This window comes from Lygodium microphyllum, chromosome 1 (genome assembly GCF_053477565.2).
Source record: "Lygodium microphyllum isolate KBCC chromosome 1, Lygodium_microphyllum_v1.1.10, whole genome shotgun sequence".
Lineage (NCBI taxonomy): Eukaryota > Viridiplantae > Streptophyta > Polypodiopsida > Schizaeales > Lygodiaceae > Lygodium > Lygodium microphyllum.
Window position 1 is genome coordinate 197,891,482 of NC_141135.1, and position 72,089 is coordinate 197,963,570.

Here is a 72,089-nt window from a genome sequence, read left to right on the forward strand (position 1 = left end):
CACCAAGAAATAGAGGCATGTTGCTAAAGCTAGGATGAGAGATGAGAATGAGTATGCCTCAAAACCCCCCAAGCTAAGCTTGTGGCTAAGGATGAAGTAATCCCTACTTTCGATCCAGGGCCACACCCCATCCCAACCAAATTGGACTAAAGTAGGAACCAATTGCACTTTAAAAATGGAGTCATTGGCTATCCTTTGAGCTCCAGGAGGTGAACCCTTATAAGCTTGGATAGAATGAGTCAAAAGAAGAAACCTTAAAGAATGGAGAGTATGAGGGAGTGCTCGTAATGTGGTACCGACCAAGATAACTTACTACTATAGAAGGAAACCTTGCTAGTTAAGCCTTGGAGAACCCTCCAACTCACTCTTAGGGTGAATGTCTTTGGACTATGGAAACTATTGGGACCATGCTAGTAAAGTTTGAGATATCAAAATTTAGGCTGCAAGCAATGCAAGGATTTGTCATCCTGATCCTATGGATTCATGATATGCCAAGCACTTCATGCATGTGTGTCACCCCAGAAAACAACTTAATATCTCTACTTCCAATGCCAAGAATCCTATCTAAGTGTAACAACTTAGTCCATACCCCCAAAGCACTTCAACTCCAAATAAAGCTAAGAAGAGCCAAAAAGGTCCCATGCACCAAGAGCTCATCTTCTTTGTGAAAAGATAAGTTGAACCAACTGCTTTGTCTAAGTTCAACACAAGCATGAAAGATCTAGCGAAGAGATCAAGGAAAATAGCACAAGTACTTGGTGATGAGTGCAAAGTATCTTAGCAAATAAACTAAGAGACTCGAGTCCCCAAGGCCTAAGGTAAAGGCTAGAAGAAAGGGAAAAAATGCATAAGAAGCAACTCAACGAATTGCCTCCCTTAAGGCATGGCACAATATGACAACAATGGAGCCACCACACCTTGACCCCAATAGTGTGACAACTTGAGATCACACCTACAAAAGCATACAAAGCCATAAGAGATAAGTCAAATAAAGTTAGGAATTTGAAGCCTCCACTTCTCGAATGTAATTGAGTCAAGGGTGGACTGGATGCACCTATGTAGGGAGTAATAGTAGTCACTCAATCTTTGCTTGGGTTGTGCTTTCACATGTGATTCCCTAGGCTTAATGGTGAATCCTCACATGTGTGGCATCACGAGGGTGTAGTCCTGATATGCACCTCAATGTTCTATCTTTATATATTATAAATACAAAGGATTCTTCATTGATATACCTTGTGGGCCTTTCTATTAAGCCATTTCTGTGCCTCATGGCATGGTGGAAAGGATTCCTTATTGATATATCTTGTGGGCCTTTTTGATGTGATATTCTATGCCTCATGGTAGGTTACCATTGAAGTCCCATGAAGGTCCATAATGGTTGGGAGGGGGGCTTCTAAGGTTAGTTACTAAAACATAAGCACTGTAGCATAAGAAGTATCCACTTCTTAAACTTTGCATCCTTGAATGTAGGAAAAAAGTTTAATTAGAGCATATTGTTATATCTTTATCTCTATTTGGAGGTATGTGTGAATAAGCTAAATATTTAGAAAAACTGTTAAGATGACATGTCTTGATTATCAGTGTACTTTCTATTATAAATCTTCAAAATATGTGGATCAAGCTCTTGGGCACGTAATGGGCCAGTGGAAAGTCTTGCCCAAACATGGCCCTTGTGCCATCAAAATGACCTAGAAAATTCTCATCATCAAGGGGATTGAACTCAACCCCTCTACCCATAATACATAAGATCAACTCTAGTCCCCCTAAAATAATACTTAGATTGGATCTATGACACAAACCCTAGGTAGTTCTTCAATCCTATTTCTATGCATTTCTATTGGGAAAGTTGTGAGGACCTAAAATGAGCATGACAATAGCTCTCTCATAATCAAGCTCACTCTTGGGTCTCACAACCCAACCCTTCATGACTCTAGAAGACCCACTAGAGAATCTCACAACCCAACCCCCACAACCCTACAACCATAAGTGACTCTAGAAGACCCACTGGAGAATCTATAGTCTAGTCCCTAATTGCCTCGTCCCAAACTCCAAGCAAGGAGCATCCCTAATATGAGAGTGTAAATGTCCCTTATAACATAAACATAGACTCCTCTAACTAAATCTCATGGTCTCTATTACGAGCATCCTATCCAATTAGGACTAGTTCCCTTCAGGTCCTGTCTTTTATTTGCAATGCATCACATACTTGGTGTGCAAATCGGATGTTGTATGCACGTGTAGTGAATGTCGGAAGGCCCCCAAGAACAAAGAACTCTACAAAACCTTCATAAAAGAAAAAGAGAATTTGCACGACATGAGACAAAAAGACAAATTGGGTGCAATCTCCCCCCATGCCTTGTGTGAGTGCTTCACAAGGCATGTATTTATAGATTTATTTATCTTTAAGCTAAAAAATAGGCCACTTACAAATAGCATGCTTTTTGGCTTTTCTGTTTGCTTTTTCCCAAATATAGAGTAAAGAGTTTGGGCATCCAAAAGTCGAGTTGTGCCCAAATATAAATATCAGATAATGAAATATTTAACCAATCGCATATACAAGATAATAAATGTTTTGTCAAATGCTTTAATAAATAAGCATGCTTAAATAAATATTGGTGTCATGTCTTTAGTGATAAGACACACACCCATCAAAAATAATAATTCTTCTAGGCATTTGGATTCACGTCATTGCCTAGTGCTACCTAACGCCTCCGTCGTCTGCTCTACACATCAACTGAAGCATTTACAATTGTTAGAAAATAATAAGATAAAGCCCAACAAAAGTGAATACCTAGCCGTCTTCAGTTACAAAATAATTAAATAGGTTGGAACTCTGTCCTAACTTTAATTTAATTTGAGTGCGCACTCTAAACTCATAAACACCCATTAATTTGATATGTATTTTTCAGAATCACCCACGTGCACAATACATTAATCTGATGCCGAAAAAGAACAGGCATCCCCATCAACTTCTTGCACAAGGAATCCACCGTGTGTACGAGTCCCGGCAAATAAATATAATTATGGAATCCACCGTGGAATATGCCTCCTGGCATCATACCCCCAGGGTGGGATAGCAATTGTCTTCAATTGCTATTAGCTCAATGTGGAGCGAGCAATGAGGGGTAAGCACTTAGGTTGCGGGCGTGCATGCATTGGGCCTCTTCAACATGTTGAGTTTTAAACTTAACCAAATATCTAGAATATCTACGGCCAATTCTGGTGGTCATAAAGTCAGTGTCTAGAATAGTTTTAGGTTCAATGATTTCAGTTTCTTCTTCTAACAAAGGAGGGTTTTCATAGACAGGGTGGATAGGTAATTGGCCTCTAGAAGGTCGTAGCAAACTGATATGGAAAGTATTATGGATCTTCCAATGTTTGGGTAGTTCTAATTTAAATGCATTGTCATTGATCTTGTGAATTATTTTGAAAGGTCTATAAAACCTAGGTGCTAATTTAACAACATGGTGTTTCTCAACACTTTGCAATCTTCTCTTTTCAATGTGTAACCATATATAATCACCAACATTGAAACTTATGGCTTTTCTTTTCTTATTAGCTTGTTTGGTATATGATTGTTGGGCTTTCACAATCATATCTTTAACTTGAGCAAAAATAGTAGCATGCATATTGGCAATATCATCAACGGTTTTAACTTTGTTCGACAATGATGTAACATGTGTAGGCAATCTATGTCCATAAATGATTTCAAAATGTGCTTTACGAGTAGCTGTGTGTGGTGTATTATTGTATGCAAATTGCAGTAGATGTAAATGTGTATCCCATGTTTGTGGTTTTGAAATTGTGTATGCACACAAAAGATCTAGAATTGTACTATTAGTAGCTTTTATTTGCCCATTGATTTCGGGATGGAATGCAAATGAGAAATCAATCTTAGTACCCAAATTAGCAAACAAAGTAGTTCAAAAATTATTACAAAATCTAGAATCATGATCAGAAATAATAACTTTTGGCAAACCATGATTAGTGAAAACAATCTTCAAAAATAATTGTGCAGCTTGAGATGCACTTAATGTTTTCTTGCATGGTAGAAAATATGCTTGTTTACTAAATCGATCTAGTATAGTCCAGATCATATCATGATTAGCTTGTGTATTAGGCAAACCAATTATAAAATCCATTGAAATATGTTCCCATGGATGGTTAGGAATTAGTAAAGGCATTAACAAACCATATTTCTTACCATGGTGTCGCTTGACTCTTTGGCAAATTAAACACTTATAAACAAAGTTAGAAACATTAGATTCCATTTACGGCCAGTAAAAATCTTAAATCTTCAACCAATGTCCTTAAAGTGAAAATAATACCTATATGTCCTTGATATGGAGGACAATGAATTTTGTGCAACACAAATGATCTAAAATGAATAGTGACACATAATATTTTCTCATAAAACATAAATCCATCAGAATAAGACAAAGAATCAATTGGAATCTAGTTATTAGCAACTAATTTATTCCAATCAGCTTGAAAACAAGGGTCATGGTCATAGGTATATTTCATAGGAGTAAGGGAATCAAAGGATAGAATAGAAATATTATGGATACTTGGTCTTCTACTCAATCCATCAGCAACAACATTTTCTTTTCTTGGCTAATATTGGATAAGTGGATGAAAACTTTGAATGAAAGCAGCCCATTTAATATGATGGTCAGGAATTTATGGCTGACTAAGGAGATGTTCTAATATGATACTTTGTTGGTCAGTTCGTGTTTCCATCAGGTCGTGTTTTCATTGACGTAAGGCTTGAACTATAGCTAACAATTCTTTATCATAGGTGGAATACTTCAATTTAGAAGGTTTAAGTTTGCAATTAGAATAGGCTATGGGATGTGAATCTTGCATGAGGACCGCGAGGACAGCTCCTATTCCTGATCCACTAGCATTAGTGACTACTAGAAAGCATCAATGATTCATATTGTCACAATACAAGGTGACTGGAGCATCTACTTGCATATCGAAATCTATCAATAACTTCACCAACCAAGCAATCTCATAGGCTGCTAGTGTGGCACCTTTATACTCTACCTGAGTACTAGAGAGTGCAACTGTTGGTTGCTTCTTGTTGCTCTAGCTAATCATTCCACTGCCAAGGCTGAATGCATACCCACTAGTAGACCATCTATCATATGGACAACCTGCCCAATTTGCATCATTGGTATATCCCATAAGTTTTAGGTGCTTACCACTCTCATAGAAGAGTCCATAGTCTATTATAGCCTTAACATAATGCATAATTCTTCTTAATGTATCCAAGTGAGGTTTTCTAGGCTTCTGCATGAGTTGATTGATAAGTCCAACATAGTGATTGAGATCATGCCTAGTGATGGTAAGGTAGATGAGACTTCATACCATCTGTATATACATAGTAATACCTAAAATTTTAGCTTTAGTATTCATATCCAACTTAATATTCTGATCCAATGGATTATCCAAGGGTTTGTAATCTGTCATACCATATTTCTTCCACATCTCAAGTGCATACTTTCTTTGCATCATCCATAGTCCATTAGCTAAATTTACAACCTCAATACCAAGAAAGAACTTTAGTTCTCCCAAATCCTTTATATCAAATTCAATTTTTAGCATGGTCATAACATCATGTATCCCAATACCATTATTTTCTATAATGATCAAGTCATCTACATAGATGACTAATACCACAAGTCCTGCATCTGCTTTCTTTGTAAATAGACTATGACCAGCTATGCCAATTGCAAATCCAAGACCCTACAAGTAAGTACTAATCCGTGCATGACAGGCTCTAGAAGGTTGTTTCAGCCCATAGAGTACTTTTTTCAACTTGCAAACATATTTCAAATTTTGAGGATGCATCTACCCTTTTGGCTAATCCATGAATATTTTTTGTGCTAAGTCTCCATTCAGAAATTCATTCTTAACATCCATTTGCTATAATTTCTAGCCCTTTGTTGCAACCAGTGCAGTCATTATCTTGATAGTTGCCATTTTGACAACATGGCTAAATGTCTCTTCATAATCCAAAGCATACTATTGTGAATAGCCTTTTGCAACTAATATGACTTTATATCTTTCAATGCTACAATCAAACTTGCACTTAACTTTGTAAACCCATTTACAGTCAATTGACTCCTTACTGTTAGGCAACAATGCAACCGATTCTTAAGTCTAATTTTTAGCTACAATGCATTCATCTCCTCATCCATTGCTTTACACCAATTCTTGTCCATGAGACAGCTTCACTAAATGTAGCAGACTCTTTGTATTCCATGACCTTTGTCATTTATGCATAATGCTTTTCTAAAAATCCATTGTATGTCAACATGTCGAAAGGGTATCTCACCCTTTGTGATCGTCTCAACTATGGTGGACTGCTCGATTCCCCTCTTTCATGAGGTAGCACATATCTAGTATGCCTAAAAATTCCAAGAGAATCATCAAGAACTTTCTATTTGCCTTTTCCTTTTGCTTCATTTCTCTCCCTCATTGGCATAGTGCTTTTAGTGGATGGTGATATATGACTATGCAACCTACTAGTCCAAGGTGAAACACTCAGAGATACATCACCTATAGGGCTAAACATAGTAGTACTCTGATGCGAAATATCAATAGATACATGATTTGAAGGTATATCATGTGGAATAACAATAGGTGAGCCATAGCACAATGCCAACTCATCAAAGATAACATCTCTAATTATTACCATTTCCTATGTAGATGGATCAAAGCATTTATACACTTTCCGCTCTTATGCATAGCTAATGAACAATCACTTATGTGCTTTAGGATCCAACTTCCTTCTCATCTCATCTCAACTGTGTACATATGCAATGCAACTAAAGACTTTCAAATGGCTGATGTTGGGTTTACGTCAATACAACTTCTGATCTACAAGTTCCTGGTTTTCACTACATGGTATCAGAGCACTAGGTCCTATCTTTCTAGCTTATCATATTCTCCTCAAATTCACAAACTACTCGTCCTCCTTTACTCTCATTCTTCCACTGGCTCTCGTCATTGCCACTACCTCCTACAACCGACATAACAAGATCAACAAACTCAATGGAAGCAACTATCAAGTGTGGAAGCTAAGGATGGAACTTTACCTATCTCAAGCAAACCTATGGAATATTATCAATGGCAAGGAAGACTGCCCTGAACAAGGAGCAGACAAGGAATATTGGATGCAAAGAGATGCAGCTGCGAGAATGGAAATGCTTGTCCATTGTGGAGATTGATAAGTACAACTAGTAAGAACAATACCGAATTCTTCAACAATACATATGAACACACAGATATTGTTTATCAAATGACCATGTTTAGAAAAATATTACTGCCACTATGCATGAGGATCCTTGCTAGATGAAACCATAATATCTGGTTTAGTCATCTCAGAAGAATTACAAGCCATGTTTCTCCTCTCTTCCTTTCCACTATCTTAGAGAGCCTTTATTACTACTCAAACCTCCACTGATAAACTCAAGCTTTAGCCCCATTGATTTAATAGAATCAAGAAAGAGCAAGTCATGGGAGATACTCTTTCTACTTCTTCAAATCAAGAATCCAAGGCTCTAGCTATAACTGCTTACAACCCAAAACATCTTCACAAAAGAGCTCAACACTTTTAACAAAAGCCCAAGTTTTCTTCTCGGTCTAACTTCAAAGGGATTCTTGGTAATCCTCAACATAAGCCCAACTCTTACTAGCATTCTCAACCCCTATCCTTAACAAGAAACCCTCATTATCATTTCATATGTAATGCTTGCAAAAGACAAGGTCATTTTGAAAAGGATTGTCGTCAAAAAAATAGATTCAACAAATATCAATCAAAAGGTCAAGCTCACTTTGTTAGCATCGGCAGTTATGACATAGAAGAGCAACCAAAAACTATCATCAGCCTAGCCACAAGTGTTTGGGCACCTTTCTCAAACTCCAAAGAAGAATATACATGGTTTCTAGATTCTAGAGCTACTCATCATATGACTTTTTACAAGGAATGGTTAGTTGACTTCAAAGAGATCTCCGCTCCACTCAATGTTGCCATGGGGGACAACAACATTCAACAAGCTCAAGGCTACGGCACCATTCAAGTGGAGCTTCCCTCCAATCACATAATCAAGGTACATAAAGTCTATTATGTTCCCAATCTCAAGAAAAATCTATTAAGTATCAATGAGCTCACTTCTCAATCCTCTCTCACTACTCAGTTCTACAAAGACCAATGCATCTTATAACTACTCTCACCTTCTCTCAAACTTACTTGCCCCAAACTAGGTTGGCTTTATACACTTGGGTATTCACTTCTACAACCTTCATCAAATGCTTTAGCTAACTCCACTTCACTCACAAGTACACCACAAAACACACTCCTATGGCACTCTAGGCTTGGTCATGCCTCTCAAAATGTTCTCCAACAACTTATTCACAAGAAACTTGTTTGTGGCATTCCACCTTCTCTATCTCAACTTCCATTTTGTCAAGCTTGTGCTCTCAGAAAAGCCACAAATCTTCCTTATCCCAAATCTTACTCCCATTACAACTCAACCACTTCAATTAGTACACTCCAACATTTGTGGTCCAATAAATCCTATATCTCTCACTGGTGCAAAATACTTTGTGGTGATTATTGATGATTATTCAAGATACACTATTGTATATTTTCTCACAAAGAAGTCACAAGTCTTCTCCAAGTTCCAAGAATATAAGGCAACAATTGAAAATAAGCATGAGTTACGACTCAAAGCTCTTCGTTCAGACAATGTAATCAGCAGGGAACACGGGAACATGGCATGAGAACATACCAGTCACATTGACGATATATAAGGTGTAAGAGAGTATTCTGAGGCATCACAGAATTATCAAGAATCTCTCTTTTTCACCTTCACAAGCTTTCATGGCTTCTTCTTCTTCTTCTTCTTCTTCTTCTTCTTCTTCTTTCTCCCTTTCCTCTATTTCTCTCTCTTCTCCCTATCTTTCTCTCTCCTCTTCTTCCTCTCCTGCAATCCTTCTCTCTCTTCTCTTCCTTAGTTAGGCTAGTTAGGTCTCTTTCATTACAGACAATGGAGGAGAATATACTTCAAATGAGTTTGAAGATTATTGCAAGGCTTTTGGCATTCAACATGAGCTTACCATACCACATCATCCACATCAAAATGGAGTTGCCAGACGCAAGAATTGTACACTACTCAATGCTGCAAGAGCCATGCTATCACTAGCTCGTCTGGGAAAAGAAGATTGGGAGGAAGCAATTGCTACAGCAACATATCTTCAAAACAGGTTGTACTCAAACTCTCTAAACAATAATACTCCTTACGGATTGTGGTTTGGTCACCCTCCTGACTTATCACATCTAAAAGTTTTTCGATGCACTACCTTTCTTGTCAATCCGAATCACAAATCCAAATTCTCTTCCAGAGCCACACAATCAATTTTTATAGGATATGATGAGCCACATGGTCACAAAGCCTATCGATTTTATGATCCCAACAACAAGGTTTTTATTTATAGCCGAAGTGCCATCTTTCATGAAATTAATCTTCTTCCAACAAACACCACACAACCTCAATCTCTCACACTTTATCCCATTGTTCCCTATGATAACGAATTTCCGACATTAGACATGGCTCAACTCAAGCAGGGCCCACCATATCTTCTACAAAATCCCCTATTTCTAGTTCTCTCCATTCCGGCTCTTCATCATTATCATTATCCTTATCTCATTCTAGAGGTCCAAGGTTAGTTGGTTCTTATGAAAAACCCTCAACTCCAAAAGGTACTATCCTTAATGAATCAAATAACACCTTAGCCCAAAATCCAAAAGAACTAAATGTGATGACTCATCACACAGGGCAAATCACGCCATCTGACATGGCTAGATGAGTCCAAACGGCGCCTTCACTTCACGCCACGCAGCAACTAGCACCTGCAATCCATCAGGAGTTGCAACAAACAACACAGTCTGACAACTCGCTTAATCCCTCTCCACTCCAACAACCTCCAACTCAGCTCCATACTCTCACTTCTCCACAGCATACAAGCTCACTATCCAAATCAAAAACTCTTTATAAACAGTGAGCCTCTTATCCTTCAATCCCACAAGCTCCATATCATCAAGAGGATTCTAATCCTCTCCATGCCTCCACTCAACACTTACCTCCATCCTCTTCCATTGCAGGGGACACAAACTTCAAAGGTCTACTCACATAACAGCAATATCTTCAACATCAAGCAATACTTCCCCTACTGTTCTCATTGTTACCACTCTCTACGGCCTCCATCTCCAACTTCTCCATCAATGCCCATTACTCTATTCAGTACTTCCGACTCCGACACTGAAGAGGTACAATCACAATCAACTCCTTACTTCAAAAACTTACATGACCTTCATCTTCAAGCTAACATGGCCCTTGGACAAGCTCGAGATTCGCCTCTAGTCATTATTCCCGAACCCCCAATTTTCCCTTCTGTCACTCAAGCACTTCAAAGTCCTAAAGCCTCTCAATGGTGGCAAGATATAATGCCCGATGAATACAAAGCTCTTCTTCACAATAACACCTGGAAATTGATACCCCTTCCTCCTGGGGAATATGCAATAGGGAATATGCAATAAGCTGCAAATGGGTACTTCGCAAAAAGCTCAAACCAGATGGCTTCATCAACAAGTACAAAGCTCGACTTGTAGCTCGTGGTTTCGAAGAAATTGAAGGCCTCCATTACGAAAGTACATTCTCTCTTGTGCTATCTTTATCCTCCTTACAGATTTATCTTATGCAAGACATATTCTCTCCAAAGCCATGCATCAACCCACTTATGAACATTGGAAGCAGCTCAAATGGGTCTTACAATATCTAAAGGCAACATCAAATGAGGGGATTTGTCTTACAAAAGACATCAATGATTTTCTTTTACAAGCATAATCCAATGCAAATTGGGGTGGTAACCTTGCTACCCGAAGATCTCTCAGTGGTTTTATTATTACTCTAGCAGGAGGTCCCATCTCTTGGAGCACCAATCAGCAACACTCCGTGTAGCACTTTCTACTACTGAAGCTGAATATGTGGCATGCAACATGGCTGCCTAGGAAATAATTTATATGAAGAAACTCTTGGAAGACATAAGTTTTGGATATCAGCCTCAGCAAATTTCAATCTTCACCGACAATAAAGCATCAATCTCTGTCATTCAAGGCCCAAAATTAAGTATTAAACTTTGCGTGAATTAGTTGAAATTTCCAATATCATCCTTCAATATGTACCATCATGTGAAAACATTCTAGCTAAATTGATGAATTGAATGTAATCTTTTATTTCTCTACAGATACCTATGGAATCCTTTTGAGGGGGGATGTAAATAAAAAAGTTGGGGCTAAGGATAAAAGTTTGGATAAGATAAGGATAAGTCAGTATGTGGACAAAAGGATCTCATAGATATCCACCTTGTAAATATCTCAGATATTTAGAGATGAAGCTCACCTACCTCATTTAATGTACCATGTATATATACAACTACTAGCAATGAAATGTTCAACTACAATTCACTCCATTTCTATATTGCATCTATCTCTTTCCCTTATTGTGCATAGTATTCTCTTATCTATAAGTTCCTAGTTTTCACTACAATTGTTGCCATCATAGAAGAGAGGTGGCTATTGTGACCATAACACCTTTAATCATGAGATACAAGAGTTTGAGTTTCTACACAAAGTGTGAAGGGTGCCAATGAATTATTACAAAAAAAGAAATTTAAGTATTTTTTGTTAGCTCAATTTCTAAAATATAAGGTAGAGTTTTTTATGCCTTAAAATAAGGATTCTTTTCTTAGTACAGTAGTTATAAAATGAACATTAAACACACATCTTAAATGAAAATTGGCTCCTTTGAGAACTTGCATCAATTTGTTAGCAAAAACGTTTTTCATGAGCACTACCAACATCAACTAGAGAAGATAGATTTTCAAATATTGGGATATTTTGAGTCAAAAGGTACATTATTTGCAAGTATTATTATGTTACAAAGTAAAGGCCATTATATGGATTTAAAGGCATGAGTGAGATCTTAATAATACCAACTTTTAAGCCATATTAGCATATGCTTCTAGCCAAGATTTCTCATCTTAAATAGTTTTATGGGTAATATCATTAAAGGTGCCACATTTGACGACATAAGCTTAACCCCATTTTGGATGGCATACCCCCTCTACTTATATGATTCTAAATCATTGGTGTGAGATGATCACTTATCACAATATTCCACATACACAAGTATATTCAAACTAGGTTGTTATACGATATTGCTAAAACTTCATTCACATGAAAAAATTGAACATTCATAATTTTAGCTCCACAATACCATAGTTCTCAGTAGAACAAGTAAATCTACTTCTACTTGATAAAATTATTTTTAAAATAGTTAAATGTAAATTTTTTAAAACAATTGAATATAATTTAATTACTTAAAATAAGAAAAAATATAAATAATATAAATGATGACACAAATAGTATAACACCTTGGTGTCACTTTGCATGCATCCTACACCAATGCATTTAGGATTAGGAATGAAATTTTTTTTTACTATTAGTAATATATTGGTGCTAGTTTGCATGCATTCTACATCAACATGTTTAGGGTTTAGGGTCAGATATCCATTAAGATACTAATAGCTTAGTGTTAAGTTGCATGGATTGTACATCAACATATTTAAGATTAGAAAATATATATCCTAAGGTGATATAACAAAGATCTTAGATTGGTGCAATGTGCTTGCACCATGTAAAGGACCATGATGGCTTGTATTAGTGTTTTAAATCATGAAGTTTATTAAATAGTATTAATATTGATCGTACTTTGAACATTGATTTTTGCTAAGCTTCAACATTAATCATTGTGCTTTGACAAATCCATAGTGAACCCACATGCCCACATTGACCCGATGGAAGTGTAGCGAATTGTTGATAATAGCTTTACAATGTTTGGATGAGTCAAACCCTTCTACTCATTGGACACTTTCAGACAATAATGCATGTGAAAATTTTCCTCTCTGTGCTTTAAAGAAGGTCAAAAAGTTATGTCCGAAGCACTTTCTACAAATCAAGCACGTGCAAAGACACTATCCCATTGAAGTTCTTTGACTACCAACATGTGAGTTTGACAACGGTTCTTCTAAAGCAATTCATCAAAGCACAATAAATATTTACCTTTATATCTTTCCCAATAAATTCATGTCCATGAAATTTTGAAAAGAAAAGTGAATTGGATAAAGAAGCCCGTCAATGCTAGGATTGAAGAGCTAGTAGTAGAACTGTAGCAAGAAGAGAGAATTGAGTAGTAAAGTGAATAGTGCCCATCAAAATGATACAAGAGCAACCAAAATGAGAGACACATTGAAAGAACTAGTGGAGAGCCTCACTAAAGAATTCAATGTAATATGTGGAGAAATAGGCAAGGCTCGATAGTATATGGCCCAATTGTTGGAAGAGCTTGAGCCCAGTCGAGTGGAGAAAACAAAAAACAATGTAATGATAGCTAAAAACTTGAGCATGTTTTTGGAGAGCTCACATATATCACGTCCAAAAAATGTAAATATTGAAGTAAGCCCTTCAAATATCAACAAGGTCGATCTATCTAATAGTAATAATTGATTAGAACATTTTCACACGAAAAAGTTTGCATCCAATTGTGTAGGGATCAATAGTATTGCAACCATATATAGAGTACATGTATTGTAATCATGTATTTTACAATCCAATAGTTTGAAATCAAACATGTTCTTTGAGTCATCTAGTCATATATACATATTACTTGCATTATAATTGTACACATAGAGATCCTCTCATTTTATGATCAAATATACTTGACATTACCATTTCAATATGCAAAAAAGGTCAAGCACGAAAAAGTAGCAAAAAAAAAAGATGAGTATTTGAATTTTAAAATGATTTATTCTTCAACAAATATAGATACCAATCTGCATTTTCAATGCCATCTTGTTCTTAATCCAATTCTACCTCATCTTTATCTTCACATAGATATTCTTTTGTCTTGCATAATAATGTACAGCATGTTTCAAGCTTGACAAAAAGTTTGACCAATACATGACAGCTTGATGATTATGGTTATAGAGTGACCTTTGGTAATCCTATGTGGAAGATTTGCAAGGGACCCTTTGTTGTATCCAAAGGGCTAAAACCTAGTACTTTTATCATTTTCATATTTCTTGTGTTAAAGATCATGTTGTAGCTATCACTAAACAATATATGTTTCTTTATGGCATCACTATTTGGGGTATACATCAATCGCTAGAATGATAGATTTGTGTTGTTTAAACTATCTTCCTTGTCTAATTTCTTTCTAATCTTGGTTTCTGTAAGCATTGTCTCTTTAGAAGGTAAACTAAAATGTCACATAAAAGAGGTAGTGAAAGTTGAAGATCAAAATGACTTGATTTGGTTCATAGTGATTGAATTTCATTTTATGAAGCATCTTACTCTCACTTTTATAATTGATGCCACAAGGTTTGGGCTTATCCTCTTTGCATAAAGAGTGATGCATTTGGATGCATTTCAAGATTTATTGGCTTTTGCAAAGAATCAATTAGGCAAGAAGCTTAAGTGCTTAAGGATTGATAATGGTGGAGAGTATACCTCACATACTTTTATAAACTTTTGTGCAAGTTGTGATATCAAAAGAGAGTTGATAGCTCTTGAGAATCCATCTCAAAATGGTGGCTAAGAAGATGAACGTGACTATTCAAGAAAGGGTTCATAGTGTATTATCTAATGCTATTCTCACTAATGGATTTTAGGCTGAAGTTATGAAGACACTAGTGCATTTGCTCGACAAGTCTCATAGCAAGCCATTGAATAGCAAGATAGCAAAGGAGTTATGGTTTAGCAAGAGACCTAGTTATTATCATTTTCATATTTTTGACTACGAGGGATTTATGCATATACCTAGAGATAAATGGAGTAAGCTTGATCCTAAGTCCAAGGAATGTATCTTTATTAACTATGAAGAGTTAGGTGAAATGGATTATCACTTGTGGAATCTTGAATCATAGAAGATAGTACATAGTTATGACATCATTTTCAAAGACAATAAAATGTACAACCCATTAAAACAATGAGATCCATATAATAGTATTTCAAGAGGATAGGTAGCTCACACATGAGCATAATGTATAGCATGTTTCACATTATCATGAACCTCCAAAAAATGTTGAGGTGGGAGTGCCATGAGATGGTGAACAGCCTCATGTCTTATAGAATAGACAAGTAGGATAGCCAGCAACTCTTGTTAAGCCAGCTTTATGTAGGTCTACAAGGGTTTCTAGACTACTTGATATATATGCTCTATCTCTACACTATGTCACATTCATAGATTGCAGTGAGCCTTCTTGTTATCCTAATGCTATGACTAGGGACAATAGTCATAAGTGGCAAAGGACTATGCAACTAGAGATGAATTCCTTAAAAAAGAATGATACATGGGAGTTGGTATTTTTACCTTAGGGAAAACATATATTGCTATGTAAGAATAGACAAGTAGGATAGCTAGCGGCTCTTGTCAAGCCAGTTTTATGTAGGTCTACAAGGGTTTCTAGACTACTTGATAGATGCGCTCAATCTCTAGACTATGTCATAGTCACAGATTGCAGTGAGCCTTCTTGCTATCATAATGCTATGACTAGGGATGACAGTCATAAGTGGCAAATAATTATGCAATTAGATATGAATTCATTGAAAAAGAATGCTACATGGAAGTTAGTCTTTTTACCTTAAGAAAAACGAATGCTACATGGAAGTTAGTCTTTTTACCTTAAGAAAAACATATATTGCCATGTAAGTGAATCTACAAGCTAAAGATATTTCCATCTAATGCATTGCCCAAGTTTGAGGCAAGATTAATGTAGCCAAGGGATCTAAACAAGAGAAGTGGATTGACTTTGATGAGATCTTATCACTAGTAGTCAAGATGGCCACCTTTTATATAATACTTGCTTTGGTTGCTAGAGAGGATATGGAGTTGGTTCAAATGGATGTAAAGAATAATTTTTTGCATGGAAACTTGCATGAGGATATTTACATGGAGTAGATTCAATGGTTTGGTATGGCAAGCAAGAAGTAGTTAATGTATAATCTATATCTATATCAGAGCTTAAGTGGTTTAAATTAGACAATGAACAATTAGTGTATAAGCTACATAAGAGCTTATATGGTTTGAAACAAGCTTCCAATGAATGGTATCATAGGTTTGATGCCTTTACCTATAGTCTCAGGGGTATACTAGAAGTGAGACCAATTACTACCTATACATTAAAAAGACTCGAGATGATAGCTTTACAATAGCAAAATCAAATACTTGGCATTTTAGATACATCTCCAACTTTGTTTTAATCCTATCCAAGTTATGTGTGCGCATTTTATTATAGTCTAACAATGTGAAGCCAACTTCAGCTATTTAACATTAAGATGTCTTGAAATATGGGGTCTCAAATGAGACTAAAAGGAATGCCACATGCTACAAATACTTGTGTCCACTTTAGATGCATTGTCTAATTGTTTTGCTTTTTAGAAGTCATTCTCAATCCTTCATGATGTGAACTATCTTGCACGAAAACTCCTAACACCACTTACCTTAGAAGTACATTGTGTTGAGGCATCTGCAAGATGGGACAAACCACAAATATGATCCACATTTTCCTTCTCATCAAGCTCATAAACTCTAGATACACTTGCAAATCCTACTACTTCAATATTGTTAGCGCATGGTATTTTTTCCTTTTTTTAATTATTTTTCCAAAACTTTAAAAATGAGACCTTTCCATTTGTTGGTATATTTGTGCAAGAAACTACACTTCCTTGAATTACCAATAAATGTTTTTTAATGTGTAAAGCTCTGCCTTTAATTTCATACCCAAAAATTACACTCCATTTGCGACTTAGTATGGCCTCAATATAGCTTCCTTATATATTTTACTCAAGTCTACATCTTGTCATTTTGAGACCTTAGTAACCTTAACTTGTAATCTTGGTCTTTGCTTATTTGCAAGCTTGTTTGTTAACGTGCACAATATATTCACATGTGAAGACTAGTTTTGTCTTAAATAAAACTAAAACTATAATACTAAAACAAACAAAGATATATGTGATGATCATCATAGTAAAGTTTAATAAATGCACTATTTTTATTTTTTAAGTTAGTAAGCTATTAACACATCTCTTCAATGTACACTTAACAATAAATTACCTAAGATATTACTATGCTCTTAACTTTCTCCATATACTTTTTAAAAATTGTACGCTTATGAAGTAAAGCTATAGTAAATATTTTAAGTTTTTGAATGTCAAATCTATACATATTTAAAATATGGTTTCATTTAAAAATATTTGTATTTAAATTTTTAAATTATTATTTATCATTTTCATTCTGTTACTTGTTCCTAAGCAAATCTATGCTTGAAAACTTGCATTATTTTTTCAAGTTTACCTACTTCACATGTCTACTTGAAGAATAGTTTCATCTAGAGAATTAACAATATTATCTATCTTCTCAAGTTTTTGCCTCTTCCCAAGCAAGTTTATACTTACAAGTATACTTTAAAGTTATGACTATTCTCTAAAATTTTTCCCACTTCTAATCAAATCTACTTGATGAATTGATCCATCAAGTTTTTATTCATCAAGTAAAGTTGTTAATATCGTTTTTCTTATCCCTAAATGTCTGTGTGAAAAATACATTCATAAAGTGTAGCTACCTCCATTTGCTATTGGTGTTCATATTAATAACTTAATTAAAGTTTTCATTCAATTAAATGATATTATTTTATATTTATTTTGCTTTGCATGAGTCATTTTATTATTTTTTTATCTCAAGTTGTTAAATTAAGCTTACAAACCATTACAATGCAAAGTTTAATTTACATTCATAAATTACAAATTATTTAATGATTATTCTTCATTTACATTTATCGTATTAATCTCTCAACAATTGATTAGATATGAGAGCTACAATTCATGTGTTTGCTTTTATATGGGGAATATCTTTCATACACAAAAAATATTAATTTATTTACATATGAAAGTTTTTTCATTAATTATCTTCTTAATCCAATACGGTAATCATTGTTTTTACAAACATAACATTATATTATACTCTATACTTTTAGGGGTCATTGTATAATAGTCTCATAATTTCCCAAATCCCAATTTCTCATTAATGCAAAATAATATTCAACTACCTCTTATTTACTCATTTCATTGAAAAGGTCTAGTCTTGATCCAATGGATGACCCATTTCAAGTTGTGGAAGTAATAACAATCCCTCCCAATGAATGAGGTGGTTTGTGAAACCCCTTGATGAGCGTTCCTAAGCTTGTATACTTTGCTAGCTATGGTTAAATTTAAGATTTATAAGAAGTTGACACACCTACAATGTGGGATGAACATGCAATAACATTTTCTTCATTTATTTGCTCAGAATTGGAAAAAGAACAGCTCAATCAAAGACCAAAAAAACTCGTCCAAAGGATTATAAATAGATTGAGAGACTTGTTTTGGTGGTTGTATGCAGCCAAAAAATCCTCTTCTAATCACTTATATATGCCTCTTACACATTAGGCTGCTTGGTTTTATGTTGCATATGCAACTCAAACAAAAGATAAGGGGGTCAAGATTGGAACTGCAAGATAGTTGGTATGGATTTTTGGAGGAACCCTTACTAGATCCTTAACTTGCAAAGCAACCAACTCTATTCCCCAGAACCCTCAAAGATTTGTTGAAAGAATATGTTTTGGCATGCCCAAAGGTTGTGAAAGTGAAAGGAACTCCTATCATTGTGCACACAAGAAATTGCTAAGAAAGCCAATGATATACTTTCACCTTCTAAAGCTAGTATTTCAAGAAGAACACCGATTTCATATTAGATACTCTTTTAACCATGAGTTTTATGTATGGTTTCTCTATGTTTTAAATCACAAGGCAATTGCATGATAGTTGTGTGTGCACACGCTTGCTTGAACACTAAGGCAGGAAATACTTCCAGAAAATACCCAATATTTGTTGACAAGAATGAGATAGCAAAGAAAACTACATTTAGTTCATCAACTATATAAATTATGAGATAACTGGCGAATTGTTTGGAATAAAAGAGGATTTTCTTTGTATGTGCGAAGCTGTTGAATTCTCTAACAGCATAAAAGATGAAAGACATTGGAAGAAAATGATAGATTCCAATGCTTCCCTTGCTACCTGTATCAGCAAATGCCCTAATACCTCAAGCAAAGACCCTAACAAGCTAGGCAGCATACCTATGTTTGCATTTTGCATGTTTAAGGCTTGGGAAATTGCCATTGTGTCACATTCTAGTGGCAGTAGTTGTCATCAGGCCTGTGTTTTATTCTGCCATTGCCATCGTAACTTTCCTCTTTCATTAAAACTCTTGGCAGCATTTCATAGAGGCACAGGATTGTGTGTGACTAGTCCACAGTCAGACAGAAGAATCTGTTATTCTTATGAAGTCTTTTTTCTTTGATTGAGAAAAAACATGTGAACTAGCAGTGGATTATTGTACTCCAGAGAAAACAAATCAACATTTACCACCACAACCCAAAACATGGTTTTCCATTCCAAGCATTGATGAAAGCCTTCAGACAGTTGCATAGGGCCATTTGGAGTACTTGTAGCGTCAGGGATGCATGAAGAGCACGAGTAAAAGGTCATGGCAAAGGAATAGTAACCATGATATATGCATTCCACTTTATGCTCAGCCATGTATCACTGGTGAATAATTGGTTACAGAAGTCGCACTTGGAACACGATGGATCATCTTGACTCTTATATGCATCAAATAGACAGGTGGCCATGGTTGAGCTGAACCATGCTTAGCCTTTATCATGATCAGACTGCTAATGCCTACACCAGTGCTGAAGTCCGTGCTTCAAAGCCAAAGCTGGAACTGGAGAGCTGCAGCCATAGCCGAGTAAGAACCAGAGAGCCAGCACTGATACTTGTGCGTTTGCCAAGTCTTTGTTGTTCATGAAACCATCTCCTTTCTGCTAATCCGAGGTTTGACTTAGAACACACCCAGCACAAATGCATTCTCCACAGCAATTGTATATACATTCGCAAACAGCGACAAACACATTCAGGCCCAGTCTGAATGACTGCTCTTTCATCTTCCAAATAGCCAGTAGTACCAACTATGTACTCATTAGGACTCGCTAAACTAACTTCTTTTTAGCTCCCATGGAGCCAGATATTGGCTGCTACCAGATTTCTTTGCCAAAATAGACACCCAAAGCATTAGAGACAATAAGATCTTCGGGTCCTTCAGCTCTGTTCTTTGCACTCTGACAGCATCCAGTGCAACAAACGTTATGGCATCAGTAATACATATCCTCATTTACGCACATTCGGACCCATGCTGTAGCTGCTCGATGTTTTGAGGACTTCCTTGAGCACATATCTAACCTACTTCTGTCCTGGCTGAGGTGTTTAGCATCAATCAATCCCCAACCTCTGCACAACTTGAATTGTGCCACCTTGACCAGACTGTAGGGGCAAATGCAGCCCCATAGGACCAAAAAGGTCTTCAGCCAAGAACCCAAAAGTGGTACAGCTAGGGTCTATGTTGGGAACACACAGCAAAAAACAGAAAACTATAAAACTGAGAACCTAAATACCCTGAGCACAGTTTTGAGCCACTTTTACATACTCCTGTGGACAGTGAATGTCTATACTATCTTACCCTGTGATTAACTCTGATTAACATTCATTTAAAGTTTAGGAGCAAAAGCCATTTATTTAAAATAAGAACCAAAACCTAGTTACTTTTCTCCAGTAGTTCTGGTACTAACAGAACAAAGAATGTTCTCTTCTTGTCCTTCAAAGAGCTCTTCAGTCTGAAACTATGAAGAAACATTCATTGAGAGACTAATTCTTATGAAACTCAATGCACCTGAGACTGACCAGAGTTGCCACCTCCAACTTAAAACTCCACCAAAACTATACACAGCAGTATTGGAAGAATGGTTTGATCTAGAAGAAGCACGACAGTCCCCATATATTCACAGAGGAACCTTAGAGCATCACAAGCACTATTTAAAATTTTCACAGCTTCAAATATAAAATAACCACAGAAGACTTCCATAAACATGATCTGAATAAAGGACTGCAACAATTTCCTGGACTTATGCAAATAAAGACAACGTTCAACCTACTGGAATGGAATATTAAAACATATTTAGCTATCTCCGAATCTGTCCACATGTTTAGGATTTTAATAACTGAATTTATAGAGAGAATTAAGAGCTCACCATACCAACCACTCTGAGCTGACCTATGGCAACTTGCATGGCCTGTGGCATGTAACAATCCATGTACAAGGGTCTGATGATGAATCCACCCTCCGTGAGGCTCATGAAAAGATCTCTGCAGTACTGCATCTCAGTGGTAAGAGGGATCAGGGATGCAAACCAGGTTATTATGTATATCTCTGACATAGGTCCTGCTGCTTGATAATTGTGTTCCTCTCTGGGAGCTGGGCAAAAAGTGAGTTGGGGTCGTATTGGAAGGCAGGGCAGCTCACCATATCAATACCATCAACAAGAGCCCCATATGCAATCACTTGCTCTTGTGAGCCCCAAAATTCCTGTCACCTCCCTCCAAATAGTCTAGACAAGCTATCACCTACCTCCAATGGCCTCTTAATCAACTAGAGGCAGCTCTTTGACAACCTCCAATGGCTGAGCTAATCACCAAGGGCTAGAAAATTGCAACAGGTCTCTCTCCTCTCCTAGCCTCCACGGTGTTGGAATGAGGCTCCATCAGCCCCTAATAGCCTTTCCCTCACTTGTATGGGTAAGTTTTACCAAGTGGCAACCTTCTAATTGCATTTTTCGGCAATTTTCAGCCCAATTAAATCAATTTATAGAATATTAATTCTAAAATTTAATTTAATCATTAATTCTTGCTCAGAAAAACAATTGTACCAACCAACAATTAAATTGGCTAAGCCAATTTGTCACCCAATTGTACCAGCCAACAATTAACTTGGCTAGGCCAATTTGTCACCCAAGTATTCCTTAGCATTTATTAGCCCTTGAAGTGGCATTAATTAATCAATTAATTCCTAGTTCCTAATGTCACCATTGATATTAATGGCTAATTAAATCTTATTGGCCAAAATCTGACACCAAGTACCACATAGTACCTATCAAGGGTAACTTATTATAACTTTTAGCTTTGGCACTCACTGTCTTCTCGAGATCCTTGGCCCGTCATTGTGAAATAACTAACTTGCATATTCACATGTGCATCTCACATTTGCATATTTGATTAACCACTTTATTAGATGCTAAGCAAAGCATCAAATTTTCACATCGCTAAGACACCAAAGCCAAGAGAGGGGACTTCCTAGGATTAGAGGATACAGGTGGGAATCAGCTTATTGTGAAGGCACCAGACAATAGAGCACTACACATAGATCAAGGGGCGATAGTGCTCTTTCCATAAAAGTTGATTAAAAGAGAGTTATGGGGAGTAGTCACTGCACTGAAGTGTGATAAAGAGTATTTTATTGGTGCTTCAGTTGTTGTGGAAACAGATTGCTTGCCTTTGCTTGGCATGATTACTAGCTGTTCGACTCCAAATATAACGATGCTTCGGTGGATTGTTAGAATTTGTTTGTTTTGGGGCACAATATAATAAGTGTCACTTTAGTATGTGTGTGTACCTAGTGTCTTGACATTAAAGTAGTGACACTAGGGACTATAGTTAGTTAACTCTAGTCAATTAGTGGAGGGTTGGTTAGGTCAACCCTTGACCTAAATTAGGTTGTACCTTCACTCTTTCTCTCTCAGTTCAGCAAGTACACTCTACTCTCTTGCTTCATCTCACTCACTGTCACTATCTCGTTTCTCTCTCCTCCATACATAGTTCATGTCTCACACGTTTGGTATTATATCAACTCCCACATGGGTTCCGATTAGCCACCGCCACAACAAATGCCGCTCTGCTCGAGGTCCTACTACCATCAACTCCTACTTGAGCTCTGTGTGAGGATGAGATTTTAAACACCTAAAGACCAATTGTTGACCAACTCTATCCATCAATGCTACATTGCAGAGCCAACAGCACTAGAATCACTAGCACTACGCCTATCAAAACCACCTACTATGCCAAATCCACCACCATCATATCGTTCTACTACACCTGCCTACAATCCTGTGCCGCGTTGTAGCTGTCGAGCGTGGAAGGGATCCACTTCTTCAGACCAAGGAAAGGGCTCGACTGCCTTTTCCTTTGTTGCTTTCTAGTCCAAGTGATGCGGCCATCCCTCACAACTCTCCATTGCTGAAGAGGGAGTGTGAGAGGGTGGTGAGATGGAGCAACTGAGCCTCATCTATGTATGTATACACATGCACAAGTTCTAGAGAGGGACATCCCTAACATATCGACCAAAGTCTGGTGGCAAGTTCAGATCCTAGAGTTTGAATTGAGATCCACGTCCATGATGAGCTAGTTATTTGAGAAAGAGTGGGATTGGCTCCTAGTCCGAGCTCACATGAGGGGACACTTAAGCGGTTTTAGCCAAAGGTAAGGAATCCATTGTCACGTGTTCAGAGGCATTTTTGACAAGATGGTCTTGTATACTACTACAAGAGATTGTTGACCAAGACAAAGATCTATTATGACTCTTCTCTATTGGTACGATCAACATTGACATCACGTTCTCTTAGAGGCACCTTGGTGGTAGCTTGATCACCCACTATACCCGACTCTCTCCTCATTTAGACACAATATCACCTACAAGTTCTATGGAGAGAGGGACAGAAACCAGAGACTCACTTTTATACACATCATTCTCATGTTTGGTATATGGATTCTATTTCTCGAGCACATCTCTGAATTCTCTTCTTTTGTAGTGTTTTTTTGTTGTCTTTCTCTTCTACCTTGTGTTCAATAGTTTATTTCAGCACTTGTCTATGCTTACATTGCTGCACAACTTCTGATAGTATGCTCTTCAAAGGTCTCAAGAGAAGCAAAAGAAGGCAATTGATCACCATAGACATGCTTTGTAGTTTACAAAGGGTGATTATGTATTGCTGCATTTTAAAAAGGCAAGGTTGCAAAAGATGAAAGGTAGAGGATGGTTATATCCAAAGTTGAGTGTGAGATACTATGGGCTCTTTCAAGTGTTGGAGAGGATCAGGGATATTACTTATAGGCTGAAATTACCTCCACTTTTGCAAGCATATGCAGTACATCATGGGTCCAAGTCCTAGGTTTCCTCTAGTTCGTTCAACTTTTCCAAGATTTTCATTTTCATTATTGTTTGTCTTGTTGCCCCATCCAGTCCCTTAAAGGCTTATCTTTATGGTTTTTCTATCTTAGAAAGCAAAGATTTCTCAATGTTAATTCAAAATGCATTAGAGTGCACTATGCATTTTTTATGCCACTCTGGTGACTCACTAGGGGTTGTTGTCTTTCTGCACCGCCAGGAGGCTTTCTCGCATTCCTCGAGATAATAGGGACTTGTGGAACCAACTTTCAACGACACTACAACCTAGAGAGCCCTTCCTTGCTATCACGAGGACGTGAAATTTTATTGCTTTGCTTAGCATTTCATTAAAAGTTAATCAAATGTGCAAATGTGACTTGTACATGTGAGGTGCAAGTTACTTATTTCACAATGTGGAAGCCAAGACCCCAAGTTATCAGTTGATGCCATAGAAACATGAAACGGGGAACGGAAACGGAGGACGAGGATGGGAACAGAGACAAGGATGCCAAACCTAGGAAATGGGGACGTGGGAACGGAAACGGCATTTAATATTCGGTAAGGACAAATCATTTTAAGTTTTAACTTTAAAGATATCATGCATCATTCTAAAACTAGTCATTACAAATTGAATTACAGCTTACATGGCTCAAGAGTTAAGCTATTCAATTATAAAATGCATAATACATATGCCATAAAACAATGAACAATGAATTAAACTTTAAAGCCTAAGCTGAAAGAACATGCCTATGGCCCCATTGCCAAAAAAGTTAAAAGACTATAAATATGAAGTCTAATCTTTGAAAGAACATGCTCATTGCCTCAACAAAGACTACAAATATGAAGTCTAATCTCTAGATTGAAGCAAAATGTGGCATGCCAAATTAGCCCAAAGGGCAACTACAAGACTACAAGTACAAATATAATGTCGCCATGGCACAACGGCCCAAGTGTCACACTATCATCAATGATCATAATATCATATACAATGTACATGTGACATGAGACTCATGATACGCAAACTAAATCAAAGATCATCATCGTGATCTAAGGCTACTCTAGCTGCTCTTGAAGTGTCAACCTCATCATTATGTGTACCATGAACTGCTGCATCTCCCTCAACATCAACATGCGTCTCCTCTTCTTGCTGCATCTCCCACTCTATGAATGGATCAAGCTTTGTTGTCATAGTATTACATGACATCCTCAAATCAGCACTAACAAATACCAAATTGCTTGCCCTCTCCACACCAAGACAGTTCCTCTTCTTTGAAGCAATGTGAATGTATGTACTCCACAATTGCTCCAAACAAGAGAAGCTAGCTGACTCACTCAAAATACGGATGGCTAGTTGTTGCAACTCAGGACCATCCGAACCATAGTCCTTCCACCACAAAATTGCCCCAATCTTACAAGGATCCTCCTATGCATCCACACAATTTAAAAAACCCCGAAAAATCTTATAACATGAACGTTGGTCTTTGATCCTTTATCTAGTGCCATGATTAGGCACTAGACGAGATAATATAAGTCTCCATGCATCCATAGCCTCAATGTCATTCTCCTGACCCTTGCCCTGAAACTCAAGCTCCACAACAAATGCAATCGAATACATGGGTGAGCTATAGGAGTTCCACCTCGTCACAACTAAATGGCGTATCTCCTTATATGCCTCATCATTTGGTGCCAAGTCCTGCAGATTTTCATCCAGTCTATCCATAGTCTCATATACCTTGTTAATGCAAGGTCACATAGCATCCATAACTCTCAATAAATACATAACAGGTTATACCACAACATCTATCCGCCTTACATCATCCCAAAAAGTGGAGTTATTTGCTTTCTCCAAGCATAAGATACTAGTGGCCGTAAAAAGTGGAGTTATTTAAGGAGCTTTGTCTATGTGCAACATGTGGCGTTGTTGATACCATGGCCAATGCAATGCCTACAGTAGGTGTGGAAGTAGCACTTCCTGATACTGATCCTGCTCTAGACACATCTAATGAGGATGGTGCCACAAAAGTTGTCGGGTTAACAGCAACACGTCATGGTCTAGACGCAAGATAAGCTTGTTGACCTGCTACACAGCCACTAGTTCCATATTTTGAAATTTAAGGAACTTTGAAATTGGTATATTTTAAATATTTACGAAGTATATTTTAAATATTTATGGCCACTAGTTCCAAGCATATTTTAAATATTTACGAAGCAATTGGTATTCCATATTTTAATATTTAAGAAACTTTGAATTTTTAAAATTAATAAAAATTCGAAATAAAAAATCTTGTTCCAATGGATTACCTTATTTGCTCCACTAGTTCGCTTGTATGGACAAAGTTTACAAGCCCATGGTCGAGATTCTCCATCACTCAATGGGTAGTCAACATTTACTTCTTCCCACCATGACCAATCATCGAACCTTCTTCCTCGGCCACCAACATGACGAACGGGCGGGAAGATGAAGCCATTTTAGGCTGAAAACTAAACTAAAAATGGCTGAAAAAAAGCCTAAAGGATTGGCTGCTGCAAAGAGACTTGAGAGAAGGGAGAAGGCTCACGACTCGAGTGAGGGAGAAATTGAGAACTTAGAACTTAGAAGAGAGAAGGAAAAAGAAGAGAAGGGAGAAGGAAGAAGGAAGAAGAGAAGAGGAGAAGAATGGAGAAGAGAGAGAAGAGGAAAGTAGATGAAGAAGGAAGAAGAAAGTGAGAAATTGGAGAAGAGAAAAGAGAGATGAGGAGCCTGGAGGTGATGGTGCTGGCAGTTGCAAGCAGCGGGAGTAGACTAGGGGACTCGAGAGGCTGGAGGCTGGAGCAAACCAAACTGGGACAGTAGACTAAACGCAAACACCGCCAAACATAACTTATTACAACTTTTGCCTTTGGCATCAACCATAGAAACATGAAACGGCCGGAACGAACCCTCGGCACACCAAAATGTTGTCCCTGATACCAATCCGCCCCAAACGCGTCCCCAAAGTATGAAACATATTCCCTATCCCGTTTCAGACAAGGAACGTAGCAAGGAATGCAATTCCTTATTTGAAACATGACAGGGAACACCACGTTTTGCCCCCCACCCCTATGTTAATGGCCACTAATGTCAATGGCAATAACATTAGAGACTATGCATTAATTAATTAATTAACTAATGCCAGTCTAAGGGCCCATAAATGCTCAAGGATACTTGGAAGACAAATTGGTGTAGCCAATTTAATTATTGGCTAGTGGAATTATTTTTTTGGACACTAGAATAATTATTAAATTACTTTTTAGAATTAATCATTTCAAAATTAATTTAATCAGCTGAATAATACTGAAAAATGGAATTCGAAGGTTGCCACTTGGCAAAACTTGCCTATGCAAGTGGAAAAAACATTTTTGGGGGCTGGTGGAAGTCTATTCTAACCATTTTTTATCTATTCAATTTCTCTCTCCCCCCCATCCATGGAGTTTCATCCACCTTAGCTGTGCTAATCTCCACTCCTGAGCTCCTCCATCCAACAATGACTTAGATCTTGGAAGATAGAGAGCCTACCACTCTTGAGGAGCCTTTGGCACAAGATGCGTGGTGCTATGTAGGATTAGCTTAATTCCATCGAGTGCAATGGGACTTGGAAGCTGGGTTTGTTGAGCTGACATACGCTTTAAAACTGATTAGCATTTTTAAACAACCCCAAAATATGCTTAATTAATGAAGAACGCAAATATGGTGTGTGGTTCGAGAAAGTTTCACTAGTCCCCCAAAACCCTAATTTTTTTAGGCACCCTTCAACATCTATAAATAGACAAGCTACCCACCATTCACGCTTATCCTTTTGAACAGGTTTCTTACTCTATCGTGCAGATTTCAGCCATCAGCCACCTATCATCTATTGTCTAGCCATCACTGACTGCAGCCCATCACTATCCAGCCCTAGGCAGCCTGTTTTCAACCATTGCCCTGCTGTTTGGAGGTCTCTATCTGCTATGTCATCATAGCACCTAATTAACCTGCGTTTTCAGCATCTGGGACCAAGAGACATGTTGCTACCATCTCTCCCACTGGGTCACTGCTGCAATACCTGCATTTTTGCTATCCAACAAGCCGTCTACATCAACAAATATCTCATCAGTAGGGGGTCCTTCACCACTTCCCAGTAGATAGTGAAGAAGGCCTTAGAGAGGCCATCCTCTCCCGGGCATTTTAGCCCGTTGTGTATGGAAAGCCTCCTCTAGTTCCTTCTCTGTGAAGGGGGCTAGGACGGAGCGTCCCATCTCCTCTGAGACGAGGGATGGGATGTGATCCCAGACCTGTTGTCTACATCGCTATCCTGTAGCTGAGGCTGTCTCCTGCTGGAAGAGGTGACTGTAGTAATCGGTGGCAATCTCCATCACCTCATCTGGACTAGAACGAGTCCTCCCATACTAATCTCGCAGGCTACATATCTACTCTCTTGAGGTGCTAGGCTCGTGCACCTGGAAAAACTCCTTGGACATCGTGTCTCCCTTCCGCACCCAAAAAGTTGCTGAGGTGCGGAAAGAGAACTCAAAGCGCCTGTCGTCTAGGCCAGCAATGGCTGCTCGCACGCGCAAGGTCCCTCCGGAGTGCTCTCTCCTCCTCCCAACTCTTCTGCCTGGCTTGTATGGCTGCCTCTTGGCAGATTCTGCTCAACTCGGCTAGGATCTCTGCAACCTCCTTTGCAATCCGGCCCTTCCTGCCCCACTCCCTGGTCCAAATCTTCTCTATCTGTCTCGTCATCCTCCCTCCTATAAATCGGGTCCAAGATCCGACAGGATCGTGTGTCTAGGGCAAATGCTGGGGGATCTAGTGTCAAGAGAGCCGGGCAATGATGGACAACGTGATGCTTGCCAACTGCCCAATCTAGCCTGCACAAGAGCCTCCCCCCTCTTTCACATAAAACCTGTACAACCGCTCCAACATGGCTCCACCTAGCCGCCTGTAACCCCAAGAGAAGTCCAGGATCTCTTCCTCCTGCAAAAGGCAAGGTCTCTCCAGGCATCGCGTGCTCCTACTGCCAATAGAAAGACCTCCCATGCCTCCTGCTCCTCCCCGGCCATACCTTGGTAGTTTCTGCCTCTGCCCTACTGGTTCTCCAAAGCCTCCAGGTTGTTGAGGTCTCCTCCAACAATCCAGGAATCCACCTTTGGGAGTCCCTCTGCGATCTCCACCCAGAACATGCTGCATGCCCTAACCTCCGTAGAGGCATAGACATTGAGGACTCCAAGGTACGAGTCCCTAATATCCAATCTAATCCATAGAACCCTCCCTGCCACTATTGTCCCAAGGTCTCATACACAGGCGGTGAGACTCGCGCCAATAAAGGTGCACACACCTCCACTCCTACAGTGGGCACCTATGGCGTGCTCCCAATAGGTGTGCGAGCTGCCCGGGAGCACCTTCCCTACCCGCTGGGCCTGGGTGGGAGTGAGCTTGTGCTCCTGTAGGAGTAAGATATCGATCCGTCTGGCAAGGGCAGGCTGCAGCTCCTGTTGAACAATCAACTTTCTAGAACCACATGCCCCATTGTAGTGGAGACTATTCACATTCCAGGATGCAAGGTGTAGGCTCATGGGGAAACCTGCGACTGACTGAACAGCAGGCATTTGTTCAGTGTGGAAGCTGCTGATGAGGAGGAAAAACTATGGGGCATGCAAGTACGCTTTGCCGAAGGTTTGGACAGCGAACTCCAATCCCCCATGGTGGCCCTCAGCCAAACCATAGGGGTAATAGATGCTCCAAGTAGTACTATCAATGCATCTATCAACCATGCTGAGAGTCGTGGCTCTGTGCAATGGTAGAAGCGGGCCGCCTGTGCTAGGGGCCACTTAATCACATCCCTCAGAGCTCTCCACTGTGGGGGGGCTCGAAAGATAATGCTCAAATGTGGTACCTCAGCACTAGCCCACCAATTAATGTCCATCATGCAACCAAGCCACAATATGCATTACTTGCTAATTAGCCTCTTAAACACCCCCAAAACACACTAAAAATGCTCTTCTAGAGTAAAACCCTAAAACGGGGAGCGGTTCGAGAGAGTTCAATGGAAACCCTAAAACGGGGAGCAATTCGAGAAAGTTTAGTGGAAACCCTAATTTTTGGAGCGCCCTTCCACATCTATAAATAGACAGGCTGCTCCCATTCAGCCATCATCCTTGTTTTGCAAGTTACACCAGCCCACACACCCTCTGCTGCTGTTGGAGCCCGGTTTCCAGCCTGCAGCCCGCCTCCATCTGCTGTCCAGCCATCATCGACTGCAGCCACATCATCTTCAGCCTGTCCATTGTTGTAGGCAACAGCTCTCAGCAGCTGGCGACTGCTCCAAACTGTCCCAGACTGCTGTTCAACCTGTTGTCCATCATCTCCAGGGTCAGCCAGCCTGCCTTTTCAGCATTGCAGGCCCTGACACTCTCAGACACTGTTTCAGCCTGCTGTTTACAACAGACTGTGCACAGTTTCCAGCCCCCGATCAGTGGTACACTGCTGCGTTTACCAGTTTCCAACCTCGAGACTGCTGCGTTTTGGTGACAGCCTGCTGCCATTCACTATTCAGCACTCCTACACTCCGACTGATGATCACAGACTTGGGATCTGTCTTCGGTGGACGTCACACTCCGACATTGCTTTGCCCTTGAGCACACTGTACACTCTTACATTCATTTACAGCATTCATTCACTTCAGAGTTGTGTTCTCTCTCTAGCTTCTTCTGTTTGTGTTTGAGTTTTGAGTTTTGCATTTAGGGTTTGAGTTTTGCCCTCTGTGTCTGTGTTTGTGTCTTTGTGTTTCTGTCGTGGTCATACACTCTGTGTGTCCTCAGTGCAAACCCTAGCAGTCTTCTTAACATGGTATCAGAGCCGGTGCTCTTGTAAAGAGTATCCTGCGGATATTGTTGAGAGCTAGTCTTTGTGCAAGGCACACAATACGACTCGTAACCGAATCACAATGTCCCAGACACCTTCTCCAGTTCCTATGATGTCTTATCAGGCTTCTCCATCATTGGAGGCCCTGAGACGGCATTATGGACTTGGTGAGGAGGACGACACTCCACCTTTACCAAATTTCACTAACATGACAGAGGAGGACTTTGAGGAGTACTATCGCAACAAGTACGGTGATGTTTACACCCCTACCAGTTTTGCTACCACATTCGGATCGGTTGGTGAGGCTAGCCACCTCTCCGATCATGGAGGACATATGGCATTCGGAACGTCTAGTGATCCATCTTCATCATCTCCGCCAGGTCCAATGTCAGGTTTGTACAATTCTTTTGTATTGTATGAATCAGAACCCTCGCCTGTTTCTTCTTTTGAGGTACAGGATCCGGATGGCTTTGCGTATGTGAACTTCAATAGAGGGGGCTCACGAAGCAGACGAAATTCAGGTATATCTACAGCTTCTGTTTCATTTGAGCATATTACACACTTCTCACTTCCCTCCTATCCCACCCTCTTCTATATCACACCTTGATCATCTCTCATCATCTTTCCAAAATCTTGGATTATACTCCACATCTGCATCACACACCCTTAAGGGTTGGATCTACCATCTTTGCTCCTAGCACCTTTTCCTTCTCCAATCCATTCTCTACCTCTTTGCACCATGGTACTTCGTTAGGGGGAATGCCACCCTTTAACACAATGCCTCTCACCCTTCAGCAAATGAGCACATCCATCACTCCTGGGTCGACTGTGATGGGCATCCCCCTCACTATCCCCAGCTTCACATCTTCCATGACCACTCATACGTAGGGGTTTCCATCCTCAGCTTATGGTACGTCTTCACACTCTCCTTGGGTTACACTTACATAGGGATTCCCATCTGCTCACCGTGTTCCCGTCCCACCTCCTTGGGTTCCTCATGTGGCTACCATGCCCATGCCTAGTCAACCCATCCCTACCTATGGATCCACCTTGCACACTACATGCATGCCTGGTGGACACTTTGGGGCCCATTCCCAAGTGTACTCCACTCCCCCATCCTACCCCCACTACATTTTTCACACTATCCATCTCCGAGCACTACCACTCCTGTTGCAACGGCCAAGAATGCCTTCATGGATAAGACATGTTTTAACGGGTCAAATTTCACTACTTGGTCGAATTTCATGCAACAAGTGCTTGAGTATCAGGGTCTTTGGAACCTCGTCATTGGTCTAGAGCCTATGCCGGACCCTCGACTAGCTCATCCTGACTACATCCGTCAATGGAGAGTCCGCAATGCTACAGCCAATGTTGAGCTGATGCAGGGATTGCTTCCTGAGTTCACTCTCAATTGCAATACTTCCCGCTCGCGTCAAAGCGTTGGAGTCACCTTCTCGACCGCTATGCGGCTCGTGATCGTACTCGGCACATCAATCTCGACTTTGAGCCTCAAGAGTTCTCTCTTAAGGAAGGGGATAATCTGAAAGTCAAGCTGGCTGATTATAGGCGGTTACTTGCCGAGTTCGCCACTACTGGCTCTCCAAAGTCAGATGACAATCAGGTTACATTCTTCTTGAATAAGTTGCCTGCAAAATACTTCAATTTCATTCAACACATCATCTCCCAACCTCGATTGCCAACCTTCTACGAGTTTGAGTGCCATTTCTTGCGTTACGCAAGGCTGCATGATCAAGTCCACAAGAAATCCTCATCACAGCCTTATTCAGAGCAAAGGGGGTTGGTTGCTTCTTCTTCGGGAGGGAAAACCACCAATGGCAAGAACTCGCTAGATGCGAAGGCAAGCCAATCAAAGGGTGACTCCTCTTCCTCCGATGGAACCAAAGAATCAAGACCTATTTGGCAGCAACTCCCTAAGAAAAACCAGTTTTGCACACACTACCAGAAAGCAAGCCATGTGGACGAGGAGTGTCGCTCCAAGGCCCAAGGTCTTCCACCTAAAAAGCCTCAGCAGACCGCTACGACTTCACAATCCAGTGGGGCTACGCCTTCCGCTGCTGCCCCATCTGCTTCTCCAGTCCCCACAACGACTGCTAGACATGTGGCACCCGGACAACATCAACAGCCATCCTTCTCTACTCCTGAAGGATTGGTTGATTGGTCTGCAGGTTCTGATCTCGTTGCACTTCATGCATCTATCTCACCTTTCTCCCCACCTCATCATGCGTTCCCTTGGCAGAGCCCTGCTACTGGACGTACACGATGGTGGCCACCTTCTTAGACTAGCATGTCTCTAGGTCCTTTTGGATACCCTAGGTCAATCTAGCATTCATTTTTCACACTCTTAGAGTCAGCCCCATAGGATTTTTGTCTCTACATTTTAAGTCTTCCGCTGCATTTACTCACACACACATACACATTTGCATCTTTGCACTTGTTCCTTCAATTAGCTTTTCATTTTTGTTTTGTTTTGTTTTTGGAGCATCTCACTACTGACCTCTATGATTGCCGACTTTGATCTCCTTTGCAGGTTTTGTTTTCAGTATAGGGCTAACATACAAGTTTGCCCAGTCCTACCTGGGTTGGAGACTTGGGATGCGTGTTGTTTCATTATCCTTGGAGTTTTGCTCTTCTACCAGTATGGAGACTTCCCCTCCCGAGGCAGATCGTGCAGCATCTCTCTTGATGCTATCATGGCGGTGACTTCTACCTAGCTCTTCTAGCTGGGATGCTTCCTCCTCTTCATTCCTTATGGTTCTCGGCACCACATGAAGACCGACATCAGGCTCCTCTTCCTTCTTCAGCATCTACATCCAAGTTGAGAGGGGGTTCCTACCCTTCTTGGTATTCTACAGGCTTCAGCACTTTGTCTTCGACATCGGCTTCTCCCCCCCTGTTGTACCTTACCCTTTGTATCTACATCCAGGTTGAGAGGGGTTTCCTACCCTTCTTGGTATTCTACAGGCTTCAGCACTTTGTCTTCGACATCGGCTTCTCCCCCCTGTTGTACCTTACCCTTTGCATTGCATGATTTCATCATCATTGTACTAGGACGCTTGGGCAAGTGAACAATTTTCCCATGAGGGACACTGTCCAAGTGGCACCTGCTGCATGAGCATTCTTTAGCATGTAGCATACTTTGCATCTCATTGTGCAGAGCACCACTTGAGCGGATCCTAAGCTGTTTCCACCGGCGACTATTGTTACCACACCACCATCCTTCTTCATCACATGGATACCTCATCACCTATTTTTCCTCGTCATCGACACCCTGAGTGGATGGGTTAGCTTGTACTGTTTTGTGATGTGTTGGGTGTACCCTCCCTACTCCCGTCTTCTGGGTCACTATTTCTCAATCGGCTGCATTGCATAAAATTTACCATACTTATTCAAAAAAAAAAACACATAAAAGTTCCATATAGTTCCATCTGCCTTTGTAGGGCTTGGTAGGCCACTAGGCAGCCAACGTGCACCCTTTGTCCGATGCCCTGTCCTCTTTGGGGTGACTACATGGATTCCCTTGGTAAGATAACTATCGCCTCCGTAGTCTTGGTAGGCCACTGGGCAGCCGACGTGCACCCTTTGTCCGATGCCTCGGCTGCTTTGGGGGGGGACGCCTTGGGGTACATCAACATCACAATGGCTGGCCTAACCTTTCGGCTCAGTTTTGGGCCTGAGAGGGGTGTTGAGCTAAAATATGCATTACTTGCTGATTAGCCTCTTAAACAATCCCAAAATACACTAAAAATGCTCTTTTAGCCTAAAACAGGGAGTGGCTCGAGAGAGTTCAGTGGAAACCTTAAAACGGAAAGCGATTCGAGAACGTTTAGTGGAAACCTTAAAACGGAAAGCGATTCGAGAACGTTTAGTGGCGCCCTAATTTTTGGGGCGCCCTTCCACATCTATAAATAGACAGGCTGCCCCCATTCAGCTATCATCCTTGTTTTGCAGGTTACACCAGCCCACACACCCTCTGCTGCTGTTGGCACCCAGTTTCCAGCCTACAGCCTGCCTCCATCTGCTGTCCAGCCATCATCGACTGCAGCCACATCATCTTCAGCCTGTCCATTGCTGTAGGCGACAGCTCTCAGCTGCTGGAGACTGCTCCAAACTGTCCCAGACTGCTGTTCAGCTTGCTGTCCATCATCTCCAGGGTCAGCCAGCCTGCCTTTTCAGCATTGCAAGCCTTGACACTCTCAGACACTGTTTCAGCCTGCTGTTTACAGCAGACTTTGCACAGTTTCCAGCCCCCGATCGGTGGTACACTGTTGCGTTTACCAGTTTCCAGCCTCCAGACTGCTGCGTTTTGGTGACCAGCCTGTGTCACAACTCTATAGAAACAGAATTTGTATCCTTTTTCATTAATTTATCTATATAATGATTTATTAAATTTATTTCCTTTGCACTAATTAGATATAAAGAAAAGTGCATTGGAGCTGGCCACTGATGAGTGGTCACAGGTTATGGTGGACCCACACGGTGGGTTAGAGAAAAGATAGTTCACACTTCCACCTATTTGACCCGATTGGGCGCCTATGACTAGAACTCACGCATATCAGGGTTAGACTCGCACACAGAAAGGATTGATGCCTTGAAGTGTGGGCTAGATCCACCAGAACAGACAGTTACAATCAACAAGATGGCATGATTATGAAATGCTTGTATAATGTGCATGTGTGGGCTGAAAGCTTGAAATGCACATTTCTTTGCATAGGAAAGTCACATGAAGATTCGGATACCATTTTTGCGATGTACACGGAAAAAGCTTTCATATGATACCCATATTGGGGGGGTCCCTAAATTCTAGGAGATCCCTAAATTTTAGGAGGTCCCTAAATTTTAGGAGCCTCGAATTAGCCTAAAAATGCTAGTCCTAAAAAATAGGGATGTCATTCTAAAAATAGTAAGTTCTGTACTCTGACTGTGCTTACTAAATTTGGTTGTTTCTATTCTTGACAGTATTCAACCCAAAAAGGAAGGCCATAAAGAAGAGACAAGTGTCAAGACACTTGTCACACAAGTTTCCAAGTGTCCCACCACTTGTCACATCTCATGACATGTGGCTGGACACTTGTCTTGTGCTACTCCACTTTCCCCTTTTGTACTAGCTCTCCCCTCTCCTATAAATAAGAGATCGTTTTTCTTCATTGAGCATCATTTTTCTTTGCTGTAAACTCATGTACAGCACCCACAGATAGCCAGAAACTGGCCCCATCCATCCCCATCATCATCCCCCACTTCTCCATTATCAAATTCCTCCATATTCCCTCTTCTATCACTGCTGTTTTACAAGACAGCAAGCCTGTAAATTCATTACAGCACCTCCTTCTTGAGCTCTTTCTTCCATTTTAGCTACAAGAAGCAAGCTCTATCCCTGTACTGCTGATCAACGATGGAGAAAGGCTGAATTCCCCTTTTCTTCTCTCATACTGTAAAGAAATCAGTTCTTATCATTGCATAATAGATAATGCATGTGTGTTTGTACATCTTTGCATGATCTTGTGAGAGTGAGAATTACTTCTTCTCACTCTCAGGTTGATTGTAACTGAGCTCTTCCCTAAGGGACTTGGGTTGAGCAGAAATACATTCCTTCGGGGGGGGTTGCCCATCTTCAACCCTCAATCTTGTCTCCATTACTTTTACATTTTTATGGCTGTAATTTTGTGAGTAATTTTCATTTTCAGCTTTAAGTGTTCATTCTCTTTTCTATTAAATCTCGAAAACAAGCAAATATCATAATTGTTAAGCATACTACGTTGTTCGGGGCGTTTACAGCCTGCTGCCATTCACTATTCACCACTCCTGCACTTCGACTGGTGGTCACAGACTTGGGATCCGTCTTTGGTGGACGTCACACTCCAACATTGCTCTGCCCTTGAGCACACTATATACTCTTACATTCATTTACAGCGTTCATTCACTTCAAAGTTGTGTTCTCTCTCTCCCTTCTTCTGTTTATGTTTGAGTTTTTGTGTTTGAGTTTTGAGTTTTGCGTTTAGGGTTTGAGTTTTGAGTTTTGCGTTCAGGGTTTGAGTTTTGCCCTCTATGTCTGTGTCTGTGTCTTTGTGTTTTTGTCGTGGTCGTACACTCTGTGTGTCCTCAGTGCAAACCCTAGCAGTCTTCTTAACAGCCACTGCTGTGCAAACAGTGCTAGTCCTTCTTCTCCCATCCACTGGGAGGTGTGGTCCGCTACCTGACTCTTCAACTCCTCTATCTGTGTCATCGTCCAATCCCCTGAGTGAGAGGACTGAAGGAAAAAAGCGTAGTTTGGTCCATCCGGTGGTGCTAGTAGATAGACCTTGCCCCTCCTTGACTTACGAACCACGAAGATCCCCACCTCTAGAGATAATGGAAACTCTCCACGCTCTGCAACTCTTAGGTAGGACCATGGGCCACTGCAGAAGAACTCCTATGCCAACAACTGTGCATGTCTCGGAAAAGTGTGACGGGCGGCAAGGGCAGATGAACTCGTGGTTGTGTGGGAGGGGGGAAGCTGCTGGTGCGAGGAGGATGTGGGCGCGTGGCTCATCACCTCTTGTGGAGGAGCGGGGGTGGGTCTAGGGGGGATCACCTGAGACGGGTACGGATCAAGGAGGGTGGTGGGGGGGAAGAGGATCGAGGGATGGTCAAAGGTATGTGGCAAGTTGGGGGTGGTGAGGAGGGGGGGGGGGGGGGGGGGGGGGGGGGGGGGGTGGGTGGGGGGCCGGGGCTGCGGAGTGCTTTGCCGAGATGGCGTCGTTCGCCCTCCTGCTCCCTGTTGTCGAGGTTGCGTCTGAGGAGCTGGCTGCGGCCCCCCTGTCATCTCCCTCTCTGTCGTCTCTGGACCCGTGTAAAGCCGTCAGCGTCCACCTATGGGCCTGCCTGCGAAGCCGCCTTGGCTCCGAAATGCGTACAATCTGCTGCCTAATACCCAAAGTCGTGGCAGCACAGGCATTGCCCTGGTTGCCCAGTCACAATGACCTGCTGCCTAAAGGAGTGACCTCCTGTCTCAATCTCCAAGAACTTTGATATACTCTTTGTGTCTTTCACGGCCACTCGTACCTTTGGGACACGTACAGTTGTTACTGCATCCGCGAAGAAGGCAGGGAGAATTGTGCCGAAGAACCGTCCAAAGTCCTCCACTAATTGGCGGTACTCTACCGCCAAGCTGGGGAAAAGTAAACTGACTGGATGTCTGAGAAATCTATTGTGGAGTGCAAATGACTCAACAGTGAAGCCGCTATACTAGGGAACCATGTAAATGACCCCCTTCGTGGAGGCATTGTTAGAGATCACAGCCAGGCAGGTCAGGCTAGTGCAGTCGGACAGGCAGCCGCAGTATGCAGTCGGACTGCCACGTGGCAGTCCGACCTGTGCAGGCAGTCGGCTGCATTTAATGCAGTCGACAGGCAGTTTTCTGGCGCCCTCTTTTCCCAGATTTCTGGCTATAAATAGCCGACATCTCCAGCAGTCTCCTACACTTCCCTGCTCGCAGATTTTAGACCGGTGACACGCCCAGATTGCGTCTCTGTTCGCAGATTTCAAACAGGAGACAGTGCAGACTACAGCGGACTTCAAGGTGAACAGCAGGTTGCATCGTCGAGGTGGAGACACGCAGTCCAGCGCACTACGCCCGTGTATATATCAGCATATCTTTGTATTCAGCACACTTTATACAGCAGATCTTCATCTTCCACTGTCTCTTTCTCTCTCTTCTCTCTCTGCGTTCTCTCTCTCTCAGTCCTACGCTTCCGCACCGCTGCACTCTGACATGGTATCAGAGTAGTGTTAGAGTGCAGACTACAGCGGACTTCGAGGTGAACAGCAGGTTGCATCGTCGAGGTGGAGACACGCAGTCCAGCGCACTACGCCCGTGTATATATCAGCATATCTTTGTATTCAGCACACTTTATACAGCAGATCTTCATCTTCCACTGTCTCTTTCTCTCTCTTCTCTCTCTGCGTTCTCTCTCTCTCAGTCCTACGCTTCCGCACCGCTGCACTCTGACATGGTATCAGAGTAGTGTTAGAGGGCTGACTGAGCGCAGAATCAACCAGAAGAGGAGTTTCTATCGCGACACAAATTTGCGTTTTTTTGCGTTTGAGGGCAGACAGGAGGGCTGCGCCTTGGAACAAGGCTGAAGCGAGTGTGGGCGCGCAGGAAAGGAGTCCAGGTGGTGGATTTGCTGCTGTTTACTGCTGTTTGACGCGGAGGAAGTTTGAGTTTTCAGCCTACAAGTGCAGGTTTTGCTTTTTCATCGCCTCCGGCGGGTGAAGAAGTTTCAGGATGCGGAAGAGCCTTAGCAAGCTGAGTTTTCACAGTCAGAGGGAGCTCCTTTTGTGTTTGTGAAGGCATTACAGGTGAAGATGTCTACAGAGATTGACTTGGAGTTCGAGTCGATTATGGACCGGAAGGTGCTTGTCTTACCGGCTCTTCCTGCAGATCAGAAGCTCGACGGCGACAACTACCGCATTTGGCGCGTCATGATGTTGGCCATCCTTGAGTCCTATGATTTGGCGGAGCTGGTACAGGAGGAGATCGACCGGCCCTCGGTAATAGATGAGTCCAAACTCTCTTCCGATGCTCGTGCGGAGTTGGCCAAGGCTCAGTCTCATTGGGACAAACTGAATGCCAGGATTCATTCCTTTCTTTTTCTATCATGTACTACAGCCGTGATCGCTCACATCGAGCACTTGACGGTGGCTCGTGAGATATGGCTGGAGCTTGATCAGATGTACAATCGGATGACCCTTATGAAGCGGGTTTCTTTGGAGGTACAGATACAGACCTTGTCCGTAAACAAGTCTTCTTTGCTGCGGGAGCACATTAACAAGCTAAGGTAGCTTTAGATGCAGGTTCAGAATGCGGGGAAGCCGATTTCCTCCGAAGACATGGCGATCACACTTTTGTCCCAGTTGCCGCCACGATTCGGTACATTTTACTCTGCCCTTATTGCTTCGGGGCGAGAGTCTACTCTTCGGTGGGAAGAGTTGGTTCCTATGGTCTTGGACCAAGAGGAGCAGTTAAAGGGACAAAATGCTTCCAAGTCGGAGGCGCTGACAGGTCAAGCCACTCAAAAGAAGGGGAAGGACCAAAAGAAGAAGAAAAGGGATAACAAGTCCAAGAAGGACAAGGACAAAGACTCCACATGCCATATTTGTGAAAAGACTGGACATTGGAAGAAGGATTGCCCTGACAAAGAGAAGAAGGACACCAACAAGAAGGACACCAAGGATTCTAGAGCGGTGGCTGCACCCTCATCAGCTGCATTTCTTCATCTAGCTGTCATTGAGGACGCTTCACCGAATGCTTCTGATGCTGCGATGACGGCTCCCCAGGCTCGAGAGTGGATCGTTGATAGTGGTGCCTCCCGGCACATGACTCCTTCATCAGATGGTGTTGCCCAGTTGCGACCCTCGCGTGGGCAGATTCTCATTGGAGATAGCCCTTCAGTATCTATTGCAGGTCGGGGTAAGATGCAGCTTATTCCAAATGAGCGAGGTGGTATCCATACCTCAGAGGTTTTGCATGTACCAGGCTTAGGGTACCATCTCCTGTCAGTTCATAAGATTTGCTCCCTTGGCCTTTTGGTGGAGTTTGACAGTACTACGGTGCGAGTCCTTGATCGTGGATCGAGGAAGGTTCTATCATCCGGATATGAGGAGAACGGCATTTATAAATTGAAGTCTTCCACTGCCCTCTCTACTCTTCTTCTTACCTCTCAGTCACAGTCAGAATTATGGCATGCTTGGTTTGGTCACCTGAACTATGATTATCTTCGGAGGGCGTCACGTGGACAGCTTGTTCGAGGGTTGCCGGATATAGTGGTTAGCCAGCAGCCATGTGTCTCCTACATTCGGCGGAAGCAGCATAGGGATGCCATTCCCCACACAGCTTCGCAACGGTCTACTTCACCGATGGAGCTGGTATCTACGGATCTATGTGGCCCTATGAGGAATGAGTCCTTGCGTGGGAGCTCATACTTCATGCTGATCGTAGATGACTACAGCAGGATGACATGGGCCTATTTTTTGGCATTAAAGTCAGAAGCTTTCTCACACTTCAAGGATTGGCTTCTCTTTGAGGAGAACTGATCGGACTGGAAGTTGAAGACCTTGCAATCCGACAAGGGCAGTGAATTTGTTTCTAATGAGTTTGCTCGGTTTTGTGCAGATAAAGGTATTCACCAGGAGTTTGCCAATACCAACACTCCTCAAGAAAATGGCATTCTTGAACGAAAGAACCGCAGTGTGATCGAGATGGCGCGCACCATGATGGAGCACCGACAGACCCCTCAGGTTCTGTGGGCCGAGGCTGTGGCTACTGCAGTCCACATCCTTAATCGATCCCCTACTTCGGCCGTGGAAGGGATGACCCCGTTTGAGGCTTACTTTGGGACGAAGCCAGATGTTTCTTACTTTAGGGTTTTTGGGTGTGATGCCTATGTTCACATTCTCAAGGCTCACCGTGATAAATTTGAAGCAGTTTCCCGAAGACAGGTATTTGTTGGCTACAGCTCCCAGTCCCAAGGCTATTGATTGTATGATCCCGTCAAGCGGGATGTGTACACTAGCCGCAATGTGCGGTTTGTGGAGGTTCCGGCCATATCAACGGGTGAGGAGCATCCCGTTCTTGGAGATCCAGGGGAGAGTTGGGCTCCTTCTACAGTTCCACTGGAGCCCGTGCCTTTTGATTATGATTCTGTTTCTGACACAGAGTCTACTGTTCCACCGGACACCCCTGTGGAGTTACCACCAGTGGATATTCTAGAGTCTTCTGCTGATGGAAAGAGACCAGGGGAGGTTCGGCCTCCTCCTCGATGGGCCCGTGACACACTCCGTGATTCAGGGAGGATCGAGGGGATTCCTGAGGAGTGGGGACCGCAGGATGGTCCGCGGCGGTCACGGCGGCACCAGGCACATTCAACGGAGCTTGTATGCTCTAACTATTGTTTGATGACCCGTGTTATGCAGGATCGAGAGCCCACCTCCGTGAAGGAGGCTTTACAGTCCGCACCATGGAAGAAAGCTATGGAAGCCGAGTTGGAGGCTATTGAGAGGAATGGCACTTGGTCACTCGTGCCCCGCCCCCCGAATAAGAAGGTAATTGGCGTCAAGTGGGTCTTCAAGACAAAATACCTTAGCGATGGTTCTTTGGATAAGCACAAGGCTCGCCTTGTTGCTAAAGGTTTTGCACAGCGCCCAGGGATTGATTGTCATGATACTTTTGCCCCCCACAGCTCTTATGGCGACCATTAGAGCTGTTCTTGCCTTGGCTGGCCATAGGAAATGGCCTGTTTACCAGTTGGATGTGAAGTCGGCCTTCCTCAATGGTGATTTGAAGGAGGAGATCTATGTTGAGCAGCCTCCTGGCTTTGGATCTTCAGATGGGAAAGTCTACAAGTTGAAGAAGGCCTTGTATGGCCTCAACCAAGCTCCGCGTGCATGGAACGAGAAGATTGATTCGTTCCTTCAGTCTCAGTTGGGATATCGGCGTTCCAAGGCCGATCCGCAGCTTTATGTTCACACTTCCGAGGATGGTTGTGTGCTTTTTGTATTATATGTTGATGATTTGATTGTCACAGGTGATGATGCACAGCAGGTCCAAGAGACGAAGTCAGCTTTACATCGGACGTTCGAGATGACGGACTTGGGTCTACTCCATTTCTTTTTGGGCCATGAGATTTATCAATCTCAGAGAGGGATCTTCATCTCTCAACAGAGATATGTACAGGAGCTCTTGGTGTCTTTTGAGATGGAGGATTGTCGGGCCCTTTCTACTCATATGGATCCGAACTGGAAGGCCACTTCCCATTCAGCTTCTCCTATGGCGGATGCTTCCCGCTATCGTCAGTTGATTGGGTCCTTGATTTGGCTTTTCAACACTAGGATTGATCTTTATTTTGTTGTTGGGCTCTTGGCAGGGTTCATGAGTGAATCTAAGACGGTGCATTGGCAGGCTGCTCAGAAGATACTTCGGTATTTGAGGGGGACGTCTGATTTAGGGACTCATTACCCCGCAGGGACACATGGTTCAAATCTTGTACTTGCAGGTTGGAGCGACTCGGATTGGGCCGGTGATGTGGACCACAGGCGGTCTACTACAGGTTACTGTTTTACCTTGGGTGCCAGTGTTATCTCATGGAGTAGCAAGAAGCAGCCCACGGTAGCCCTTTCGTCTACTGAGGCGGAGTATCGGGCCGCGTCTTCCACCACATGTGAGGCTGTGTGGCTTCGGAGATTATTGGAGAAGCTTGGGTGCCCCCAGACTCGTCCTACTTTGCTGCAATGTGACAATGAGAGTTGCATTGCCTTGGCACGGAACCCTGTTTTTCATGCCCGGACGAAGCACATAGAGATCCAGTACCACTTCATCAGAGAAAAGCTTCTGGATGAGACCATCACTGTGGAGTACTGCAAGACGGAGGACAATCTTGCGGATTTGTTTACGAAGGCACTTCCCCAGGCTCTACTTCGGAGACATTCCAGATCCCTCAAGCTTCTACCCTACCCCGGCTCTGAGAGGGGGTGTTAGAGATCACAGCCAGGCAGGTCAGGCCAGTGCAGTCGGACAGGCAGCTGCAGTATGCACTCGGACTGCCACGTGGCAGTCCGACCTGTGCAGGCAGTCGGCTGCATTTAATGCAGCCGACAGGCAGTTTTCTGGCGCCCTCTTTTCCCAGATTTCTGGCTATAAATAGCCGACATCTCCAGCAGTCTCCTACACTTCTCTGCTCGCAGATTTTAGACCGGTGACACATGCAGATTCCGTCTCTGTTCACAGATTTCAGACAGGAGACAGTGCAGACTGCAGCGGACTTCGAGGTGAACAGCAGGTTGCATCGTCGAGGTGGAGACACACAGTCCAGCACGCTGCGCCCGTATATATATCTGCATATCTTTGTATTCAGCACACTTTATACAGCAGATCTTCATCTTCCACTGTCTCTCTCTCTCTCTTCTCTCTTTGCGTTCTCTCTCTCTCAATCCTACGCTTCCGCACCGCTGCACTCTGACAGGCATAGGGCGAGCTCTCCACTAACTCACGAGCTACATCTGCAGAGGTGAGTTGAACCATGAATATCCCTCGGCCCATGAGGACTGCCTCTATGATCTGCACTATGCCAATATGCAGCGTGGAGTGGAGCCAATCCCCAAGCTGGGACCTCGATGGGAAATGTCCAACAACCTGACCAAAGATCGCTGTTTTTTTCAACTCCAACTCTGTGGCATGGACGGCTAAGAGCTGTTCCTCAGAGAGAATGATGTGCAAGGTGTTTGACTGGGGGGCACTCGCAGAATGCACCGGCGTCTGATAAAAGGTCTCCATTGCGCGTCCCTGCTAGGAACCTACCTATCACGCTGCTGTGCTACCGCGAAAGGGAGCTACTGTAGGGGGAGGAAACAACTAGAGGTTGGGAGAGGCGCGGCTAGGGGGGAAGGCGGAACACAAGCGCGCAGGTAGGCAGGGGGGGGGAGAAGGCGGAGCGCAGGTGGCCCATGGCGTACAGGTGGCGCAGGGCAGGCGGTTGCAAGCTAGGCGGCAGCCACAGGGCAGGGGGGGGGGGGGGGGGGGGGGGGGGGGGGGTTTTGACAAAAGGGTGCAGGGCAGGGAGGGAGGCTTGGCGTAGGACGAGGAAACTGACGCAAGCGGGGGGGGGGGGAGGGAGGACTGGCACGGATCGACCGTTCAGTCGAGAGGGGGGGGGGGGGGGGGGGGGGGGCAGCATCGCATCGCGATGGCGGGGAGTTTCACGAGTTAGAGTCAGTTAACTCTAGTTGAGTTAGAGCTAGGACTATCTTAGACCTATCTTGTACCTTTCACTCTCATTCTTTCAGTTCAGCAAGTACACTCTACTCTTTTGCTTCAACATACTCTCATTGTCTCTCTTCTCTCTACTCCATAGCTAGCTGTCATTTTCCAACATTTGGTGTCAAAACAAGTTCTACACGCAGATTTAAGTCTGCCACCGTCACTCGGTGCCACCCCACCTAAGGTACTCTTACTGTCAACCAACTCTTTGGCCAAGGAAGAGAAGGATGAGCTGTTGTTGTTTTCAGCCTGCGTGCAGCCCTACACGCAGTCCCGTACATAGCCCGCACGCAGCTTGAGGAGATACTATTTTGGAGGAGCTGCTGCTGTTTTCAGCTCTGCCCCTTATTTTCTCACCTCTGGCTACCATATTCTCAACCCTACCTACAATTTTCTGCAAACCCTATAAAGTGCAAAAATCCTAATTTTCAGATTTGGGGTTCTTTTGAAAGTCTTGCAATTTCCCATCGATTTTGGCCATCTCTTTCCAAATCTCACCTCACGCCACCCAAAATTTGGGGCTATTGTCAATTTTCACTCCCAAAGTTCAAATTGACAACCAATTTGAAGAAATTTCACAATTTCTTTGACATTCCCACCAAAAATTTTGGGGCTTTTCCCCAATTTGCAATCCTACGTGCGAATCTTCATTGAAAACGCCGACACTGCACAATTTCATCAACATTGGTGCAAGAAATTTGGGGTTTTTTGTCCTAGAGGCTCTAGCATACATCACAAGGCAGACTCCAACTATTGTTTGATGTTGGCACACACCCCAAGGTGACATTACTGCAGAAAATTCAAGTTGTGAGGTACAAATTTCTTCAATTTCTTTGAAATTTTAGAAAGAAATTTGGGGCTTTTGCCCGACACACATTCCAAGGCAACAAACAAGCAATACAACAGCGTTTAATTGCTGTTATAGTTAGATTGAGCTGTTATAGTCAAATTGAGCAAAAAAATTTGGGAAAATTCAATAAATTTTGGTAAGAATCGGCATTGAGTCACTATAATTTGTACGTTTGAGGGCATGCATTATGAGGTAGGTGTGATACAACAATGCATTGCTGTTATTTCTTGGTTGAGTGCTGATTGGGTCAAATTGGGAACACTTTGACATTTGTGTGACAATTTGGTACTTGTTGCATAAACCCAAGGGGATTTTTGGTACTCTGAGAAATAGAATCTATACTTCAACAAAGAAGTATTTGGCTGCAAATTTTTGTCCATTACTGACAGCATGGCACATCAGGGGACTAATGATTAGAGCACCATAGTTGTTTATGGTCTCAAACAAGCTCCTTGTGCATGGTACTCTAAAATTGATGCATATTTGGCCAGCAAAGGATGCTAGAATCTTAGGGACTTTGGGACCTCATTGTTGGTACTGCTTGACCCTCGATTAGCTCACCTTAATCACATCCGTCAATGGAGAGCCTGCCATGCCAAAGCCAATGTCAAGTTGATGCAAGGGTTGCTTCCTAAGCTCCACTCTCAATTACAACATTTTTCCCTTGTATTTGAGCATTGGAGTCATCTCATTGACCACTATGCAACTCGAGATCGCACTCAACGTATCAATCTTAATTTTGAGCTTCACGAGTTTTCCATTAAGAAAGGAGATGATTTGCAAGTCAAACTAGCCAAATATCGACCGTTACTCACCACATTTGCTACTACTAGCTTCCCAAAGTCAGATGATAATCAAGTCACGTTCTTCTTCTTGAACAAGTTGCCTGATAAATACTTCCATTTTATCCAACACATTATCTCACAACCTAGATTACCAACCTACGAGTTCGAGTGTCAATCCTTGTGTTACACAAGGCTCCATGATCAAGTCCACAAAAAGTCCTCCACACACATCCATTCAAAGGAGCGAGGGTTGAACTCGCAAGACGCGAAGGCAAGCCAAAACAAAAATAACACCACTTCTTCCAACAAAAATAAAGACACAACCTCTTTGACAGCAAATTCCTAAGAAAAATAGGTTTTGCACACACTACCAGAGGTCGAGCCATGTGGATGAGGAGTGTCGTACCGAGGCCCAAGGTCTTTCTCCTAGAAAACCACAACAGACTGTTGTCATTGCCTCCACTCTGCCTGGCCAATCCACTGGGGCTACATCTCCTACTGCTACACCATGTGCTCCATCTGCCCCAGCGGTTATTGGATATGTAACATGCAGACAGCCTCAACAACCTATCTCCTTCACTACTAAAGAATTGGCTGATTGGTCTGCTAGTAGCTCATCTATTACACTTAATGCATCCATTCCTAGGACATCCATTGCATCTTCTAGGACCACTTTACCACCTTGTCGTACGTGATAGTGACCACACACTTAGCCTTTCCCTTTCTAGTCTTCTGTGGCATACTTACATACTGCATTGCACTTTACTTGGTTTTCCTTTAATTTTAGTTTTTTTTTAAAAGAGCATCTCACTACTCATCTCTATGCTTGTAGATTTTTTCTCTTTTACAAGGTTTTGTGTTTCGGTATAGGGCTAACATGCAAGCTTGCACCAGTCCTTCCTAAGCCGGAGAGAGGAGATGCGCACTATTCCTTTCATGGTTCCATCTACTTGGAGTTTTACTATTCTACCAACATGCAGGCTTCCCCTCCTGTGGTGGATCGTGTAGCATATCTCCTAATGCTATCATGGCAGTGTCTTCTATCCTTACTTTTCCAATAGGGATGCTTCATCATCTTCATCCACATGGTTCTCAGTACCACATGAAGACCGACATCTTCAAACTCCTCTTCCTTTTTCGGCATCAACATCCAAATTGAGACAGGGTTCCAACTTCCAACCCTTCTTAGTATTCTACAGGTTTTGACACGTGTCTTCAACATCAACCTTCCCCCCCCATTGTACCTTCACCTATGCATTGCATAATTTCATCATCTTTGTACTAGGGCGCTTGGGCAAGTAAACAATTTCCCCACAAGGGACACTATCTAAGTGGTACCTATTGCATGAGCATTCTTCAGCATATAGAATACTATGCATTCCATTATGCAGAGCACCACTAGATGGATCCTAAACTATTTCCACCAATAGATTACACAACCATTCTTCTTCACATGATACTTCATCACCTTTCTCTCATCATTGACATCCTCGAGTGGTTGGATAAGCTTATATTGTAATGTGATGTGTTGGGTATACCATCCCTACTCCTATCTTCTGAGCCACTATTACTTAATCAGTTGCCACCCCCTAAAATTCACTTACCATCCAAAAAAGAAAAAAAATCAATGTGGTTCCATCCGCCTTTGTAAGGCTTGGTAGACCACGAGTAGCCAACAATCACCATCTGTCTGATGCCTTGTCCTCTCTGGGGTGACTACTGGGACTCCCTTGGTAAGATAACCATTGCCTCTATAGTCTTGGTAGGCCATTGGGCAGCGGATGTGCACCCTTTTTCGTCCGATGTCTCAGTTGCTTTGGGATGGAACACCTTGAGATAAACATTGTAGGCCTTTCCCAGACTCAGTTTTGGGCATTGAGAGGGGATGTTGAGCTAAAATATGCTTTACAGTTTAACAATCCCAAAATATGCTTAACTAATGAAAAACGCAAATATGGTGCATGGTTCGAGAGAGTTTCTGTAGTACCCCAAAACCCTAATTTTTGGGACGTCCTTTAACATCTATAATTAGACAAGCTGCCTACCATTCACCCTTATCATTTTGTGCAGGTTTCTCGCTCTACCATGCAGATTTCAGCAACCAGCCACCTACTATCTATTGTCTAGCCATCATCGACTACAACCCATCACTATCCAGCCCTAGGAAGCCTGTTTTCAACCATCGTCCTATTGTTTGGAGGTCTCCATCTGCAACGTCATCATAGCATTTAATTAGCATACGTTTTCAACATCCAGTGCCAGGCGACAAGCTGCTGCCATCTCTCCCACCGGGCCACTGCTGCAATACTTGCATTTTTGCTATCCAACAGGCTGTCTACATCAACAAATACCTCTCCTATTGTTGCCTTAGTTCCCTGACACTCTAGTGATCAATCTTTGGTGCTTTCTACACTCCGACACTCTGATTGGTGGTTACTGCACTTGGAATCCGTCTCCGGTGGACGTCACTCTCCAACACTGCATTGCTCTACCCTTGGGCATTCTGTACACTCTTACATTCATTCACATTCATAGCATTCATTCACTTTAGAGCTTCTTCTCACTGTGTTTGTCTCTGTGTTTGAGTTTTGAGTTTTTGCATTTTGCGTTTAGGGTTTGAGTTTTGCTTGTCTCTATCTGAGTCTTTGTGTTTCAGTCTTGGTCATACATGATGTGTTTCCTCAATGCAAACCCAAGTAAATCTTCACAGGGTCCACCTCCAACAAAGAAAAAGGTGATTGGTGTGAAGCAAGTTTACAAGACTAAGTATTTGGCTGATGGCACCTTGGTCAACCATAAGGCAAGGCTTGCTGCCAAGGGTTTTGCACACATGAAAGAAGCTCACAACGAGGGGGAACAAGGATAGAAGTTGAGAGAAGCAAAGCTTGCAGACACCAGCGGCAGGCAGCTGCACACCTATGAACCTAGCATTTAGAGACATGCATTTAAGTTTAAAAACCCATTTAAATAATGGAATTAAGGTTTGAATTGGAAAGAGTTACCTGGAAAGGATCAGCCTTCACATTGTTGCAGTAAAATTCTTGCATGTAGAATAACAGACAACTACAAGCTCTATTCCTTTGGTTTGTCGTAACTGCTTTCAGTCTCACCTTTGAAAACCGCATTGTCAAAATCACATTAGAAATGGTTGGCCGCTTTGAAATTTAATAGCTAACTAGTTGATGTTAAGGTCAGAATTTTGAGACTTTGTTTTAACCCCCAAGTACCTGATGCCATCAATCTTTAGTAGCAGATAGAGACAGAGAATGTTCCAATCTCCTGAACTTTCTTTGGTTTATGTCGCCAGAGTAGTTGTAATGCTATTAAGTTTCCAGCATCAACAACAGAGCTGCAGGCTGCTACAGCTTCAACACTTCCAGACGCGCACTAACCACCTCAGATAAGAATGTAGCTTGTTGATGTAGGTTCACAATCCCAGATGAATACCAGCCAGTTTAATATAGATCTGATACATTGAATATGCCAAAAACCTTATCCCAGTGTTTTCTATGATCTTTGCCATTATTTAATGCACCACTCAAAAAATGTCCAACTCCTCCAAAGCATGTATTGAAATAACATCTAAATCTGGCACATAACTATGATGTTTTATATCTAAAGTTAGTTCATCAATTATTTCCAGAAGATTTTTATGCTGGTGATGGCCAACTACGAATTGGTAGATTCTTTTATTGATCTCTATAGATGAACTTGCAAGCTTCTTTCTAGTCCCTGAGGATTTCCTCAATTCCTCTAATCTAAGTGCATCATCCCACTTGCCCGCGCTAGCATAGATACTAGCCATCAACACATATGCAGATGCATCTTCCAAACTCATCTCAACAAGTTGCTGAAAGCATTTTAGCCCCAGCTCTACTTCTCCGTAAACTTTGCAGCCATTTAGTAGAGCTGTCCAAACTTCTCTGGATGGAGGACACTGCATTGTTTCAATAAACTTTTCGGCCTCGTACACATGTCCAGATCGTGCGAGAAGATCAACCATAGAAGCGCACTGCTCTGTCAATGGTTCAACTTCAACTGCTTCCCTCATCATTTGAAAATAATGCTGACCCTTGAAGACTAAGCTGACATGGCTGCAGGCAACAAGAAGACAAGTGAATGCAATGGCATCTGGTTTGACACCCTGCTCTTGCATGTCCTGGAAAAAATGCAGAGCCAGGTTACCTTTGTGATATGTGCCAAACCCTTTTATTATTGCACTCCATGATGCAGTATCTCTCTCCGGCAGCATGTTAAACACTGCTTGGGCATCTTCAAGTGATCCGCATTTACAATACATGTCAACTAGCATACTACCCACATAAGTGTGGCTTTCTAATCCATGTTTTGTTATCTCAGTGTGCATATGCATGCTTGTCTCTGTAGAGCCTATGCTGCAACAAGCCTTCAAACAGGAAACAAATATTGCAGCATCTGGAGATGCCACATCCACCTTCATCTGTCCAAAGCGCTTGAGAGCTTCCTCACCTAGCCCATGTTCAGTGTACCCTGTGATCAAAGCAGACCATGATATTAGATCATGAGCTGGCAGTTTGTCAAACACACTCTCTGCTTCTACAATAGAACCACATTTGGCGAACATGTCTACCAAACTGCTGCTGATGATGTGATCTTTCTCTAGCCCTTTTCTTGCAATCTCCATGTAAATTTTCTGGCCCTGTTCTATAGCACCTGCATTGGCACAAGCTTCCAAAGTGCATACAAATGTTACAGGACTTGGAGAAACTCCATGGAGCTGCATCTCTTCAAAACACTTTAAAGCTTCCATGCCAAGCTCATTTTCTGCATATCCTGCAATGAGGATGTTCCATGAGACTACATCACGATTTAACAGCTTATCAAAAACTGCTTGAGACTCTGCAAACGAGCCACATTTGAGATACATATCTATTAAAGCATTAACAACAAAAAGGTCTCTTTCAAGCCCTAGATATGATATATGCACATGAATTAACCTGCCTGTTTCAATAGCTTCCAGGGCCCCACATGCTTTCAAGCTACAAGTAAATGCAATGGCATCTGGACTCACACCCTTCAGTTGCATTTGTTGAAAACACCTATATGCCTCCTCTGCAGACCCATGGTCAGCATAGCCTGTTATCAACACACTCCAAGAAACTACATCTCTAACTGGTAGCATGTCAAATACATTCTGAGCATCTGTAAGAGAACCACATTTGCTAAACATATCAATCACCGAATTATTCACCAAGCAGTCCTCTTCCAAACCTTGTTGCAAAATATCAGAATAGATTGCACGCCCTCTTTCTAACGAGCCCGCCATGCAACAAGCTTTCAAACTGGACAAATATGTGACAGCATCTGGAAGAACACCTCCGAGTTGCATCTGTTCATAGCAATGAAAGACTTCCTTGTCAAGCCCATGCTCAGCATAACCTTTAATCAGTGCACTCCAAGAGACGACATCCTTGACTTGAAGACTTTGAAACACTTGCTGGGCTTCCACAAGATACCCGGATTTACCAAACATGTCAACCAGCACATTGCCCACCAGAAGATCTCTTTCAAACCCCTTTGAAACAATCTCAGTGTAAATTTCTTCACCCTTTTTGGTGGCACTCAAGGTGCTGCACGCTTTCAAGCTGCACATGCATGTAACAGGAACAGGAGACACGCCCTCCAGACTCATCTGCTCAAGACAATTTAAAACTTTAACACACAAGCCATGTTCAGCATATCCTGCAATCAATGCACTCCAGGAAACTGCATCTCGAACTGGCAGGACATCAAATAACTCCTGTGCTTCTGCAAGAGAGCCACATTTTACAAACATGTCCACTGCAGCACTGCTTACAAAAGAATCCTTTTCAAGCTTATTCTCAGCAATCCCAGCCCAAAGTTGCCTGCCTTTTTCTAATGCTCCTAGGCTCCCACAAGCTTTCAGGCTGCACACAAAGGATGCAGCATTTGGGAACACACCCTCTAACTGCATCTTTTCAAAACAGTTCAAAGCTTCCCCATCAAAGCCAAGTTCAACATAGCCTGCAATCAATGCATTCCATGAGACTACATTCCGAACTGCCATCCTGTTGAATGCTTGTTCTGCTTCCACAACCAGCCCACATTTACTGAACATGTCAACCAAAGTGCTCCCAATAAAAACATTGGTCTCCAGTCCTTGTCTTGCTACCTGAGCTCCAATCAATCGACCCCTTTCAATATCCCGAAGTGTTCCACAAGCTTTAAGAGTACAAACAAACGTGACAGCATCTGGAAAGATCCCCTCAATTTGCATCTGTTGAAAACATCTCAGTGATTCATCACTAGATCCACAGTCACTATATCCTGCAATCAGTGCATTCCATGAGACTGCATCTCGAACCAGCTGCTTGTCAAACACTTCTTGTGCTTCTGCAAGCGATCCACACTTTGAAAACATATCAACCAAAGTGTTGCCTACAAACTTATTTGCATCTAAACCCAGTTTTGCAATCTTGGTGTATATTTTCCGGCCTCTTTCAACAGACCTTATACTGCTACAAGCTTTCAAACTGGAAACGAATGTAACTGCATTGGGAGTCAGACCATTTGCCTGCATTTGTTCAAAACAATTCAGTGCTTCTTGTCCAAGCCCCCATTCTGCATACCCTGAAATTAAAGCATTCCATGAGACCTCGTTTCGGGCAGGTAGCTGATTGAAAGCCTCATGAGCTTCTGCAAGTGAGCCACACTTGCCCAGCATACTGACCAATGCACTGCCCACAAAGAGATCTCCTTGCAGTCCTTTCAGAGCTACCTCTGCACACAGATGCCGGGCTCGCTCCAAGTCTTTCAGCTTGGCACATGTTTTCAGGAGGGTAACATACGCATGGCTGTCAGGTTGTACGGCATTGTCTCCTTTCATATCGCAGCAAAGCAAAGCAAGAGGGTGCTGATACTAATCGCCAGACTCGTCTACCTCCTCCATGGGCTAGCTGGAAGAGCAAGTGATGACACTAATCACCAGTGTCCTTCTCTACCTCTATCCATTTGCTGGGCATGGACTATTGAAAGACATATGCATGCAGACAGTTTCTCAGTAATCACCAGGGACCCAAGGCAGATTCTTCACTAAACCAGCCTTTTCCAAACTCTGCTTCTCTAACGTGACTGTATGTGTATTGATTTAGCTGGCGCACGTGAGGGGCTTGGAAGTTGGGAGAGCTACACGTTACAAACAAGGTCGATACCGCCACAAAGGCCTGCTTAGATGAAGTTTTGCAAGGAAAAAGTTGCCACAATATAGTTTTTGCCTTTAAAAAACTAGGAAGAGAGGTCAAGTCTAGTTATGAAATGGTATTCTTTAACTAAAGAGAGTACTTTACTATGTCGTGGGATAGATTAGGTGCATTACTCTATTATAGGATAGTTTGGGTGCATTATATGTTCATAGTTTCTCTCATGCGTGGTGTACATAGCACTTTAAGTTCGTGAATGAATGAGAGTGCTTTGTTGTAGAATGGGATAGTTAGGTGCATTACATGCTCATGATTTTTGCCACGTCTAATGTGGATAATATTGTAATCAATAGTTCTTGCTACTCGTATGCTTGTTGTTAGCAAGACACTGTTATTCTTTGCAAGGAGATTGTAGTGTGGTAGCATATGGGAAAGCTTTTTCTACTCTCCAAGGTCCCATTGGCAATTTGTAAGCCAAAGGTTGCATTAATAGGTCAGTTTATAAACCAAATGTTGCTCTAATATCAACGCACTGCAAGCTATGCTTTGAGCTCTTTTTTGAGTTGCAATGTCTTCATTTGTGTTAAGGCCATGTTGGTGTGGTCTATATGTAGGGATGCAATGCAAATCAATGTGAAGGTCACACAAAATACACCATCTATTCTTCAAAATGGCAAACACATGCTCAATGTGTACTCTATTTGATAGATAGCAATTAAAAAGTTTCCAATGTTATATCTAGCTTTCAATATAGATTGATGTAAATGCCATCGATAGCTCCACAAACATTGAGAGATAGAGCAAGAGCTTGGAAATTTGCAACTATGTGCCTTCATCTTTGGCCATGAGGCATCGCGATGTACTTAGGCTAGAGTTTCACTCCAAGAATTTGTATAATGAGGTGACAATACTTTTTGATTGTAGACTCCCCAACACCAAATGTGTCAACTATATGATGGGTAGAGTCATTACATGCAAGTCAAAGCAATGTAAACCTAAGTGCCTTCTTTGGTTCAATAGCAGACTACAAAAAAAGGCAAGTATGAGTGGCAAATGGTCAAAATGGTTGGACCTTTCTAAGGAGTTGTTGAAACTATTGAAAGTCACCATGTATCTTATACTATACAAATCATCCTATCGATCAATTTCTTATAGAAAAATGATTGTTGCACCACAAGATAATAGAGATGTTATTGAGGGAGAATCCACAATTCTCGAAAGAAAATATTGCCAATGAAAGTCTCAAGGAGGTGAAATAGAAATTTCAAAAGAATTAGAAGCATCATGTTGTAGCAAATAAGAACCAATGGAGAATGGGAATCATCCTCCATCAACAAATTCAAAAGGAAATAAGTGGAAGTCAAGCTCATTTTTCATCCTCTTAAAGTTGCACAACACTTATGTGCATGACTATGCTCTTGGAGTCTTTCAACAATGAAAACATATGTGGTCTTTTTTTCATGCACATGAGGTGGATCTAGGAGGATAGTATCGAGGAGCAATGAGTGTAGGGTTTGCGGTTGAGCAATGAGAGTGGTAGAGGGGGATTGAGAAAGGGGGCGTGGGCGTGTAAGGAAGGCAACCTACTATGTATTCAATGGGAGGAGGAGAGTAGTTGCACCCTCTTTTTTGTAGGGAAGAAGACAAAGGGCAAGAGGTGTGAAGGCACAAAACCACAAAAGTAGTTGCACCCTCTTTTTTGTAGGGAAGAAGGCAAAGGGCAAGAGGTGTGAAGGCACAAAACCACAAAAGTAGGTGGGGTGGTTTTCTTAATCCATCCAACCTTGAGATATGTGTTCATGTATCCAAGTCACATGTGCATCCAATCCTAATGTCTAAGCATTAAAGTGAGTCATGAGACTCATCACAACACGCATAAGTGCACTTCATGTGCATGGCATATGAGGAAAATTCACTAATTATGCTTTGTCGAATTGTAAGAATGGATGAGGAAGTTGAGCATTAATGAGGGAATTGTTTATGTGGAAAGAGTTCTCAGTGGGTAATTTTATAATGAGGCCGTTCCTTTCTTCCTTTTTTTGGGATGTTGTATGTATAGAGATTTTCAGCCTTTGAAGGTGATTTTACAAGCATAAAGACACATAGATTAGTCAAACTAAGTGTCATAACGCTCTATTATTATGAGAGAGTTATAAGAATAGGGTGTACTTCATGCCCTAAGTAGGTATCCTTATGTGCATTATTTGAAACTTCAATGTGATTTTCAAGTGGCATGCATGTGTATTTGGATATATTTAGGGTGTGAAGTTTGTGGTTGGTGCTTGATGTATAGAGGGTTATGCACATATGCAAGTATGTTTGAATAAATATGCATACAAATTTGGAGGTGCAAGTGTTTTTGTGTGCACATTGCATAACATGGTCATGCATGCATACATGTTCTTGTACATGTGAATGTTGTTTCACATTTTCTATGTGTATCCAGTAACTAGTTTTAAACTTGTATGTGGGCATGGAATGGAAGCTACTTTTGAATTAGCATACTATTGTAAGTATTCACATGCAAAAAAAGGTTCTTAGAAGTTAGGCATTAACATAACAATAATATTTCACTTAAGTTTCATTGATAGATTGACCCAAATGTTAGCATTTGCCTTAAAATAACTTAAAATTTTCAATTCTAAGCTATATAACTTATTAATTTGAGTGAATTAACTTTTAGCTTGAATTCACTTAAGATTAACTTCTAGATACATCACTTATTAATTTAAAATAGGATTAGTTTGTCATATATATAACTTATCAATTTGAACAAGAAGAACTTATTAATTTAATTTAATTAATCTCTAAATTAACACATATTAATTTAGAAGTTAGTTTTTAATAGTATTGCTAAACTTAACTTTAAAATAATCTATAACTTAGACTCAAGTTATCACTTTTGGGGTGGTGGGAAACCATCTCACAAATGGGGGAATGTGGATTGCTCATTAGTGTAGTGGCGAAGGAGGCATAGGAAGAAGTGATTGGGAAGTTTTTTTCCCGGGCGGTGGGGTTTGGGAGACACAAGAGGAGGCAAGGTATCTAGTGATTATGGTATCGAGTCAACCTCAACATGGTGATCATCATCAAAGTGGATTACCATCCTCACATGAGAGAGAGAGAGAGAGAGAGAGAGAGAGAGAGAGAGAGAGAGAGAGAGAGAGAGAGAGAGAGAGAGAGAGAGAGAGAGAGAGAGAGAGAGAGAGAGAGAGAGAGAGAGAGAGAGAGCCCACGCACGTGTGTGTGTGTGTGTGTGTGTGTGTGTGTGTGTGTGTGTGTGTGTGTGTGTGTGTGTGTGTGTGTATGAGCAAGAGGGACCTAGATAAATCTCAAGTAGGAGGTCCTTTTGTGGTATGCAAACATGCCAACAAGGGGCAATGGGGCCAACTGGATGGGTTGGTGGAGCTCAACAAGTTTTCACCTTAGCATTCACCTTATCAACAAAATCGTTTTTTTTTTTTTTGTAAAGACAGTAAGTTGTATTGAGAAATAAAGTAGAAGTTTACAAAATTTGGACTTTTTATCAAGGAGTCAAACCTTGGGTAGCTTCAACATAGTAGTTCAGTTTAGTTACAAAACCTAATAGATATTTTATCTTCCAGCTAGCTAGTATTTCCATTTGATTGTATTCCAAAAGGGAGTGGGGTCTTCCATGCCACAAACCTTAATCTTCTAGATCTTGTTGTGATCTTTCTCAACTGTTTTGTCCATGGTTGCTACTTGCATTGGAAGGTCTACATTAAAACCATGTATTGGGTCTATGATTGCTTCCTGCACTGGAATTTCTATATATAAAACCATGTATTTGGTCTATGATTCCTTGCTCAAACACTTCCTTATTCCTATAAATTCAACCATGGAAGGTCCATGGTTGCTATCTGCATTGGAAGGTCTACATTAAAACCGTGTATTGGGTTGCTCAAACACTTCCTTATAACTGCAAATCCAAACATGCCCCACAAATATAGGCTCTTGATTCAATTCTAGATCATTTGTAGGATTCCATAGATCTCCCCTAGGAGGACTTCCTTCCATGTAATACTTGTTGGATGAAAGGGGGGTATTACCACCTAACAACAACAAATTGACAATGTTAGTATTAACTTTGCAATTTAAAACTAAGTATGCAATTGTCCCTTCCTCCCTTCTACATCTTGGACAAAGACCATTTCCAAGACCAATTTTCTGAGCTTTGCTATTAGTCCATACTACTTCCAATATTATTAGCCACATCAAACAAGAAGCTTTAGGTTGGATGCTATTACCCCAAATCATATGGAATCAATAAGACCATTGATGATGATTCCAATTTAGGTTCCATTTTTTGTTCAATTTGGCATACAACATGTTTGGCACTAGTTTGAGTTTTAGCAAGGGGAATGAGAGGCTTATCATTTAGTCGATGGATACCCCTAGGGTTAAGGCCTTTGTTGAGTTGTATGGTTTCGCAAAGAGTAGGCCCTTAGTAATCATGTCTCTCTTATATCAAGAGGGGTTCTTCTTTAGACAAATGAAATTGTTGGTTGAGGTTATTTGAGGCCTTCCGATTCCCAAATAACCTCAACCACCAAAGGGTCAAGGCCTTTGTTGAGTTGTATGGTTTTGCAAAGAGGAGGCCTCTAGCAATTCTGTCTCTCTTACATCAAGAGGGGTTCTTCTATGGACAAATGCAATTGTTGGTTGAGGTTATTTGGGGCCTTCCAATCCCCTTTATTAAATTTCGAGAGGTCTTTCAATTTGTTGATGCCTTTTCTTGAAATTTTAAAAGCCAAGGTGTCTAATGCAACATGCCCATGAAAAATGTTGAGCTAGATGGAGTTTGAGGCACACCAAGGGAGTCTTCATTGGGGAAATCCCTAGGTGCTCTTTATGGGGACACAAGAACTCCATATGATTTTGATTAGATCTAAGCATCCTTTGATAGCTAATTTAACTTGGTTGAAGGCTTTTATTAATGCTTCATGCCCTTTCCATCTAGGGATTTCCTCAAGTTGGAATTGGCACAATTGTAAAGGATAAGGATGGCCCAATCCTCTTGCTCATGGAGGAAAGGCCTAGCTATCCATTTTGTTGCCATCTTGTTTGCCAACTCAAGTAGGTTTGGCAAACCCAAACCACCCTCTTCTTTTGGCTAGGCATAGTCTCCCCAGGAAACGTCGGGAAGTTTAAGTTTGTCTCTATTTTATTGCCAAACATTCTAGATTTCTTAATCCAGTTTTGGCTAGCTTCCAACATGATAGGAAATAGATGGTGGAGGGGATGATGATATACTTAACATGATAAATCTTCATTCAAAGGTGAACTGCATTCCCCTTAAATACTCAAATATTTTTAAAACCTTAATACCAAATCCCACATTTGTGTGAGTGTCAATCCAAACCCAATTGGAATACCTAGTAATTTGAACACTTTCCCTTCTTCAATTACCTTACATCCTTCATCACTTAGCCATTAGGGTGGAGATTCTATTACTGATTTGAGTCCTATTTGGGTTGGATTGACTATTGAGCCTAAGACTAAACAAAAGATATTAATGCATTCCCAAAAGGATTTGATTGATGACGGATCGTTCTTCATTGTTCCATTTGTATTGTTAGTTAGCATGCTTAGCATCACATCCTTGTTCTCCATTTTGAGTCCTCTCAATCTACCTTCTTTCACTCCTTCCTCCACTAGCCGTCCAAGGATATTAGCTAAAATTGCAAAAAGTAGTGGGGCTAAAGAGCAACCTTTCCTAATAGACCTAAATAATGAGAAGGGGGCAAATAACTCACCTTTGACACCTAGTTTGGCACTTGTGTTACCAAACAAAGTACTTACATATCTAATGGGTTTCTTGCCTAGGGCCATATCATGTAGGAATTAGATGATAAAACTCTAGTCAAGCATGTTATAGGCTTTATCAAAGTCAATTTTGGAAAACATAAAGTCCTGATTACTTTTTTGTGTATATTATAGAGCCTTCCCATATGCTCATACTTGTATCAAGGACGTATCTTTCCTTGATAAAGCCCTTTTGTTATTTTCTTAACTAGCAATCTAGGTGGGGGCTAAATCTTCTAGCCTAGGATTTTGCAATTATCTTATAAGCTAATGACATGGACTCCAATTCGAGAGACAATTTTTAATATCTCTTGTGTATAAGCTTAATCACCCCCCCATTAGTTGATATCTATGGGTCAGGCACCATATCTTATGGATTCTTTCCAAACCTAATGGAGGGAATTCCTATTTGCAATTACTTTGGGTTAGATTCTATCAATTTTGGCTTTGGCTTCCCACATGCTTATAATTGTATCAAGGGCGTATCTTTTCTTGATAAATCCCTTTTGTTATTTTTGTTATTTTCTTAACTAGCCATCTAGGTGGGGGTTAAGTCTTCTAGCCCAGGCTTTTGCAAATATCTTGTAAGTTGATGATAGATAAGTGATTGGCCTCCAATTTGAGAGACAAATTTTAATATCTCTTTTGTGTATGAGCTTACCCCCCCCCCCCCCCCCCTCCCAATTGATACCTATGGGTAAGGCACCATATTTTATGGATTCTTTCCAAACCTAAAGGAGGGGTTTCCCATTTGCAATTACTTTGGGTCATATTTTAGCGATTTTGGCTTTGGCTAGCATCACTTCTTAGGATTGTTCTTTAGTAGGGGAAAAATATCCTCAAAGAATTGTATAGCTGTTTTTAGGTTCTCTTCATTAGTAATGGTTGTATTACCATCCTTTTTAACCAACATGGCCACCATACATTTTTCTTACTTCTTTTTGATTGTGTTGAACATTTATTTTGTGGGGTCCTACCCATTAGATCCTATTGTATTTCTTAATATCATTGGCTTCCTCTTCTTCTAGGATTCTAAGACCTTTTTAGATTGATAACAGTTCCTCTTGTAGGTCTACCCTCTCTTGGCTAAATTTAGAACCTAATTATGATATTCAACTACATTTTTGCTTTCTACCTTCTTTATTTTTATTTTTATTTTCTTCTTTTTGCTTGTTTTGATAGGTCTTGTGTTGACTTGATTGTGGTTGCCTAAGATGTCTCATGTTGTGAAAGGTTGTTCTCCATAGGCATTTTATTTCCCCCCTCACCTCTTGAGACTTAAATTAAGAGTGATGGATCCATAGAGAACCAACATGCCCTAATCACATTTAAATTACTAGAAAGGCTTGTTACAACTAGAAATTGATACGACAAAACTAGATCTTTATGGACTTTACAATTGACATGAGCAAAGGTAGAATCAAATTTGCTGAGATGTAAGTCCTATTTATCCTTGCCTTTTAAATAGCACTACCCTTTTGATTATTCAACCACGTGAGTCCAATACCCATACTTATGTCAACTAGCTTGTGATAGGAGACATAGTTCATCCATGAAGCTTTTCATTCCATGAAATAATTTGTACTTTCATTAGATATCTATCTCACTGATATCCTCTACCATATTGTAGTTTTTCTACCATGATTAGAGGGCATTATATTTGCATTAGGAAGTTCCACAAGGAGGCCCTCTCCTAAGCAATGCATGGAGCATACACAAAAACAATTGCAAATTTTGAATTGCTACCCATCCATGTCCAAGGTTAGTGGTGGTTTTGACTAGTAACCCTTTTAGGTTGCTACTAGTCCCTATCACAGTTTACTTAGATTCTCATTAGAGACTTTGACCTCCTAATTATGTTAGGTGCTTTTTGGAGATCCTTCATTTAACCCTTCACAATTCTTACTTTATTAGGGTCAATACGTGTTGGGGGATAAAGGTGCAAGTGCCTAGCCACCCGTATATCAGTTACACAAATAGTACTCACACCGTGCATTAGTTATCCGCACCATGCATTTGTTATTCACACACTTGTAAACTGCAGGTGGTGGGCGCCTACCATTGTCACTTTATTCTTATTCTTTTAGTGACATTTGGATAAAGGGAAGGTCAGTTACACATTGTGACTATTGGAGTTCCCACATTCTCTCTCTCTCTCTCTCTCTCTCTCTCTCTCTCTCTCTCTCTCCGACTTCGTGCTTCCACTCCAGGGTTCACTCCCTTCAACTGGTATCAGAGCCATCTTCCTCCCAAGCTCCAACCTACTAATGCTTCAACTTGTGGAGAATACCTTCAACTCACAGTTTCAATGGCAACCATGGATTCTTCACCCCAAGGTATGCATTGGGCCCTATATTCTACCTAGCTTCTTCCCCTCTTTTAAAGCTTGTTCTAGGATATCACTTGGTTTGTTTGAGCACCTTAGAGTGCTTCCAAAGCCTCAACACCATTAGCAAGAGCAGCAACAATGTGCATTGTGCTTGTTGTTGCTACCCACTTCTTGGCATTCTCAGTCATGTCCTCCAACTCCCACGCATTGGTCCCGACACTTGGCAACCTTGGACTCTTCCCTGAGATTAGTCTTGTAATCTTACACATCATTTGAAGCTCCTGGATCATCCATTACTTCATAGTTTATGATAGTTTTCAATCATACAATTCAGGATAGCACATCACTCATTGTTTGGAGGTCACTTATGCTTCCTTAGATGTCTATTTGATGTTGAATCATCTGAGGATGTTATGACCATGTATTAAAAACCTATGGGATTGATTTGAGCACTCATTTACTCAGTTTTACATAGGTTTTTTGTTGCTATAATAAGCAGGGCTGAATGCTATTTTGTTAGGCCTATTGTTTGTTGATGCTTCTCAAGCACTTTGGATGCTACATTGGGATATATAATTGATCTTACATGCTTGGTTATACTTGTGGAAAGCTCTTGAGCTGAGATTGAAGCTTTGAATCTAGACATTGGCTATCAATCACAATTATGTATGGTCCTTTAATGCTCTAGTAAGAACTTTGCAAGCTACTTGGGTTTGATTCTCTCGGATATATGCTACTTGGATCTTGGATGTTTGGATGCCTTCCACATGATATTTTGAGCTTTTTTTGCTCATCTAGCATTTGAATTTTGTTCTAGTGGTGGGAGCCGCTTCTTGACACTTGGTTATTTCATTGAGCATTTTGGTTATATAGTTAAGCTTGAGGGTCTTACAGTGATACCATGGGACTTGATGACATGTACATACTCTCATCATGCTTTATGTACACAATTGATGCTTAGTGGGTTGATCTGACATTACTTCTAGGCTGACACCTATCTTTGTCATGATGTTGTCAGTGATGTATGCATCTTGGTTGGGTATGTATTGAGCTTCTGTTACATTACTCAATTTGTTGTTCCTTCGGTTGGTCTCCTTTATTATCCACGAGACCCACTCTATGCACAATGGTTATGCCTATGGGATGTATCTCAGTCTGACCCACTAATCCTTTGATAGTTCTTCTTGGTACTAGTTACATATTCACTCACTATTAGTTGGAGCTATCTCTCAACACTTGCAGTTTGTCTTATATCAGTGATTGCCCCTCTTTGGCATTGATCTCTTATTATTGTACTTCGTTTTCAACATGTTGTAATTATAGTTTATTGCACTATCTATGCAAATAGTCACCTCCATTTGATAGTTCTTTGCATTGAGTTTGTAGAATAGCTCATTATTTGGCATTGATCTCTTATTGTTGTACTTCATTTTCAGCATGTTGTAATTGTAGTTTATTGCACTATTTACGTAAGTAGTCACCTCCATTGCATGGAGTTTGTAGATAGCTCATTATTTGGTTAGTACCCCTTGTTTTCAACTTGATCTAGCAGTGGATTTGGGGTTGATTTGTAGGTTATTAGAACAATGTATTTTCTCCTTCTATGCATTTACTTGGTCTCAATATGGCTGGTGGTTCCAATTATAGTATTATCTTTAATATTGACAAGTTGGGTGGCACCAACTACAGCTATTGAAAGGTCCAAATCTAGTTTTAGTGTAGAAAATTAGGTTGTTAAGGCTTTGAAACATGAGGATATCAAGCCCAAATGTATTGATGCAGAGAGGATTGGGCCAAATTAGATGAGCTATGTAAGTCCATCATCATATTGTCCCTCTCTAAGCATGTGTTCTATAATGTTATCTCTAATAGGCAATCCACATGGGACTTATGGGATAAGATTTGCAATGTCTATGACAAGCAAAGCCCCACTTCTCATATGTATTGGCTGAAGCAACTCACGGACCTTCGCATGAAGGAGGGCACTTCCATGTTAGCCCACAAATGAGTTTTATTCTATTCTCAGCCATTTGTCTTCATAGGGGATTGCATTCAAGGGTAATCTTCTCCCTTTGTTCCTCTTGGTTACATTGCTTGAATCATGGGATACATTTCATACAACTATGTATGTAAACATGCCTACTAATGGGCTGAAGTTACTAGATGTAAAGAGGTTAACAAAAAGAATATCGATGCTTCATGCACCTCTCATACTTCAATAGTTTAGAGGAAATAATGGCAGGAATGGTAATGACCACAATGGGAGAGACTCTCTTAACAATCTCGTTCTCAGTCACATTGGATAGCCTCGCAATAAGTCTCGTGGCTGTAAGTCCTCTTTGACTTGTCATTACTGTGGGAAAGTAGGACATATTCAACCATTGTGCCATAAAATGCACAAGGACAAGCACAAAGAAAAGGGCAATGGTAAAGTATAAGACAAAAATGATGATCACAGCATTGTTCAGCAAGTTTAACATTAAGATTAAAGAGATTAATGTTAGTCATGTAGACTCATTCTAGTGATGATTTCATACTTGCAACTTCTTCTCTTGATACTTCATAGCTGATTGATGCTTTGTCAGTTGATGCATATGTGATTTGCAAGGAAATGCGACTAATAACGACTATCCGCTTCCTCTAATCCTCATGGTGTCAACATCAGATTTGTGTCTCATTGTATATCTCTCATCGTTGGTTAGATGTACTACGAAATCATATGACATGCAATATTCTTTATGGCAAATACACTATTGTGGGCACAATAAGCCATTGCAAGTGATGAAGAGGATAAGCTTCCATTTTGCACCTCAATCTCCTCTACTCTCTTCTTCCCACGCAGGATGATCAATGGTCATTCAACCTTATCTCATTCTTCCATTTCTTTTAATAGAGCAAAAATTTTAAAACTTTTATAAGAAATACCCTTCTTAAAGCTCATTCATCCACCTCCTTTTGACCTTTGCAACATCACTCTTTCTATACACACAAGTATTGCCTATTTTCTATTTCTTTTAGTTTTATCTTTAATAAAACCTACCTTCCTTTCCCTTCCAAAATATATCAATTGGGTGGAGTATCTCATTTCCATATCTCTTGTGAGGGTGTGCTTCCATGTGATATCTTTCTCGGGTTTTATGCTTGTGCTTTATGGTGTGGTTGTGTTTCAACCTATCTTGGGTGTGATATTATCTTTGCATGTGTGAGAAATGCGGGATCTAGAGCATGGCAAAACCGGAAGCTATGGAGGATGGAAAAAGAAGTGTAGACTCCATACAAAGAGGCTGTTTGAGTGTGATTGCTGATTCTCAACACCCCTCCTCAATCACAACTAGAAAAGGCACAAAGTGTGTAGAGGCTGTAATGAGAACCACCTGCAAAGTGTGGGCATACCACAGACATGGCAAAACACCAGAGGCTGTCGCAGAAAAAAACTAAGTGTGGGTACCATAAACATGGTGGACATCCAGAGGCTGTAACAGGGGCCTCACAAAGTGTACAGGGACTGTAATGCCAAGTTACATAAGGAGTTTACAAAGCTTATGGTAGGAAGCATTAGGGCAAGGAAGTACAAGGCTTTTAAAACAGTCTATCAGAATTATGAGAGTACAAGGACTGATGAGTCTTGTCCTTCCGATCCTGGTGGTCTTCATCTTCATCTTCTTCTTCCTTTGCTCCATTTTCTTCTTCTTCTTTGATTGCGACTAGATAGGCCTTTTGGGATCTCTTTCTTGCGTGGCAGAACTTCTCGGTGTGTCCGGTCCTTTTGCAGAAGTCACAAAAGAGCTGATCCTTCTTGCCTTTGTACCTGTTGCCAACATATAATGCGTGCTCATCTCTAGAGGTACTTGGTTCTTCTTTAGTTTTTAGCTTCTTTTCTTCTTCTAACAGTGATGCCTGGATATCAACAAGTTCAGGATTTGGCATGTTGATTAAAGTTGTTGATACATTATTATATTCAGGAGGCAAGCTCTTAAGTAGAACACCGATGCAAACATCTTCATCCATTTTAATGTTGATTCCTGCAAGTTGGGTTAGGAGTCCTTCCATGTAATTAAGATGTGTGGCAAGTGATGTGCTGGACTTCATTGCAAGCCTGAAGAACTCAATCAGGAGACCATACTTTGATGATTTAGATTGTGCACCGAACAGGGTGTCAAGTCTTTTCCATGTATCCTGTGAGGTCTCACAGTTATCCACATGATGGATATAACTGTCGTCTAGCTCCAATTTGATAATGGTCTGAGCTCTGTCATCATTCTTTTGCCAAGTAGTTGCAAGGTCCGCGTCTCGAGGTTTCTTCTCTTTGCCATTTGTGATGGCCCAGAGACCCTTCTTCATCAGGATGAGCTTGATGCGCGTTTGCCAAGTGTGGAATCCGACTCCTTTGAATCGAGCATTTGGAGAGTCTTTTCCCATGTTAGATTTACGGGAACAGTAGCAAATCAACTTCAGACTTATTAGATTTGAGCAACAGAAGAATTGATTGAGAGACACAAGTGTTAAAAAACACTAACTGAGTGTCAATGAATACCAAATTTGCAAAAGTCTTTTACTCTTTTAAAATCCAAGTGATCTTCCCCTTCTTGATTTGATGCTGATGCCTTCAGATCTGAGTGACAGTACTTTAATGAACTTCAAAGAGTATTGCTCAGTGATTAAAATCAATGTTGATAACTTCAGTGAGAGAAACAGTGAAAAATGTCAAGATTTTGAAGCTTTGGCTATGGTGGAATTAGGGTTTCTGAGACAGGGGCCAGGTTTTTCTCAGATTGCAGGAGCTACAGTGGATCATTTTCAAAAATTTTTATATGCCTAGGAAGCTGATTTCATGGGCTACCAAAGCCCTATCATAATCATCAAAATTGTGGACAGTATGCAGCACGCAGGCACGTCGAACAACAGCAGCGCATTTCTGACAGGATTCCGCTATTTTCGCAATGCTGAAGCTAGGGTGCAGTAATGTCATCGATTCTCATGCCAGGATGAAGCGCCTTGAGCAGAGGAACAACTCCCTAGAAGAAATCGTGGGCTGAAATTGCCTGGTTGAAGAGTTATGGAAGCTCCAAGTAAGGTAGGTCCTGTCTGGCTATGGCAGACACAGAGCAGAGATTGGGAATTTTCACAATGCTGAGCTCCAGATGGTCCAATGTCCTGGATTGATGTGATATAGGGAAGCTTTGTGAGTTGGGGAATACTTTTCCAGAAGGAAGCTCCAAGAGATTTGACCTGTGGAGTGAGATATAAGTAGCTCAATCTGACAGGGTGTTGCTGGCTATGGCTGCCATGGAAGCTTCAGTGAGAGTAGAGTTGGGAGATGAAGTCATGAGCTGACATTGAGCTAGACTGAGGTTGAAAGGAATCAAGAGAGGCTAGACAAGCAATGCCATGCCCAACTAGGCTCTGATACCATGTGAGAAATGCGGGATCTAGAGCATGGCAAAACCGGAAGCTATGGAGGATGGAAAAAGAAGTGTAGACTCATGATGGAAAGGACATTGTTTGTTACACAAGTGAATTAGGTTCCAAGATTGAGACTTGGACTCATAAACACAATCTTGTGTATGTGGACAATGACATTGACACTTTATTGAAATGAAAAGAGTACTATCATTGCATTAAGAAAGGAAGCAAGTACAATGCTTTATAGGAAAGTAGGAAACTGCAGTAGGCACCATTGTGCATATGGGATAAGTTAGCCTGCATATCCTTGACCCTGAGACTCCATACAAAGAGGCTATTTGAGTGTGATTGCTGATTCTCAACAGCATGCAAGTTGGATTAAGAGCCCTATATTTTGTGTGGTAAGTGAATTTTTTGTGGTGTGATTTTCAACCTAGGCTCCCCATCCTAGTTGTGCTTTTTTCTATTGTGTGCTTTTTCTTTTCCTCTCCCATGGAAATTTGGAGATTCAAGAAGAAAATGAAGACCGACGATAAAGACGAAGATTTTTCAAGTGTTGATCATGGTTCTTAACTCTTTTGCAGGGACACTTCACTCTTAAGCGTGGAAGGAATGATAGCTGAGAAATTTGTGTAAATATAGGCACTAAAATGTGCTCAACATGGAAACATTTTTTGTAAACGGACTCATTGCAATTGTACCCCTTTGTAAAAAATCAAATATCAAGCAATGTAAACTGTGTAGTCCAAAAGGCTCACACTATAAAATAGTGTTAGGAAAAGGGATGGTCAAACACTTTTGTCTCATGCTAGAAATGAAGGGTCTCTAAGACCTTAGTCTATGTATGCAAACTCAATTTTAATATCAAGAAAAAGGAAAGGTGGTTGTGGTCGTGGGATTTGATAAGGTGGGAGGTTGAGGTGGTTACACCCTCTCTCTTCCTTTATCTTCTCCTTACGGTTCATTTCCCTCTCTCCCTCATTCGGCATAACTCTCATTTCTCATTCTTGTTTCTTTCTCTATTGTGCTTTGTTGCCTATTTTCATGGAGATTGAGGAAGAGGAAGAGAGTGAGGATGGTTTTCATTTATCTATTTCTTGTGTGCCATCTCCTTGTGTGTTTTGAGGCATGGTTCTTGGTGAGAAGAAGAGGGTTTTCTTACAGGTTTTTGTGTGCAGCCAACAACACTGCAGGAGATTCATATGCTTCTTGACCGAACTTGAAGATTTCTATTGGAGATGTGGATGAGACTTATCATTTCTTTGTGCAGAACTCTTGTTCCTATCCTATTATTTTGGGACAACCATTCATTGCTGAGTCTTGGATGGAGACTAAGGTTTTGGATGATGGGTCTGCCTATGCATGGATTCGAAGCAAGGATGGAAAGAGGGCTGTCCAGTTTATGACAGTTTGTGTCAACCATTAGCAAAATAAGGATTCTTTGAGGGATTCTCCTCTTCCAGTAGGAGAGCCAGATTTTTGTTAGGTACCATGGTTTTGTGAGACAACAGTGGTACGAGACAAGAAAAGCTCTTGCCTCCTGGCAGGGGTAGTTTTTCCTCAAGAGTATATGGTGTGTTTGTTGAAAGTACTTTGTGTTTTCAGTATATTACGGACATGCCTAGAGCTACCAGGCAGTATTTGAAGAGAAAAGAAAAAGAATTGAAGCTTGCAGGTCTTTTACAAGATGAAGATAGGGTAGATGGTCTTTATGATAGGTTGTCATGCTTGGATAGTATGGAGGATCTTTCAACATTGCTAAAAACTGAAAATTAAGAGTTGTCATATGTCTTACAGGTCCATTCTTTGGCGATCTATTGTGAAGCTGATTTCATGCTGTAAGAAAATTTGGATGCTAAGAATTCTCAGCAAAAAGTGTTCTTTTTAAAAATATTTTAGCAAAAATATTTACAGGGTGCTATTTATACACAACAAAATTTCTGTTTACTAGGGTATTTACAGCAATGGCTGAAATTTGCAGGTTGTAGTAATAAAGAAGCTAGAGTACAGACAAAATATAAGAGAGTTGACAAGAAGGTCAGACTAGTTGCATGACCACTACCTTTGGATAGTGATGAGATGATTAAAAGAGCAGCTATGCAGCCTCCTTTACGAGATCTTGTAGGTATTGGACAGTGGTTTTTCACTAAGACACTGAAAGAGATGAAGATTGGGATTGAAGATTTTTTTACTTTTAGCAAAGGTGAAATGTTTTGAGGAGATGTTGAGCAGACATGGAAGAGCGTTCTCTTTTTTCCCACCATGAGATAGGTTGCGTTGATCCTAGGGTTGTGATGCCTATGGTTAATTTTACTATTTTGCATGTCCCTTGGAATCTACAACAGCCTATTCTTATGCCTAGGGCTCACTTGCCCAAATTGGTGGAGCTTTTGAATGAATAGATCAAGATGGGGATTCTAGAACCATCTTCAGCTCTGTATTCTAATAGATGGTTCATAGTTCCCAAGAAGAATGGGACAGCCAGATTCATACATGACTTACAACCGATGAATAGGGTGACTATATGGAATGGTGGTGTAGGACCTATTGTGGATGAGTTCGTAGAGGCTTTTGCTGGATGTGCTATTTATTCACTTGGCGATCTTTATTCTGGTTGTGACCACTTCCAGCTTTCCCTTGAGAGTAGAGATTTGACTATGATGAAGACACCTTTAGGCCTTGTCCGGATGTGTATGCTTTTGTAGGGAGCTACTAATTTGGTTGCACATACGATGAATGGGATGAACAAGGTCTTACGAGATTTTATTCCACAACTTACTATGCCTTTCATTAATGATCTGCATGTCAAGGGTTATTTGAAGAAAGAGAAGGACGATACTTTAGATGATCATGAATGCAGGTACTTTGTGGCCGCGCATATCAAAGATGTTGAAAGGATTATTTTAAGGCTAGAGGAAGTGAATTTGACATTGTCGGGGCTAAAGTCTATTTTTGGTGCCATAGAGGTTTTGATTGTTGGACATATGTGTGGTTATTATGGCAGGAGGCCTTCCCCTGCGAAGGTTGATGCCATAGAGAAGATTGCGATAGAGACTTGCTCTTCTACTTTGGAGGTTTGCAGTTTCTTGGAGCTTGTGTATTTTATCTTATTTGGATTCCTCATTTTGCTCATATTGCAGATGATCTCTACCTGCTCTTGAGGAAAGGGCAACATTTTTCTTAGAACATGCGACACACTAGAGCTATGCAGAAGCTAAAGAGATTGTTGAGAGTTGCTTTGACTCTTCAAAAAGTTGATCATGAGTGTGGGAGAGCTATTGTACTCATTGCTGATACTAGTCCTATCGACATTGGATGGGCTGTTGGCCAAGATGATGCATTGAGGACGAAGACTACTTCAGTGGTTTGTAAGTTTCTATTAGAGGATGTTATTTGTAGGTATGGTTGCATTGGAAAAATTACAGCAGATAGAGGTAGGTATGGTATGCCGATGAGGCTAGAGAGTTTTTCTCTCGCCTTGGCATAGAACTTGCTTTGACTTGAGCCTATAATCCAAAAGGCAATGGGAAGAGTGAGAGAGGCTATTCGCCGAGTGTGAAAGCCTTGGCCAAAGCATGTGGTGGACGGGTCAGGGAGTAGCCTAAATTGTTGCCTTATGCCTTATGGGCTTATCACACTACCCATAGTGTGACCAGAGGTTATATGCTAGCTGAGTTGATGTATGGACAGAAACCAGTCATGCCTACAAAGACTTGCACACTCACTTGGAGTACTTTACCATGGCAGCAGGATGAGATGTCTAGAGAAGATCTTTTGGCTCTTTGTATTTGTCAGTTGGAGAGGAGATTTGAGGATATTGAGAGAGCTGTCCAGAAGCTCAAAGAGGCTATAATTTGTAGTAAAGACCAATGTGATAGAGCAGACATAGATTGAGACCTAGAGAGATTGAGGAGGGAGATTGGATGTTGGTCTATGACAACAGTTTAGACAACCAATACAGTGGTATTCGCAAGGTTTCAAGACGATGGGCCTTATTTGGTATCATGTCCATGATAATGCTACATATTCCTTAGCAGAGTTTGATGATACGACCTTGCAGATACTGATTGCATGAAAGAGAATCAAACTATTCAAGAGGAGAGATGATGTAGCCAATGCAATGGAGGAGTTGGATGATGAGTTTTACGATGGATTTGAGGCAGGAGATGATGTAGATGAGGATGTGGATATTGCATATGATTTTGCAGAAGATGAGGAGACCGCGTTGATTGCTGAGCTTGGCGGTGATGAGGATGGGTAGATGTGGCTCATCCAGAGGATGTGCACGTTTGGAGGGGGCAGATGTCGTGATGCTATGCGTCCACCATTGCAAACCTAAGGGCGGCTAAGTTTTTCACCAAGAATTTGAACTCATTAGTTAGTGTCATTAGGAATTTTTTTTCCGTCGTGTGTGTCTTTTTGTTGCTGTTTAGTTTGAATTGTTAGCTTGAAAATTTGATTGCTTGGTTCCATCCTAAATTTTTGTATTCTTTGAGTAGTACTCAGCGGTAAATAACCCGCGTGTATGTCTGTGTGTGTGGTAGCTCATACAGGTGCTTACTTGTTCTATTATTGAGGATCTAGTCTGAAGTTTGCACATGAAGAAGATAGTGAGTCAAATCTAGTGGAACATACGGTGGAGGAAGAAGCTCGAAAACAAGGCCTGAAAGAGAAGGCTATCAACTTGGTGAATAACATCAACCCATCTGATCATTCTCTTAATAATCGGCTAACTGGTGATAGTGGCCTATTC

General features: G+C 41.4%; 1 protein-coding gene across 2 annotated transcripts; it reads right to left on the bottom strand.

The window, feature by feature from the left end:
• Positions 1-19,167: 19,167 nt before the first annotated feature.
• LOC148042138 (putative pentatricopeptide repeat-containing protein At3g01580) lies at positions 19,168-53,780 on the bottom strand. 2 transcript variants are annotated; one of them, XM_087685601.1, is made up of 3 exons: positions 49,807-53,780; positions 49,582-49,689; positions 19,168-20,046 (listed from the first exon to the last, which is right to left on the bottom strand). In XM_087685601.1, exon 1 carries the CDS (start codon positions 53,463-53,465, stop codon positions 50,118-50,120), a length of 3,348 nt encoding a protein of 1,115 aa, XP_087541727.1. In that variant the 5' UTR covers positions 53,466-53,780; the 3' UTR covers positions 19,168-20,046; positions 49,582-49,689; positions 49,807-50,117. The 2 variants fall into 2 exon arrangements, with proteins under 2 accessions (XP_087541727.1, XP_087541725.1); XM_087685599.1 differs by having other exon boundaries at positions 19,168-20,619.
• Positions 53,781-72,089: the final 18,309 nt, after the last annotated feature.

What these genes read in the sequence shown, in the direction of transcription:
- LOC148042138 (XM_087685601.1), bottom strand. Translation starts at nt 53,465, where the DNA reads ATGAAAGGAGACAATGCCGTACAACCTGACAGCCATGCGTATGTTACC.